General features: G+C 39.7%; 1 protein-coding gene across 1 annotated transcript; it reads right to left on the minus strand.

Moving 5' to 3' along the window:
* Positions 1-6,026: 6,026 nt before the first annotated feature.
* On the minus strand, positions 6,027-42,727 carry SYT10 (synaptotagmin 10). Its single transcript, XM_050907624.1, has 7 exons — positions 42,577-42,727; positions 28,705-29,062; positions 22,179-22,743; positions 9,323-9,443; positions 8,793-8,964; positions 7,211-7,340; positions 6,027-6,098 (listed from the first exon to the last, which is right to left on the minus strand). The coding sequence occupies exons 1-7, from the start codon at positions 42,725-42,727 to the stop codon at positions 6,027-6,029; spliced, it is 1,569 nt and encodes a 522-aa protein (XP_050763581.1).
* Positions 42,728-72,089: the final 29,362 nt, after the last annotated feature.

Here is a 72,089-nt window from a genome sequence, read left to right on the forward strand (position 1 = left end):
GCTTGGATCAGTAAGGCACCAATGCTTCTCCTTAGTATCAACAAAGTGAATAGTCCTCATGATGGTACTGTGCAAAGCTTTAATTGATTTTTCCTGTTCTGCAAATTTAACATGCTTTGTGCCCTTCCAGACGACTGAGTCCCATGTAATGTAAGAGTCACAGTCTATACCTGGGTGGAAAAATTTTACATAGCAATACCAGAGGCATTCTCCTCTCTGAGCCAGTAAAGAAGAGGTTTCCCAGCAACAGCAACATTGTAGAGGTACTATCAGATAAAACATAAAATCACAGCCCTGAGCACTTGCTATCATCAAGCATCCCCTAGCACTCAGCACAAGACTGAAGGTGTTAGTTCCATTTTCCTGGCCAGATTCCCCTGTGATATTTAAATCCCACTTGCAGCTTCACTTTCTCTTAGAGTTCCAGCTCTTGGTTTCCTGCGTGCTGTTAAAAAACCTGACAGTTTCCAGCTGGGGTTAAGGAAAAGGGGAATTGTGCAGGAGATATTTACTCATTTGGACAAGTAAACAAAAGACACTTTTTGAAGTGAAGGTATTATTTGCCTTGGAAATGGCAAAAGGCTGTGATCAGCACCTCAATTAACTCCTATGCCTAATGCTGACTCTTCTTCAGGAACGCCCCTCTTTCTTCCTGCTTTACAGTACAGAAAGAAAGGAGAAGTGATATGAATATTGTAATGATTATCAGTTTTGAAAGGAGGCTTTTCATTTCAGAGTGTTTGCAGTTGCATTGAATAGCTGTGCGTCTACTGCCACATTTTCCTTTGTCTTAGCTCTGCGGTCTGCTCTGTGCCATGATTTAGCTATTTTCTGACATCAGAGAGCTCAGTTTAGACTGGCAAGCCTCAGAAGCTAAGTGAAAGTGAATCTTGAGCAAGCCTCAGAAGCTAAGTGAAAGTGAATCTTGAGCAAAGGGTTAAACTAAGTCTCAGCTGTGGTGTGAATGAGAGAGAAAATTTCCCATCAAAACATGCAATAATATTCCTATCATATATACTATATTTTATCCGTATTTTGGATGGTCTAACAGATATTGTATGAGCTTTGTCCAAAAGTCACCTCACTGTCTAATTAACATATAAGTCATATTTTAACATCTACAGAATTTTCAAGCATATTCAGTTGTAGAAATAAAGTCATATGAACTTTGCAGGTCAAGGAACTGTCACTCAGTACAGATTTGTCCAGTATTTATCACGAACTGAAACATATTTCTGATTAGGCGTGGGTGTTCTGTTGTAATAGAAGTGCTAAATAATAATGATTATACATTTTGCAAGTGCAAATACTTGTATGTGCAAATCTAGGTTTTTGCATGCTCTAATAAGGAGGTTTTCAAATTTTGCAGGCACATTTATGGATCTCTGAAAAATTTGATATTTTCAGCAGGAGAAGAACTCTATTACTAAGTTCTAAAATAGTTACTTTTCTTTTAAATGTTTACACACTTTAAAAATATAGTCAAATGATTTTAGATGTATAAAGCTTGTTAAATTAATGGAGCGTAGTAAAAAGTTAGTACATATAAAAGTATATAAGATAGAAGGAGTTAATTGATTAAAAAGTTATAGCAAAATAATCTTGGAACTAGACTATCATGTATTTGTTGTGCATCATCATGTTAAAAACTTTCAAAAGGATTACACTGAAGCCAATTAAAAAAACCCAATGAAAACATTTCATGTTTGCTCAAAATTTTCTTCAAAAATATTGAATGTGGTTGTGATTCTTTAAGAAAAATGTATAGTTTTGTTACTTAAACGTAAGAAGTCAAAACAATTCCATATATTGAAGAAGAAATTTTGGAGGGGAACTTTTGTCCTGATATACTAAGTTTTGGTTTATCTTATTGGTTCTGGCCACTTTCTCTGTCCCTGACCAATATACATATCCCTGAGATATGTATATTGCTCTTTTAGTGCTTGCTAGAAGGAAAAAAACAGACAGGATTACTAATTTCTGAATGTCTGATGATCATAAGGGACTGCGGAGATGGGAAGTTACTTCCTTGACAGCTCTTCGTAGAATGAAAATGAGCGATGTAACTATCCTACACCTTTTGGTCAAGACCCCACAGGTTTCATATTACTACTTTTTTAAGGCCAGGAGACAGCTTTCAGCACTGCAGACAAAAGTAACGGTCAGGTCTCTACTGCTTGAACAGAAGCCCAATATAGACAAAAGATGGTGGGGAAAGAGACGGTTACTTGCTGGGAGAGTGAGGGGAAGGGCCATATCAGCAGAAGTATACAATACAGTGATCTAAAGTTGAGATCATGGAGTACAATATGTGACTGACATCTTATTGAGCATATGCTCACCTATGCTAGTCTGCAGTGCCACTAGAATCCTAAATCTACCTGTGGTTTAGGGTCCTACTTAACATTTTGCATAGACCTAATAACAATTTCATGGTTGCTTAGAGCAAATCTAATGGTCCCTGAAAACTTATTTAATGTGGGGAAGGGAAACAATTGCTTGAAAACAATATTTACCCAAAAGACTAGAATGGCTCATTAGATACATTTGTATGTGGGCTTTTTTACTTTACAGTGCATTATTGAAAATAAATACAAAAATTTAACAGCTCCCCTGGAACCACTTAATCCATCATGCGCTTTCTCTGTACAGTTCTGTGGTTTACTGTTGTGAAAGTATAAAAAAGCTCTGCAGTGCAAAATACAATTCTTATTAAGTACGGTTACTGTTTCCAGTAAATCATTTCAATAAAAATAACTCAGGCTTTTAGGAATGTGAGTTTTTCAAACTGTTGTAAAATTACTACAATATAGTTTACACCAACCATTTGCCAGATTTGATTTTGCTCAAATTAGGCTAATATTTGTGATATGGCAAAAATGTGGATAAGCAACAAAAAAACATTCAGGATGGGAGCAGGGAGTTTACAACTTCTCCAAATTAAAATATTTTAAATTTCTTAATAAAGAGATACATAAAGCAACATATTCATTGACTAAAACTGTGCTAAGCTTTTACTCGGTGCTTCCGTGAGTACGCTCAGAGAGTAACTTGTGAACCAGGCTCTAAAGCCAATGGGTTGGTTATACTAAATATATATCCTGTCTTGTGAGATAGCTAAGAAAGTGGGGGGGGGGGGGGGAATCTTTTGCATTAATTCTATTAATCACTGATAAGGGACTAAAAATAATTAATTAGGGGATCATTTTTGAAGTTAGATGTCCTGATAATTTTGCAGCCTGATTTTTTCTAGATGCAGAGCACCCATAAATCAAGTTTAGACACAGAAGTCATTCGCTATTGTTATTAACAATACTAAAAATAACACAACAAGAGGGCACAAACTGAGCTATTATTCCTTTGGTGTTTGACAACAATTTAAGTTTAAGAAAATGAATCTTGAAATACCTTACTACTTATGATGAAACATACAGGATACTCATTGAGAACAATGAAATAGTCAAAAAGATGTTGCTCATTGCTGAACACTTATGCTACATTTGATCGTGAAATTGTTAGCTTTTTGGATATTAGGTGCAAACAGTGCAAAGAATATTTAGTTAACTGTTACAGTACCACATTACAAAAAGTATTTTCTAGGCCACAAAGGCCACTGCTGATATAATTTACATAAAGATAAATGTATACACAAAATAGTTTTTCAATCTCCACATATATATATCTCTGTTTCTATATCAACCTTGCAAAATCATGATGAAAATGATCTAGGCCACAGAATCTCATGATGATAACAATGATGGGACGAAAAAAAACCCACAGAGGAGAGCTTGTTCTCCTATTTAAAAAATTACTCGCCCAGAGCAAATGGAGGAATGAAATTCTGCAAGGCTGCTCTGTATTTATGGTGATGAAAATACAGTCTTGAGCAGGGAGGATCAGTGTTCAGCATTACCAACCCTCTCTGGGAAAAACTATTTCTGTCTAGAGGCCATGAATAGCAACCTGGAACAGACATTAAAAACTTGGGTTGGAGCCTTTTTTTTTTCTTTTTTTTTTTAATTTGTACAGAATGTCTGAAAGATTTATTTATTTATTTATTTGCTTGCTTGCTGTGTTCGTAGGCACAGAAGGCAAGGTATAAAACCTGCCTCCTTTTTTGCCTTAGAAACACCTGTAATGTTAAGACCAGCCTTCCTAGCTTTCCTGGAGCAGTTAAGACACTTCAAGGCATATTTGACTGTCTTAGAGACTAATTAGCGGAATGGAGGGACTGGATCTTCATAAAAGTATTCTCTGTCAACCAGGCCAAATTAACCAAGCCAAAACAGTTCTTCAGAAGTCTGTCTAAACTGCCTTTTCCCTTCATAACTAGATTAATTCTCACAAATTCTTCCATTATCGTAAATCAATCTTCCATTGGCATTTTTCTTGTGTATGACACTTTTCTTCTTAAAAATGCTGTTTTGGAAAATACTATCTTCTCAGTTTTCTTTATACATTACAAAGATACAAGAAGAGCCACCACCTCAACTTTTTTCTAGTTGCAGTTCAGCTTTCAAAATCTCAGTCCCAATCATGCAGTCTTTGCCATGCTCTTCGCAGGAAGAAAAAAAAAAAGAAAAAAAGAAAAAAAGAAAATAACTATCTGATTGAAGTAAACTGCAGTGTTAAAAGAAGCTAAATCCACAAAATAATAAGTAGTTCTCTTCCAGTTTTTAAAGCAGCTCACTTCAGCCAATACTTTTTTGCATTTGCTGTCACTGTGTATTCTAATAAATGAGTTTACTAGTTTATAAAATTGTTACATTTCAAATTCTCTCTCAATATATTGACACAAAACACATCTCAAATTCATACGTAGCATATAATTCTAGAGGCATCCAGCCAGGGACCAGAAACTATTCCACGTGAGCTATGCACTTAGTCAAAATAACTTCAAAGAAATCTAATACTGTCACATTAAATCAAGAATCAGAAAAATGTTGTGCATAACTGCAGTTTTTGGTCAATTTTTTGAACAGCTGAAATACATTAAATCAATTCCTTTACTTCAGAGCATTCTCTCTTCTACAGTTTGACCTGTGTAAAGACCAAGTAAGGACTGCATGATGCCAGCAGCAAATGGGCTGCTTCGAACGGGCTGGATGCACCTCATCAGGAGACACCCATATCTCTGTGGAGCTGCATCAACTTCCACACAACTCATTGCAGACACATTAGGTTTCCACAACGATACCCGTACATGTGCTGTTCAGTGCCATGCAGAGACATCTGAGCTAGCTCTTCATCAGCCGGTGGGTAGCTGAAGCAAAACAGCCGCTGAGTACAGCCACCTGCCTGGGCGCACGTGCCTGGTTGTTTTGCTGGACAGGCTAATGAGTTCCTGTAGGGGCAGCCGGCATCTTGATTGCTGGAAGATTATAACTGCATAGATCCAGTTGTGAGATCTGTTCCCTAAAGGCTGAACTAAAACCCAGTGAAGCCAGTAGGTCCTTCTCATTGGCTTCAGTGGGCTTTTGATCAGCCCTTCCTCCCTGTCCAAGGAATGAATTGATTTTCCAAACACTCAAAACATGACAACAGCTGTTTTTTTCATGCAACATTCAGTTTGAAGTCTTATCTTGAGAAGTCATACAGGATTTAGTGCAATTTAGAAGAAATTTACTACATGAGCTATATATGACTATTTGCTCTCCCTCAAAAGAATTAGGCATTACCAGCTGCAGTGGTTTTGAATTGCTTAAGGGATTTTTCTTCTGATTTCTTTGTCTATGCAAAGATATAGGTCATATCAAAACACTGCTTGGATATGACACTGGATATATGCCAGCGAGAAAACAGGTGAATGAATTTGTATGAGGAAGGGTTATATTTGGCTCAAGTCAACTTCATTCATATGTTAAGAAATTATTATAAACTGTAATATAAGACTTAGAATAGGAAAAATGTATTTTAATAAAAAAATATGGATACAGTTCATCTGCGGAAGCCAAACCTTCTGTTTACGTAGATGTGAGCTACAAGGGAGCTTTGGACACCGAACACGATGAATCCACTCTTGTTCCCTAGGGCGTAAGTGGTGGTTTTGGTGATGAACAAGATCCCTGGCTATCAAAACTTGTTGCTCGGCCAGGTAACTGCAAGAAAAGCATTAGTTTTACAAATGTCATCATATCTGGCTGTGCATCACTCTCATTTCAGAGGATGAGAGACACCCTCAAAGGAGAACCCAAATCACATCTAGACCTTTTCTGGATCAAAGTCTCTGGCAGAACTAATAATGGAAAGAAAATTCCTAAAGTGACCTCCTAAAAATGCCTCTGACTCGTTTCACAGGAGTTGGCTTATTTCACCAATCAGGGATGGTATCTCCGTCTCCAAACTTACTTACATAATCCAGAGAGAGCCATGAACCTCTAAAAAGAGGCTTCTCGGCTGCATTGACTCAGTTTCCTTGCCCTCAGACTCTTCTTTAGCTGTTTTACTGAAGCCTTGCTGTTGGGCTTTTTCTACCTGTCACTGGACATGCTGTGCAGCCATGTGCTACACAGTCGGGAAACCAAATGGCCCGTGATGCCTCAGACAGCAACTCACTTTTCTACAGAGATTGCTTTTGGGATGGGCTAAACAGTGTGTCCTCTGTGTCCCAAAACAGGGCCTGCTGCTTCTTGAAGCTTCAATATGAATCTTTCCGAATCTAAAGCTGTGAGCATTTGGCATACAGAAAACCAGTAAGATATGGCCACAGCAGGTTGAAGAGGGAGTCCAAGCTGAGGGACTTGTAGGTATAATTACCCATGCCTTTGAATAAGCTTCCAATAAGTGTCTGTTTGAGTAACTCTGGAGGTAGCTGTTGGTATGTTGCCCGAATTTAGCCTAATTAGCTGGCGAGTTTCAGATTAATGTTTTAGCAACATAACTGTTCACGCTAAAGATTTTTGAATAGTAAATGATTGCTTTTGAAATACTTGCAAATGATCTCTTCTAAGTGGATGTAAGCTCCTTATCATAATCTCTGGAAATTTTAAATGTCTTAATTTAATCTTACAATGCTGTCAGTGCATCATGGAAATTTTGAAATGGCACATTTAAGTAATCAATAAACCCATGCAACTAGATTGAGGTTGTGCTAAGGATCAGCTGCTTCATAGATGCTGCACAGATTTTCATGATTCTCAGAAGCACTTAAGTGTGAGAGAGACAAAAACATTCAATATACTGAGAAGGAGAAAATTTCGCTACTTCTTACCTCTACTAGTGGATGCCAGTGAGTTATTGGTTTACGTGGGTAAGCCAACATTTCATTCCAATGATCTCTTCCAAGCCCTTCAGCATCAATTCCTGTCCGACATACCCCAATGACCTCATTGTGCCCTACTCTGAGAATTGCAGAGAGGCAGAATTTTGTTTAATAAAAATAGTTTTAATAACATCTGATGTATAATTCTGTTTACTGGTTTAGTGCAGCACAGAATACATGCCCAAAGTTTTCACACTATTTATTACAGATATTAGTTTCAGTGGTAGTATAGTAATATTAAGTTCTGTAATGGTAGCATCAAAAACCTCCAGCCACTACCAGAGTGCTTCTAGCAGCTATAAAAATAGCAATGAAGACTTAACCCTTGCCATTAAAAGGTTGCAACCCAAAAGACACAAGGACAGAAAAGGACCATAATACACCAAATGATCTAGAAGGAAAGCATGCTTAAATTTTGTGGGAGAAGAAGGTGAAGGAAAATGGCGGGGAATACATTTCCTGCTGCAAATCCTTCAGACATCATTTCACACTATATTTCCCAGCTCTAACTGTTGTGATCATTGGAACTTCAGTCAAAAATGTGAAAGGCAAGAGGCATAACTGTAATAGGCTATACCTTAATACTTCATACTCCTGGCAGTGCCATAGACTTGTTGAGGGACTCCAGAAAGTAATTTTCTGTACCTTGCCTATATATACCTTAGAATAATGTTTCTTAACTTCCTCTTAGCAAACGCTTTGAAAGGAGCAGCTGAAGAGGGCTGAAAGTGTGCAAGTTGCTGTGCTCTTCTCCCTGTAACAGCACCATAGTGCCCCTTTCACATCTGACTAAGTCTTCCTGACAGAAGTTGGAAGATGATCAGAAATCTGATGACAAGGAAAAACAATCTGAAGGTTCATGTTGATAAATTGGACTTTCACTATTTATTTGCCCTGCAATCTCAAGAGCTCATTACTAATAGCACTTGAATGAAGCAGACTTGGCTCGGGCATGATTCTGTCAGTTACTGTCTAGTTTAACCTGCAGTCCTTGAGCCACTATAAGCAGGAGTCTCTTCCTGTCAGTTCTCGGTGAGGACATAGATAATTGAGGCTCAGATGTGTTATCAGCGAGGGCTGAACCCAAAGGTTACAAAACTTCTTTACTGAGTCAACCGAAGAATTAATTATGACTTAATTCAATGAGGTAATTAGCATCTAATTCTTTTTTAGTCATCCAAATTTTCTTTGATTTCAAATACCTGCAGAGGTGTGAGGGCCTTTTTTAAACTGGGAGACATACCTGATTTATAAATCTTTTATATAGTCCAGCCACCAGATGGGGACAGAAATGTATGTCAAGGCTAGTGACCCGTAAGAAGATTGAGCCATGTTTCTTCCTCATCACAGTTATTTATGATGCAGATAAAATGGCCTGAGCTCTAAAAGGTGTGGAAGCTTTAAACCCAAAGGCTTTATCTTTTGTGACACAGAACCTACTTGAAAGTTCAAGGAGGTAGAAAGCAGTCACTTGCAATGATCAGGTAACTTCTCACTGAAGATTAATGGTCAGAAAGCGAACTGTGCTTACCGATCGTAATCCATCACTGCAATGGAGAGGCTGACCTGGTCCACATTCTCTGGAGGGATATCAAAGATGATGGCCTCGTTATAAACGGGATTGAGTGTGTTCTTCTTTGTGGTCGTTTTCCGCTTTTTCAGTCTTCGACCCTCACACATCAGTGACACTTTGACATATGGATCTAAGTAACAGATAATCAGTTGTGTGCATTTGGACTCAAAGTCATTCAAATATGTAGCATAAGAGCAATATTTTTTTGTAGGAATGTCATATTGATAAGACAAAAAATTACAGATTTTAGTGACCCTGGCAAACACTGCTTTCAATATGCTGTCAATGCAAAGGAAAGGTATAGGCATTCTGAACAGACATACTGACTGCCAGACCAAAGGTAGCCAGTAGATCTGATCAGGGCCTATACCCATTCTCCTGCTACTTCCATTTCACAACCACGTTAAACACACAAAACCCAAGGAGTTCCTATCCGTCCCCTTCCTGGATAGACTGTGCCTTGTTATTTAAAAAAGAAGTAGATTCACCTGATGCTCCAGTTATATCCATTGCTTTGAGATTCCTACATTTGATGACTGTTAATGTCATTCTCCCAGCAGTAGGCAAATAACAAAGGGAAAACATGATCTCACCCAAATCTATGCTTTCCTGAAAAAGAAAAGCAATGATTAGAAATCTGACCATACTGCCAACAATTCAGTTCAGATTATACAAAAATTCAGAATTTCTTTTTTAACATGGAGAGACTTCTTTTGCAGCCTCAGATGTTTTTGAAGAGGTCACAAACAATTTTCAGAAATTATTTCTATAAAATATGGAAAGAGTACCAACAAGGTAATATTTTAGTGACAGGATCTAGAATTACTAAACTGAGAAATTAAAACAAAAGCACAGCCAAAACTTTCTGGATTCCTGATAGGTTTGTGTTGAATTCACACAAATGAAAAAGTGCTGAATGTAGAATGTCAAGTTCTGCTCTTGAAAAGACTCGGACTCCATCATCCCCAATAGAAAGAAATCTGGTGGGATATTTAGACCACACACATTTACATGCCTTTTAGCCACTGAAATTTATGTAGAGGATTTATTTCTGCACACATGTATGCGTACGAAAAGTTTATCCTTTCTAAGTGCTTTGAAAAGATGAAGGTGCTTCCAGAAGTTGCTAGCCTTATTGCTCTTACTGTGCTTTGAGGGGTTGTTCTGTTCTAGAAGAAAAGCAAAGTAAAGGAGCAGCACCTACAACTTTCCTGGCTCAACAGCAACTTTTTGGAGGATAATATACTCGGAAAGATGGATAAGGTCCATATGGATCTTAATAGTCCTCACAAAGAGATAGTTTCTATGTTGAGACAATGTGCTGTGAATTAATGCAATATGATGTTGCTATACAGTTCAGATGCTACAAGACTTGAGAAATGTAATCTAAGGAAGAGAGGTTCCATCGGTTCTTATTTTTTCTTTTCTCACAGTTATATAATTATCTTAATACCACAAAAGTTTAGTTGTTGAGATGTTAGTTATGTTCTAAATTGTTCCTGTTCTTCTAAGATTTTAAACACAGTCCAAAAAAAAGCCCAAAGAAAATTGCATATTAAGAACAACTCAGGATTTTTAAATATGACTGTGTAAGGAGCATGTAAGGAAGTCACTTCTGTAAGGCAGCCACTCTCAAGCATGGTCATGTGATCTCAAAGGACTTTTTTTGACTACTACTAAAAAGCTTATTTTTACTATCTCAGCTTCAATGTTTTATCTGTCAAACCTATAGCTATCCTGAGAGTACAAATTTGTCTGAGAACTGCCGGATTTATGGTACAGCTTTTCTAGCATCAGAAGACAAGCACGATATATTTTTAAATGATACATACTAAAATAATGATTGCTGTGTAGATTACAAATACATTGCTTATAGTTATGAGACAGACTAGGGTTTCTTGTTCACTTTTTTCCGCTGCTTATATGAACAGTTTTATTCACTTCCTTCGAGTTAATACTCTGCCTAAATTGAAACAGGTACTTCAGATCTTTCTTGAGTAAAGATGGACTTAATCACATGCTTCAGGGTTTTTCTTTTTTTTTTCCTCCATTACAGACTTTAGATTGAAGAACGCAGTTTTAGAATAGCTTCAAATCTTCTGTTGCACTGTTAATAAAATATTGACTTTTGTGTAGGTTGGTCAATTCACATGTTCAGTCATTTTGCTGGGATTCTGTTCTGTGAATTAATAGATTGATAAGCATGTGAACATGCACTGTCGGCAAATTTCATGCTTGTCAGGATTTCAGATTTCTCAGGATTTCAAAATGATCTAGCTTATTCAGTCTACATAGGATAAATACAGCTATTTGACATCTCCTTAGCCCAACCCTTTACTTTGCCACACAGAGCACAGCATTTTGTGCCAGAGAGTACATTAACAAACTCACTTTCTATTTCAGAAAATATAAATAAAACTTGAACAAATGAAGTGTAATTCTTTTCACTCATTTGTTAAAGTGGCAAGTGCTCTCTTACATTTTACTGTTTTTGTCATAGCTGAAATCTGTTTTAAGCATAGCTTATGTTACTAGCATTACTTTCTGAATTCAGAGTCTGATTGTTGTTCCTCATATCCATATGTCAAAGAGATCTCGCTCCTTTGTTTGAAAAGGAAATATAGTTCCCCCACATCCAGTGCTTCAAAGTTTAAGGCCTATGTTGAGAGAGGTGATGAAGATGGGTTGGATCATAAAACACAGTGGGAAGCTCATAAAAAGGACTAATTCTTCCTTCTTCACAGAGATGACTTATGTAGGTGAATAGAGAAAAAATCATTTTTGCAAGATGGGAGTATGAACCTGAGTATTCTATTATTTCTTTTTGAAGAGAAATTGGATAGACACTCAAAGGTTTGGGTGAGCTCAAATGATAAACAAGAATACAGACAGGACTATTTACCATGACTTAAATACTTTAAAAGAAGCATTGCTCAAAATACTTGCAAAACTCCATATGGTGGTTACTCTACCGCACTTTTTTGAAAAGCAGAGAAAAGCATCAGTGTTTAAAAAAATGGCAACCATTTGAGGCTTATGCTCAGTCCTTTTTCTTTCCTTTCTGAACAACATGTACTGAAGTTATATTGAAAAAGAGCTTGGAAAATCCCCTGCAATCAAACTCAGTGTTTTTGACCATGCAATGAATAAGCAAGATGCCTTAATGCAAAAAGAAATGCTTGGACAACAAATGAGGGGAATCTTTTCGCTCTGCAGAGCAGACTGTCCAAAGGGCAGATGTACTGAAGTTACCAGAGTTCTGTAACCTGTGTACTGACTACTCAGTTTGAAGTGGTAAGGGATGGTTTTAGGATTGGGAAAAGGCTCTCTACCACTCCACTGTTTATGCAGGCATTTTCTGACACCTATGACCTATACCTGGAAAAAATGTGGCTTGTGCTGCCCTGAAATGTCTGATTTTCTTATTGTGGAACAACACTCATGTTGCTCTATGCACTATTTCAACAGATAAATTCTGCAGTGGACTAGAATAGAAATTATTTCAAATAAACACTCTTGTCTATATCAAAGACATTTATGAGTCACTCATTGTAAGATCAAAAGGCTAGAAATAAAATTAGTAGTTACCCTGCACTAGTCCGTAGATACCATTTAACTGTCCTCCTGGTGGAGAGAACTGGCTGTCATAGATTGCCACCACAGACTAGGAGTTCCCATGGTCCTCAGACTGAGTTAAAATACAGGTTCTTTCAGAATCCTTTAAACAACTCTGATGATTTTATCTTTTTAATTTAATTTGGTACTACTTGTGGCATCTGATGTTTGCTGGCAATTTTGTAGACAGTGTCTTTTTGGTTAGTAAGAAAGTCCTAGTACTGTTACTCAGTTTCTACTCTGAGTGCCAAGATTGGTGGTCTTTCTTCATACTTGAATGAACTGACTATATTTTGTTAGGACCTCTACAAGTCATAGGGCAACTGGGGATTAAGATATTAAAATGCATCATTAAAATAAATATTCTTTAGAAATCAGCCACACAGGGTGAAGCCCAAGACTTATGAACTTTTAAATGTTCTTTTGAAGGATTAAGATTAAAATTATGCATATCTATACGATAGCATCAGAGACTGGGTATTGGGTAACATGTCTGGGATATCACCATTTCCCCCCCCACCACCTTTTTTTGTTAACTTGAGCACTAGAGGTTCATTAATTTGGAGCTGAAAACACAGGTTCAGACCTAGATAATGAACAAAGTAAGGCTCAGCATTTAAATTTCTCATGGCAGTCTTTGTCTACCACATCATTGATTATCATGAGTAACATTTTTAAATGCCCTAGATTCTAAGTATTATTGATTTTAACTGAGAGTTAAAAATAGGATTTAAATTACTTCAGAATCCCAGTGCTCTAGAAAATTCATATTTTTCTGACTTTATAACACACTAGATAATTAAGTTCACACAATTCATCTGACAGGAACCCTTCAGTACAGGCAAATCTGAGGAAGCTAAGGCACAGACTGCCCTCAACAATCACATCTGCATTACAGTCCACCTCAAACAAAACACAACTCAGAAGACACATGCCTGGACCCAGTGGTTGCCATTCATGCAAATTTTTAACTATGCTTCAGATTGTCTTACCTGTATCATATATTCACCTAGAATTGCACATTACTTACGTAACCCCCATGAAATTTTATCTTTCCTAGGCCTATTTTGAGTTTTTCTTTTTCTTCTTAAATTAAACTTAGATTTCAATTAACAGCTAGCTTTACAGATGCTCATAATGATTGCCCCCCACCAACTTCCAATAATGGGTACAGAAAAACTAGCATCGAGCACAGCTGCACTAATGCAAAAGGAAGCATTTGTTGGTACTGCACATCTCTTCTTCATTTATTTCCCTTTTGTGTACACAAGCCATCATACAGAACTAAGGAACTGGACTGGTGGTAAGTGCTATACCAGCTTCAGCTATTTTTATGGCTGCCAGTTTACCACACTATCCAATCCATTTTCTGGTATGGCGATGCTAGAACAAAATAAAACAAAGAAAACACCGATCTCAAATGCGTATGTCAGCTATTCAGATGAACTTGGGTTTTTTTAGCTACAGAATACAGATTCTTCAAATAGCATAATTCCCTTCCCACACAAGCAACCACACCTGAATGGACATGCTAATACTTTCTTCCACTAGATTACCAAGGATCTGTCCACATTCCCTGCTTTATGGGCTCTTGGGAAATCAGTCCAGGGGTTCACAAAGTCAGACGAAAAAAGGTCCTTCTTCTATTATTTTTGTTATCAGACCCATGGACATCAGTGCTCTCATTTTCACACTTATGCCTGTAGAAGTAGCAGCATTTCTACACAGGCTGTGCTCCCTACTCACAATATGGATAAACAGGGGAAGGATGTGAGGAGAAGTTTGAAGCCCTTGTAGGGAGCATCAGTTAGCTTGATTGAGTTTGTAGAATCATTGTTGCTGAAGAAAGCTTTGTTGTCTCTTACTCCAATTAATTTTCCCCATTGTTTCCATTAAATTCAATAGAAGAGACAACTTTTAGCTAGGAACCTCCACAAATTCAGTGAGGAAGTTAGATAGAAATCCTTCCATGTTCAGGGTAGTTTCTTCTCACATATCACCACCCATAATCCTGAACCGAACAGGAAAAATTATTTACTGACTATACTGACAGTGTAAGAACTTCTGTAGTTTCCCTCCTGTACTCCAAGATCTTAACTGGTTTCCTATGCTACCAGGAGTGAAAAGCTTATAGGGAGCTGATATGCGAAATAAAGTGTCATTTTTGCATCATTTTTTGATCACAAATGAACTCTAGGCCATTTTTTTACTGATGTTTGTTTCTTCTTCTTTTCTCCTAGTTTTTGAAGTTTTGCAATTCAAAGAAAGTCTTAAAAGAGCAACCCGCTACGAATTCTTACGAGTATGTAAATGTTACTGGAACTAGAAGATTTATACACTTTTATTGTTACTAGTGTGTCATTAATTTCCATGGTTAAAATAACAAGAATTTGCGCAATTAATATTGCATTAGAAATGAAATTCCCTCAAAAACTTGTTACTTTCATTATTGTTCAGATTGTCATAATCCACAGTAAGTAATCATTTTAATTCTTAATCTCAATTTTAATATCCAGAACTACTTTCCTATTAACTGTAATTTAAATTATGTTTTAAAGAGTGCATGTGAGAGTAGCATAGCAAAAATACTAAGGGTAGCATGAATTTATTTTGTACTTGATTCCTAAACAAGGAATTTGCAAATTTTTTTCTCATTTTCCTGCTGTATTTTGAGTAAGCATCTGTATTAACTAATTGTACTGGTTTTGGCTGGGACAGAGTTAACTCTCTTCTTAGTAGCTGGTACAGTGCTGGGTTTTGGATTTAGTGTGAGAATGATGTTGATAACACGCTGATGTTTTAGTTGTTGCTAAGTAGTGCTTATCTTAAGCCAAGGACTTTTCAGTTTCCCATGCTCTGCCAGCAAGCAGGTGTGCAAGAAGCTGGGAGGGAGCATGGCCGGGGCAGCTGACCTGAACTAGCCAAAGGGGTATTCCATACCATGAAACGTCATGCCCGGTATATAAACTGGGGGGAGTTGGCCAGGAGGTGCAGATCGCAGCTCTGGCATCGGCCAGCAGGTGGTGAGCAATTGCATTGTGCATCACTGGGTTTTTTTCCTTTTTTCCCCCTCTTCTTTTTTTTGTTATATTCCTTTTCATTACTATTATTATTATTATTATTATATTTCATTATTATTATTGTTAGTATTATATTTTACTTTAGTTATTAAACCATTCTTATCTCAACCCATGAGTTTTACCCTCTTTGCCGATTCTCCTCCCCATCCCACTGGGAGCGAGGAGAGTGAAGGAGCGGCTGCATGGTGCTTGGCTGCTGGCTGGGGTTAAACCACGACACTAATAATAATTTTCTAGATATCAAAGAATTTATTCAGGCATTTACTTTCCTAGACTTTTAGCTGCTTCCTTCAGTCACACTGAAAATTGCTTTTCTGTATAGTATGCAAATTTAAAGAAAAATGCATTGGCAGAACTAGAACTTTGGATTACTTGAATACTACATGAAGATAATTCCCCCAACAGACAGATTTCTCTCTGTTTTTTTTGTTCTGTTTAGAAACATATTCTGTATATTCCTGCTTTCCAATAAAAACTACTGACCTCAAGCTTCAAGAATCAGAGATAAAATAAAACATAACGATAAATGTTGGGGGTTGGATGGAAAGAAAAAGGAAACCTGTCCCCTCAGACAGTTAACTAAGAATGTATTAAGACATTTCTGGTTTTGAGGTATAGATCAAGATTTAAAAGAATTATAGGGAAGAGCAGTACAGAAATCTACCAGTCTGTTTTCTCATCTATGCATTTGGAATTCAATAGTATTTATGCTATCACAGAAATTTTCAAAAGTTACATTAAGCTCGAACTGGAGAGCTAATTCTACCACCTCTCAAAGGGATTTTACTTTGGAAACCTTGTCCCCACAGCTAATATTTATTTTCCTCTCTTGTCATTCTTTGCATATCAAATCCAGCTCTTTTTCTTCCTCCCAGCACCACTTATCGGTTGAGCTCTTGTCCTGGGAAATGAATCAATGAGGTTTGTGTTTGTTCTGGCCTCTGTGGAAGACAGTATGGAAGCAGTGGGGCCTGTTGCTCTATAATGACTGCGTCTTCTGCTTGTGGAGGCCTAATGCTTGTTTTCGCCTGACATCCTGATTGCTCTGGGTAAGCGCAGCTGCTGATTGCAGTCCTGATTGCATAGAGAGGACTCCCTGAGATAGCACGCTGGGTCCAGCAGGCAGAATGCTCTCAATAGCACCCTGGGAAGCCTCCTAGGTGCTTCTTTTGTCACTCCCTCTGTAGATAACCATCTGTCTTGTGCACCGGGGGGGGGGGGGTAGTTTCATCTTGCCGGGCAGCAAGAAAGTCCATTTCTGCTTCAGAACAGCTGAGAACAGAGGTAATTCTGTGAACTAACCGTGGCATCTACTGGCACGTGAATGAACCAAAATGTATGTGGCTTCCCACAAAAAGATGTTTTTCCGAAGCAGCAATGCATTGACTTCAAAGAGACTATTTGCAGTGAGAAACTCAGAGAGAACTTAGGGCACAGCAGGTCAGTCAAGCCATGCGCCCTAGAATAGCTACCACAGTAATGCCTGGACGCAGAGATATTAACTTCCCTTGAGGAAACCATATTCTTCGTTCATCTAATATTTCTTACTTTTAAGGTAGACTGAAAGTAGCAGTTTGCCTCTAGCAAAGCAGAATATTCAAATAATATGTCGTTTCAAATGAAAAGAAACATTCACTAGTAACAGAAACCTTCCCTGCTTTCAGCAACTGGACAGAAACCCACCCTTTCTCCATCGTCTTTTCTAGTTATCACCCAGACCTAAAGCAGTCCCAAACCTAAATGAAAAACCTCAACATGTTTCCTGTAAACACTGACCCAGAATATTCTCTCATCTACTCAGCCACAGGTGATCACGTGAATCCTTTACATCACTGGCCCTGAGTAGAAATGACAAGTGCCAGCTATTCTTGGCTTTAGAGGGGTTGTTCCCGTTATAGAGATGATAACTGTTTCTATACAGACAAGCCTTTACTCTTTCACACCTGTTTAACATCGTGTTAAAGCTTTTATGTACATTTCCAGAAACACTAATAGTCTGAAACACCATTCTGATGAGGATGGCTAACTGTAAGGCATAGTCCACTACATTGCTGGTGATAAAACATTTACTGATAGTGCTGCGCTAAGAAATAGGACAATCTTTATAAAGTGGCCTCAAAGTCTGACTACCATAAGACATATCTTTGTCAGCTCTATACCACTATTGACTCACTCAGAGTAATGTCTAGTGTGCCATTTTTTGTCCACTTATGAAATAGTGAACTATGGAGAAAACTAAGCAAAGATAATGCCTGCAACTGCTCTGGGTGAACTGCAGAGGTGGTCTTCATTCTTCTTTGATCAGGAAGTCAGAAGAATCTCTTTCCATAACAGAGGCCAACAGCTAGCAGGATTACCTGTGTGACATCCTACTCTGGCAAGTGTTTGAGATAAATGAACTGAGACAAATGTTACTGTCCCACTTATTAAAAAAAGGTATTTAAGCACTTCTGTCTTTTCCAGCAATGCTATTCACTTATATTCCAAGTGCTTTAGAAACAGCAATCACACATCATGGGCATCCCATGAAGTCTATGTCCTTACAAAACCTTCTTTTATATCCCACTTCACAAATGAGAAAACTGCAGCACTGAAATGCCTGGTGTCGGAAAACTAAATAATAATCAAGTTCCATCTGTCTACATGAGATAATTCAAGAGGCTACAAATACATGCTCATTTGGATATACAAATACAAATACATATATAAATACAGCTCCTTGACTAACAACCCCAAGAGACTACCACTGTGCTGGAAATGGCTTTCATCTAAATTCTGAGCCCTATTTTTTTTTTTCTCCAATTGCATAGTTTCCTACAAATGGTTACACTAACAGAGTTCACAGAATACCTTTGGAAAAAAAATGTTACTGACAGCCACTTGCCAATTTTTTTAGGCAATGACGTTAAAGGCAGAGATTTCCAAAGTAATCAATCATTTAAAAAAGTATAAGAAGAAGTTTTACATCCAGAAAGTGTTAGATCACTAGAGGTGGTCTTTTTGCCTAAACAATTTTACAATGCTGAATATTTGCACTTAAGTGCTTGGTAGCAATTCCAATAAATGAGTTTTCTTTTTTTAAAGTATGCAGTATATTTTGATAGTAGCAAAACCTCAGAAATGTATGCAAAACTCAGAAGCACTTCGCAAAAACAGAAGCTAGATATGTTGACTAAACAATCTATTTGATATTATTTGTTTGCCTCTGATGCTATGAATTAATTTCCTAAAGTGTATTAAGAATTAGAGTATTCCAATATACTGAACAACCTTCACAGGTGGTCCAAAGCTGCCTCCTGAGTTTTTCTTTTTTTTAATTAATCAAACAAACAGAAGTAAATAATGGATTATTTATTGAAAATTCAATCACCCATGTATAAGCAAAATTCGAGGCTATTAATATCATCAGATATCTAAAATACTTCTTTTCCACAACTGATTTTACACCAAATTTACCTTGATAATTTAACATTAAGAAATGAAAATGCTTTAGCACTTACAACAGGTATATGCTACATACTATATAATAGCTGCAAGTTTTCAACATAACATGTAACAGAGAAACAATGATATGAATGAAAAATTAAAGGAACAAAATACAAACTAAAAAAGATGAAATCAACAGTTGAAAACCATAAAAATAAAAATGAGCATGGGGGGGGCAATCCTGCACTTCTATAAAATAGTTTCAAATTACTATTATGAGCAAAAAAAGTTTTCAAACTGTAGATTCCCACAGAGTCATTGGTTTTACGGCCAAAAGGACTCAGTGCAACCATCCAGTCTGATTTTCCCCAGACTGTGTATTTCCTGTACCAAATAAAAACTCTTTATGGATGTGCAAGCAAATCTTTTTAAAATGATGTTAACTACTGACAGAGAGCCCTTGCATAGCAGAGAATCTCCTGATCTCCTGTGGTAACTTCCTTCACTGGTAAAATGTTGCAGTCAATTTCCTTGGTAAATCTGTCTAGTAGGTGTTCAACTCCGAGACTGCAGAGCCTTCTGTCATAAAAATAGGTTCTTTTCAAGCAGGTAAAAGGAATGATTTTTACCCTCACTCTACCTTCTGAATAGAAAATTCTTGACTATGGAAGAGATGTAAAAGACTCAAAGCTGAGGAGAGGCTACTTCTGCTGTGTTTTTTAAGTTTTGGACCAATCCTTTGATCTATCACTTCTACCATTTTCTACCATTTAGCAACAGCATGAGCAAACCACCAGGTGTAGGAAGCATGTCTGAACAAAAGGCTGAAAAAATTCACAGAACATACAACAAAACAGGGGAGAGGTGAAGAAGGAAAAAGCATGAGAGAAATATATTTGCAGAATGGCATCTTGGTTCCTATGCTCTACAGTGTAAGTAAGGACCTTCCCACTGAGACAGCCAGTTTGTTTTTTAAAGATTCTTTATGAACACCAAAGCATGCTTGCCTGGAGTACAGTTATTTTTCACTAATTGTAGAACCAGCTGGATCTTTTTTTCCCAAGTCTTAATCCAAGTCAATTGACTCTGGCAAGCATTAGTTAGTTACTTAATTGCTAGTTAGTGACTTTGGTAAACTTTAGATCTGGTGCTTAAGACTATAATTCCCCATTGATTAACATCTTATGCACTGTTTATTCCTGTGCAGGATTGGCTCCCTCATCTTACAGTTTATGAAATGGCAGAGCTAGAAACTTTTATTACTAACCAATTTTAATCTACATGAAACAGCTGAAGTAAACCACAAGGCAGCACACTGCACATACAGTAACAGGACATCTTATAAGAGGGTTTCATTTTGCCAGGAAAAATCAATTCAATCAGTTTCTTACATAATTTTCTGAGAATAGTGTAAGGCTTGTGAAAGCTGATGCGGTCACCCAATACTATATTGATATCTCAATTTTATGTGTTTATTGTTAATGGTTTAAGTGGAGACAACTTATTCACACACATGGAATACTGTAAACTATACTGGCTGACAGGCTGAAATCCAAAAACTTCATGCTTTCTTTTAAACTTTATACATAGTAAAACACCAGCAGAGTGAATTAAGCACTATAACTGTATGTACTAACCCTTAGTGAGGAAGAAACTTGAATTAGAATTCAGCGCCAAGATTAGCAACCATTTTCATCCAGATGTATATTAGTATCTCCCCCAACTGCATAATTTGATGTGGCATTTCAATCTGCTCAAAACCAATGATGAACAGTCCAGGGATTCTAATTTGCTGAAACCATTCTAGTTATCAGCTAAAAATCTCATACACATGCCTGTTGCAAAGGACCAGTGAGCATTTAAATCATTACTAAAATATTAAAGATAATATCAAAGCTAGAAGAAATTAAAAAAAATTCTTGGGCTATTATTCCAAGACCTTAAACACAGATTCAATTTTAAGCTTGGGAACACAGTTTTTAAATTCACCTGAAATCTGAGCTTGATCAAACTAAGCATACACAGATGTGGTTTTCTGGAGGTGTGCCAGAGGCTGTTCAGACCAGTTTGGTAGACCCAGCAGCTAAAATAAATAGCTGGTTTTGTAAATTCACGTTCGAAAACTGTCTCCACTACGCTCCGCTCCCTAATATTTCTCCTTCCTTATGAAACACATTCAAACCGGTGAGGAAATACCAGTCCTCTTTGCCCTCCTAGTCATGCAGTCCTAGACTTCCCTGTCTAGCAGGTATGAACAGCACGAAAACATTTGGGAAAAGAGCCATGGGAAGTTTCTGGCTCTACTGAAGGGATGGTATGAAGCTTCTGTCACTGAAGCAGCGTCTAGTACTGCTCTGTCCTCTGTTCACCCCTGCTGTGGAAGTCCAGCCCATACTCAAACCCACGGATGACTCAGACTGTTTTGGATATCTCCACAGAACAAGAGATGGGAAAACTTCTATATAAATAGCATAATAGTTAAAAAAAAACAAAACCAAAAAAACCCCCACACTTCACCATTTAATTTCCCCCCCCCCTCAAATTCCAGCTGGGGAAGATGAGTTTGGATTTCAAGGTAAATAAAGACAATGTTTGGAGACTGGTGGTTTTCCCGCTGGTAGCCTGTCATCCATCCTGTCATCCATGCACGGGCCTCCTTTTCTTGCTTGCAACAATAAACAAATAATTTCTATTTCCTAACTACTTGCTTGTGCCTCTTGAGTTTTGCTAGTAACCAGCAGCAACACAGATACATCTACTGGGGACCCTAAGCACAGGGCAGCCAGCAAAGAACATTTTAGACTGCAAGCATTTTTAGCCTCTCTCTCTTCCTTCACAAGATTTCCAACCTATGAAAATCTGCTAAAAAGAGCAGGACAGGCCCTGTTCCTTAATAGATGGTCATTTTGAAGGAGTATTTTGCTAACAGTAAAATGTTAATTGTTCTTGTTAAGCAGTGACTTTTGTGATGTACTATTTAATTAATAAACCTAATTTCTATTTGCACAGTGAGTCATAAGGGTGATGGTATGTTCCCAGAAGATTTTTTTAGTAATTAAATTTTATAGCTTCCTAAGCATCTTATTCTCTATGCTCAAAGGAAAATATTGACAACTTGTTTTTTTTTTTCTTCCAGGCTCTGCTGATAAACAGGATGCTCTGCCACAAACTACAAAAGAGAAATGAAAATATCACATTAATGCTTTTGGAACACATTACTTACTGTGGTGGCACAGTGGATGTCTTTCCATACATTGGCTTCCCTGGAGAGATCTGAGACTTCAAAAAGGTTATCAAGAATAACTTCCCCAATCATGTCATGTCTAGAAAATCTGTCAAAATCATAAACACTGAAATGCAATTTCCTGTTGCTGAGTTGATCATAGGCTACAGGAAACTGAAAGGTTTCATCAAAGACAGGATTTAATGTCTTTCTGTGAACTCGTGTCTGAAACTTCTTTTTCCTATCTGGAAGCAGATAAATCTTAACGTAGGGGTCAGATGTTCCTGTGAAGTCTTTAGCAGGCAGATCTAAGGCTTTGACAATTGTAACAGCCAGAAGTTCATTCTCATAATCATACCGGAGAGTGAAGTTAAGTTTTCCACATGTTTTCACATCTTCTTGTTGCCCATCAGAATCCACAGACTTCTGTTTGTAGAGTTCCGGTTTTATTCTCCCAATGCTGGTTGTCGTCTCTCCCCTTTGCAAAATCGGATCTGTCCCCATGTTAAAATCAACACTGGACACTTGCATCTGCCTTGGCAAGTGCCTCCTGAAAGAATTGTGCCTGCACACATACACATACACACACAAAACGAGCCATGGTTATCTCTGGGAAAAGACCTGGCTATTACTAAGTAGAAAATACAAGAAGACTGAATTAGCAAGGGTTCCTCTCCTTAAAATAATTTTAAAATAATCCCCCCCAAGTGTTTTGCAAGTGTTAAAACATCCTTGAGAGGAAATGATGATTCAGAATGAACTTCTTGACCCAAGAGACACCCAGTGTCCTGGCAATACATATATTTATAACCTTGTTTTCAGGCTATGCAGCTGAAACTGAATTCAGGTTCTTTCACAGAACAAGTTGACAGTTCCAACATCGCTTGGTCCCACTCTGCTAGGGCCTGAGTAAAGTACAGTCAGGCAGACAAAAAAGTCACTTGCAGAATTGTCATCGGTACTTCCTGGTTTTTGGAGGCACTCCTTGGTGGTTTTCCAATTAAATATTTACCAAGCTTCACACTGATCACTGTGAAAGGTGCCTGAAAAGGCCATGCAGAGCTATGTCTCGAGGTTTTCAGCATAGTGCTTTGCCGTCCTACAACATTTTATATACACCTGCTTGGTATCTGCTCCACTGAGGTACAGGCTGCCTTCTCCAATCATACTGGGAACATTTTGTTCTGGCTGCAATACATTTCAAAGTTTTGGTCAACATTTTTCTGTGATAGGTTTTTTTTCCTTCTGTTCTCACACTCTGCTGTGTAGTGTATTAGAAAGCTGATTCCTGTACTCCTAGCAAGAAACAATATGTTTAAATCCTTGTAATTTTGAATACAGTGTTGCATAAGTGTATGTATTTATGGGCTTATCTTGACTCATGAACATCAATGGAAATTTGTGCCTTTCCTACTAAGAGTGAAAGCCCTGGCATGCCATACAGCCTTACAGTAGTATAAAAACACTGGTCAAAAAGCTTCATAGAATTAATCAGCAGCAGATGCCATTATGACCACACTGTCCAGTTTCATTTTTGGACATTTTCACATTTCCTTGGTACTTCACTACCCCAACAATCTGTACTGGAAAAGCTCACTACCTCCTCCTGAGAGCATACTTAGTTGCCATTAAAAAACAATTTAATTGTCAGAATTTCCTCTGCTTTTTGCAATCAATTGCTTATTAATGCCAAATGCAGCCTTGCCTTATTGCTTGGTTTCCCTGTGGTGTTGTGTTCTGAAAACAAGACGTGTCACAGCTGTGTGTTTCTTTCTTTAAATCAGAAATGCAAATTGTCCATTTGAAAGCAACCAAGACTCATTTCATAGATATTATTTGTATTTTTGCTGTAAGTGAAGTGGTTGCAGAAGGCATGAAGCACAAAACTACCGCAGTTCAGCTGAGCAGAGATACAAGAGGGTAATCTGCAGCCGTTAAATAATAGACAAGAACGTTTCCCCTTTCGGCTGTTTCAGTACTGCTAGGTGCAGGGAGCAGTCCTAGCGTAACACAAGAATAGGGGAGCGAGAAGTTCATAGTCTAGATTTGAAGTACCTCCAAAAAATCCAGGTGTTTTGATCTCAAATTTAGATGAACAATACACTCCTCTCGTAACACATTCTACCTTTATTTTTTTACAGACAGACAAGTTGAAAGATTTTCTTTTCCCTTAAATGTTAAAACTCACTGAATTCATAGTATACGATGTCCACATTGGAATGGAGTGAGGAGTGGCAAGGCCCTAACTAGTCAGAAAAGTACAATATTGTCCTCAGGGAGTTTCAGGGCTGTCCTTGTGCCTTTGTCCTCCGAGAAGTCCAGCCTCATAGGTGTGCTAAACACAGGGAAGGAACCGAACTCCACCCAAAATGTAGTGGCAATAAATGTTTGGGCATGCAGCAATTTAGGGACTAGCTCTCTAGTATTTTTGACTCATAATGAAGTCCAGGAAGACCTGTGTTACTGCTACTTCTATCTGTGCTAATGAAAGCTGTGCAGGTAGGCCTTCCTGAGTGCTCCTCACATGTGCAGCTGTAGTACTGAGATGCCTAGATAATCATGTTCAAACCCTGCCATAGACAAGCAGTGGAGAAAACTGCCTATGCAGGGGAAACAGTGAAGCTGACTTTATGGCATTTCCAGTTTGAGTGAAAATGGATACACGACAAATTCTGTTTTCCTCGACTTCTGTTGCATTTACGAAGAATACTTGCAAAAGTAACATATAAAAGCCCAAATCTATGATTTCTAAGGTACTAACCTTCTTTCAAATTTTCAAACTTTATGCACATAAGATCCTCTAGTGAATGTAGTCGTCGCTGTGAGATGTCACTAAGTAAAACAGCTGTATGGCTGTTCCCCATGGGAACCAGCAGTGCTTTTGCTCTAGTAAGCCAAAGTCCTAATTACATAGTGCCTAGTATCTGTTCTGAGTCACAGCTTTTCACCAAGATAGCTAATTGGTCTGTTAATTATTAAGATGCTTCATTGTTGTCATGGCAACATATTTATCTTCCTTTGTTCTGCAATAACAAAGGAATTAATGACCGTGATAATGAAGTACAAGGATGTCAGGCAACCAGGTTGTGAAAATGCTGCAAAGCTACTAATGTGTGCAAATCCAGGTACTTCAACCTCTACTGGCTCTTACACATAGCACTCCTATAACAGACATGCCTTCCCTAACTTAGAACAAACACATTTTGAGTGACAGTAAATCTGTATGTAAATCTCTAATATAAAATTGTGCTTGCATAGGAATAACAGTAGTATGAAGCTGATTTCTAACTCAGTAAGACCGCCATATGTACGACAAAAGAGAAGGATAGGATGCTGATTTATGGTATGACTTGAGATTTATGAGGGGTGGCTCTGGTCTAGCTTTCCTAGAAGACATCAGACCAATCTTTTGGACCAAACCCAGGAACGGACACCAACACTTGTGGTATTTAGACAGAACAGAGCCTGCTGTCTCCTCCTTGCAATCACTACAGTCAACAGACCTGCTTGTTCTTCCTTAACCTTAACATTCCCAAGCACCTCACTTTTGCCTTTGTGCCTCTTTGGAACCGACTTACTCTTTGCAGAGCTGAATGACAAGCTCCTCTCCCACCTAATGCTACAGAGCAAAAAGCATGTCCTTTGAAAACACAGGTGAACATTTGAAGAAAGGAATATCATAGAAGCAATAAACTATGTTACAGAATACTTTCACAAAGTACTGGGAAGAGTGGTTCTCAATAACACAGAGCAAAAATGTTTGTAAATGAACACCACTGATGCAGGACTACTTCTATCGTAGTTTACTGGTTAATTGGGATCAAGGACTAAAGAGCTTTTTTTTTTTTTTTAAAACAAGCAGGTCTTTTCATATTATCAGGAACTATGAAAATTATATAGTTCCAATTAAGCAGAAATGCATCATTTCCCTACACTAACATGTCTCCATGTTAAATGTACAGTCCGTAAAAAGTGATCAGGCATATTTTATTATTGCTCTGAATGGCTTCTTAAAATCCTTATGCTTCAATTACAATGACTTAATATGATTCCATTTCTTTTATTAAGAGCTGATGGCTGCATGAACCTATCACAGAACTGGTTACAACCCTTTTATTTGCCCCAGCTCAGGTGAGATCAGTGTAGAGAATACAATCCAGACAGCAAACATTTCTCTTAGATCCTTTGTCAATGGAATACATTTAGGAGATGATGCATTTGGATCACTCAGAACTCCTGAGTACAACAAAGCAGTGCTGTGTAGAAGATGGTGCAAGAGAAAGTTACGCTACCTCTGTGTCTGCTAATGCCTTCTCTTTATTTAGAGGTCCCCAATGAAGGACACCAGTCAGGTTTTAGTTGTTTTGTGATCCAACATTCTGCGACACAATGGAGGAGTAATCCAGAAAGCTGGTCTAAATGTCCAGCCTTCATCTCATACATAATATTCTTGGCAGCAATAATTAATAGGGGCTGTCAGAAGGTTAAGACTCCCTTAAGGCAGGCAGGGGTATAGAAAAAATGCATTTACAAACACAGAAAGGACCATTTCTGGGTAATTTTTAAGACATTCTAAACATGTTTTGTAGCAAGAGTGCAGAGTTTTTCAGCAAACTGTAATGGAAGGTGATGTCTCCAAACACCCTGCTATTAATCAGCTAAGGTGGGACAATCAGGGTTACTCAAAGCAAAGGAACTGTCCCTCTCAGGAGAGATTTAACCCTGATAATCTAGAGAGGATAAAAAGAAAAACCTCCCTTACAAAGTTACCAACATATGCAGAAAGAGTACGATTGATGGCAGGTTTAATTTTGTAAAACTGTCTTTGGCTTCACAGATATTTTATATGCATTTAGATCCCAGTCCAAATCACTCTAGAGGTCTGTGGGAATATTTTCACAGCCTGAAGTAGCTCTGGATCATGTCCCTGGAACTTCTTTCTTCCCCTATAGTACCACAGGGACTATTCCAGTCCATTTACCAGCCAGCTATTTCTTCTGTCTGTTCAGGAAGTCAGACAGTCTAATTACCTACAGATTTACCTGTTGGTACATGATGGATAAAACTCTTCCAATTAATATCCTATTAGGTAATAGCAAGTTGTGTAATATCCTTGTCATGCTAAGCTGTATCAATTTTGGTCCCTCTGTGTTTAGGACAATGGTTACAATTTCAAAGTTGTCATCCCAGTATTTTGGAAATATTCCTCAGAGTGGCTTGGATACTGTGCTCCCTCTGTTAGCACATGGATACAGTAGCTGGAGCCAGGCATAGCCAGGGCAATGTGGCTTAAAGCCAGCTGTACAGTCTCATAATTCAGGAGATGGTTCAGCTGCTAAAGTCAGTTAGACCTCCCCTGGCTGGAGTGCTCTCATTTTTGGGAGCCTCCTGTGGTTGCCTGCTGGCTGTTCCACACTGTTGGAATAGCTGGGAAAAAGCACTTCAGCAGTCACCACCACAATGAGCGCACTGAGCTGGCAAAACGCGGTCTTAGGGACTCACAGAAGGCCAGCAAAGTATGTGCCCACTAAACGTAAAGCACGTGTCTTCTCCAGTCTTGTGCCTCCAATGATTATTGTGAATGTGAGCCTTTTTTTTTTTTTTTGCTTTGGTAGAATGTGTTCATTTAGCAAATGGTTTAGTGAGGGAAAGCCAGTTCCTATACAGTATTTGTATTCTAACTTATAGCATTATGCAATACTTCAGGTCCCTCCTTTAGCCTTCATTTTCCCATTCTTTGTTTATGAACATTCCCTTTTTTAATGCAGAAAGTGATCTTTGCAGTTCACTGTTTGTTTTCCATGCATTAAATTTGCTGACAGTATTTGAAGAAAATCCCATTTGAAACTATAGGTCACTGCACACATCTTCACTACTTTTCAATATGAAGCAGTACCTAAGACAAAATAAAAGTTGGTGTCCTCCACTTTAATACAAAAGAAATCACTTCAGGAATACTACATGCTTGTCATTTATTTAAAGATCTATATAGAATCCGTACTGCTTTAAGATCAGTCCATAAGAATCTACACTCTTAGACTGAAATTTTAATTTCTCTGTAAGTGGCAAAACATGTCTTAAAGAAATGTGCCATCAACAACGAATCTGTCATTTATTTAGTGGAGAGGGAAACTTTCATCTGCAAAAGCAACTGCTGTATCTATAAAAATATCTCTGTGAAAAGCTAGACTTGCAGTACTTTAAAAAATAACACTGAAATAGATTTTCCTATACACAAAACCTAAAATGAAAATGCTTAAAGTAGCAACATATGTATTTACAAAGTAGTAGAAGATGTAGATTTGATCTTCATATGTTAAAATAATGATGTAACTGAAGGTACACCATATGTTTCAGAATATTCTGTTCAAAGGACACTGAGGCTTTGCCTTCACATGACTGCTGTTTCTCCCATAACTGCTAAGAAGTCAGTGAATAATCCAGGATCCTGGAAATTTTCAGGGGAGCGTTCTGGCTCTACCTGCTCCCAGGAAACATGCCGCAAACGCAAGTGCCCCTGACTTACCTTGATGACGACGTGGGCTCAGTGATCTGCCTCTGCATGCGTGCATGTCTGATCAGATGCTCTTTCAGTGCGTTCTGGACCTCTGCTGGTATATCAGGTGAAGTGTGGCTAATTTTCAATGCAGCTTCAAGTACCTTTGTTGTAGGTTTCCCATTTTCTTTAACTTCCTTTTTCTCAATGGTCTCAAAAACCTCCGTAGGAGCACTGGAGTTGCTCTGAGGGACATTACTGGCATTGGAAGTGAGAGGTTTGCTTCTCCAGCAGGGCCAACACAACTTCCAAAAGACAAAAAGCGAGACTACCAGCAAGGCGAGCCCGCAGAAGCCGACGACTACTGCTAACAGACTGACTGAGATGTCTGCAAGGAATTAGAAACAAAGATCACCATGACAGACAAACATTGAGAGAAAAAAAAAATTAAAAATGACACAGGTAAGAAGACAGAAGCATTTTGATCATTATCTTGTGTAGAGCTTTAAAGTCCTATTTAATATTTTTTTCCTTTTTGATATCTGAGCCTGTACCTTTAAAATGTTATAATTCTCTAATATCTATTTCACAAATACTCCATTAATTGTTGTTCAGGCCAGGGGCTAGTATCTGTACCACTAGCCATTGTGGTCAAAGGGTGTCTGCTCAGGAACACATCTTGCTGAAAAAGTTAAACCACAGTCAACATTTTCTATAAGTGCACATGAAAACAGACCACTTCTAAACTGCCAGGCTGACACACAAATTTCTTCAGGACTTGCCAAACTTTTGATTCTGTGTGCTAACTGATTCAGAAACATGTTAAAACCTAATGTTTAAGAGGCATAAATAGTGACAGGATATACTCCGTCATAAATAAGAAATTTCTAGAGTTAAATCTTAAGTTCTGGACCAAGACTGTGTTAGACCAAGACAGCACATATACATTGGCATCTAAAATTCTGCTCTGAAAATGCAGCTGGCTTCAGAGTACTATACAATGCCCTGAGTTGTACAGAGACCATACTGTACACTCAGCTACCCCTGCTGCCCTGTATTTGACTTTTTCTGCCACAATTAGTTAGCATATCCAATAGCACGGCCAAAGATAGGAGAACAGATTACGTACCAATGAAATTCTGTCAACAGACTTGTATTTTAGGAGATGGTAGATCACCAGAAATGCCAGATGAGCCCTTATTAGGAGTTTTATTCTATGCGACATAATTCAGTTTGATTTTTCCAGTATCATGTAATATTATAAAACATAACTAAAAAAATCCCTTTCCTTTTGAAAGGAGCCTTTTGTATGCTTTAAAAGTATTCAGTAAACCCTGCTTAAATGTCCCTCAAGTAATGGCTGCTGCTGCTTGTTACAAGTTTTGACAGTTTAACAGCTAATATTTTGTATCCATAGCTCCAGGCTACCGGCTACTAAACTGAATCAGTGGAAAAGTGCAAGGAGAGTTTGAGCACATTTTTTCTAGAGGATCACAGGAAGAAAAATAGTCCTCTAGGTATGTATTAGCTCCATGGAACAGTATGTACCTCACAGGTCCCTTTGAGAGATGAAGACTCCAGTAGAAAATGTGGGAATATTTTCTTTATTAATATATAATATCCAGATACATCTCTCAGCAACAAACACTGAACTTAAGGCGCATTCAACATGAAAATGGGTGAGAATAGCAAAAGCAAATAGAAAATGTTTACAGTCTGGAGATTTGAAAGATACGGTTCTGCTCAACCTTACTTCATATACGTCCTGGCCAGTGTCATAGGGGAACTGGCAGAGGATGTGCTTCTTGATTTAAAGAGTTTGGCACAAGCTGCTGCCCTGCCTTGAACAGAAGTATGCCTCCTTGGCCATTTCCTGCCAGTCCTGAGAAAGGTGTTCTCCTTTTCTGCATGTAGTTAAATGTCAAAATGTAGCCCTTGGAATATGCATGTCAGCTTGATGAGAAATTCATATGGCAAATTCTGATTTAAGATGCTTCCACAAAATGAACGGATGCATAATTATATCTAATAATAATATAACACAAGAAGCAAACAATACTTTTGCATATCATTTTTCTAGATAATTTATCCCCAGTAGGGATTATTAGGCTGTTTGGTTTAATCTACTGTTTACCCTCACATTCTTCCTGAGCCCACTAATTTTTACTTGGCTTGTGTATGTTCTGCAGCAGACTGTCCTATCTTGACAACAAGAGAAGACATTAAGAGATGCTGAGTTTACAGCTTGTTTCAACGGTTAATCACTTTGTTGTAAATTTGTATTTCTGATTTGTATTTTTGTCGTTCTAATTTACAGTCATTGTTTCTTTCATGTCTTTGTATGAGAGATTAAAAGATATGATATGCTTCATAAGACACGCCTATACAAAATACAAATAAAATAAACTGTGCCAGGAAACAAACCCAGAACTTGAAACTCAATTGCCTACACTAGTCCCTGGAACAGTTTTAAACTGGGCCAGGTCATACCCGCCCAGCCAATTCCTGGGCATGAATAAGGAATTAGAGTAGGCCAATGATCATTCTTAATAGGTGGTTTGGATGTGGCCCTTCTGTTTCAGCAGATGACAGACTTTAATAGCACAGAGAGAGGCTCTTACATGCAAGTTGGCCTCAGGGCCAGAGAACGGTCTGTGGTGGGCTGACCCTGGCTGGATGCCAGGTGCCCACCAAAGCTGCTCTATCACTCTCCCTCCTCAGCTGGACAGGGGAGAGAAAATATAACAAAAGACTTGTGGATCAAGATAAGGACAGGGAGATAACTGAGCAATTACTGTCACGGGCAAAACAGACTCAACTTGAGGAAATTAATTTATTGCCAATCAAATCAGAGTAGGATAATAAGAAATAAAACCAAATCTTAAAAACACCTTCCCCTGACTCCTCCCTTCTTCCCAGACTTAACTTCACTCCCAAATGCTCTACTGCCTCCTCCCCAGTGCCACAGAGGGATAGGGAACAGTCCATCACACGTTGTCTCTGCCGCTCCTTCCTCCTCACACTCTTCCCCTGCTCCAGCATGGGGTCCCACCCACAGGAGACAGTTCTCCATGAACTTCTCCAATGTGAGTCCTCCCCATGGGCTGCAGTTCTTCACAAACTGCTCCAGTGTGGGTCCCTTCCACAGGGTGCAATCCTTCAGGAACAGACTGCTCCAGCGTGGGTCCCCCGCGGGGTCACAAGTCCTGCCAGCAAACCTGCTCCAGCGTGGGCTCCTCTCTCCACAGGTCCACAGGTCCTGCCAGGAGCCTGCTCCAGCGCAGGCTTCCCACGGGGTCACAGCCTCCTTCAGGTGCATCCACCTGCTCCGGCGTGGGGCCTCCATGGGCTGCAGGTGGGTATCTGCTCCACCGTGGACCTCCATGGGCTGCAGGGGGACAGGCTGCCTCACCATGGCCTTCACCACGGGCTGCAGGGGAATCTCTGCTCTGGCACCTGGGAGCACCTCCTCCCCTTCCTTCTTCACTGCCCCAGGTGTTGTTTCTCTCACATCTTCTCACTCCTCTCTTCAGCTGCAATTGCTGTCATGCAGCAACTTTTTCCCCTTCTTAAATCTGTTATCCCAGAGGCGCTACCACCATTGCTGATGAGTGGTCTTGGAGCCAGCTGGCATTGGCTCTGTTGGACACAGGGGAAGCTTCTAGCAGCTTCTTACAGAAGCCACCCCTGTAGCCCCCCCGCTACCAAAACCTTGCCACACAAACCCAATACATGGTCATAAGTAAATTTAATATATTAATATAGAGGTATGCCCCACTGAAGGAACTTTTTTGATAAATTGAACCAGCTGAACTTTCAGTCAAGCTGGACAAAATATTTTTCCATTCTTAAAGCCTGACAAAAAGTAGAACTCTTGAAATTATTGATGATCTATTGGAAATAAAAAAAAAGAAAACAAAAAGCAATTCAATTTTGGGTCATTTGCAATATTTCCAGCTCAGTTTAGAGATGAGTGGCATAATTAGTTTACATTTTGAGAGGAAGGCTTCTAGAACTGAAAATGTTTTTTTTTTTTTCATTTAGAAAATGTTGAAACAGGATGTTTTAACAACTTGGAAACTGCTGGAAACATTTCAAAACCAGAAATATGAAAATTGATCCCTTCCAGCAGAGTTTCAATTTGATGAATAGATACTATCAGCTGAAAAACATTCCATCAAAGCATTTCTAGCCAATTCTATTTTAAGTTTTTCACTGCAAGACATTTTTCAAGCCTTCAAATAACTTGGTGTCTCCTTTCAACACCTACTCCCGTACTTCAACTTTCTCTAAGCTTTTATTCTGTATTTCCATTAAACTATTTCAAATTCTAAGTCACTCCCAAAATCTTTACACAAAATGTATGTTTTATAGCCCTAAGATAATCAGATGAAACATCTGAAGTCTCAAAGGCAGAGAAAAGGAGCTAATTCTACAAACAGTTGTACAAATTACAGTCTCCATTTTTGCTATTTTACTAATAAACAATCTCACATATTGTCCTTCATAATACAACAAATACTTAAACAGAAACATGAAATAGTTTAATTGCCAGGAATTTGACCAAAAAATATTTCATTACAAAAAAAAGTATTTAATTACATTTACTGCCATAATTGCTAAAAAGCAATCAGTATGCCATATAAATTGACATAAAAAGCATATTGCTTCATTTCCTCACTTCTGACAGTCACTCAGTTGAGCAATTATGAGAGATTTGCTGTTATGTGAAGACTGAAATAATCTGTAGAAGAGCAGTCAAACGGAGCTTCCCAGACCCTTTGCGTGTTAGACTGGATGTGCCTCTTATATTACCTTTTTGTAGGAAGTTTGGTTTAAGAACACAAAACATTAAGAGACAGTTCTGCAGGCTAGGAGTTTCTTCACATCCCTGCCAAGGAAACCTGGTTGGGAAGGAAAAAAGGGTACTGAAGGATGGATGTGTCATGAGACTAGGGTTGCACTTCACATATGTAAATATTATTTAAAGACATAGAACTGGTGACAAATTCAAAGACTGCCTAAGTTTTAGAGGCAGGAGGAGATACACTCACTCTGCTGGGACAATGTTAATTGCCAACACTGTAAACAATGTTCTCACTGGTCTCTGGTACAAAGGAAGAGAAAAATCATCTCGAACTACAAGCAGTTGTTTGACAACTTTTTCTGAACTGGTAATTGCAGCTTGTCTTCAATGCTACACATTTGCACAGAACAGGACATCCTTCTGCATATTCATCTGGACATGCAGCATTATGCTTTTGCCATTCCTATTCTCATGCTGGATAAACTCAGGAATGTGAAGAAAATCCTCTTTCTCACCCCCCCCCTTCTGATCAGTGGGAAATCTTCCAGCTACTTCAATGGAGTTACCATTTCACTCCTGGTGATCTTCCTTTTCTGACCTCTGTCCTTAATGTCACCTTCAAAGAATTTTGGACAATTTTATAATTCTCATTTGAGAAAGGCATGTCTATCTGGGAAGTGCGTGAATTCTATTTACCTCAAAATCTCTCTGCATTTTTTATAAATACCCTCAGAAACATTTCCACCATAAAAGGCTCCTTGATAGCCAGTCTTTCCTATTAGGCAAGTACTTCATAAACATCTCCATCTTTTTTCTGGATGGTAGGGAATGTTTTGAGCAATCGTTTCTGTACTACGGCTTCCAACAATTTGTTGTTTGAAACTTGCCTCAGAAAAGTTCTGCCCATGAATCCATTCTCAAACATGCACATTGGCAGACTTCCATTTCCAAACCAAATTAAGTTCATTTACATTTTAGTCAGTGCCCTGACAGCATATGCCCCTTGATGCTTAACTCTGGAAAAACATACTCCACAAACCCATGATCTCGCATGGAGAAAGAGACCACATAGTGCTGTGACGTAGCTGCCCATGTGTATAAGGGGCAGGCACATGTCTGATGTGGACCGTACTAAAGAGAACGTACTCTAGCCAGCAAAGGAACAGGGAGAACAGAACACCTGGGAAAAAAGGGGGTTATATTCTCTTTTGACCCACCTCTTGGTCTATATCTGATCTTGGTTCTCTTAAATATTTAAAGTACAATGTCTCTGTAACTTTTTTCAAACATATTTTTCTTTAACTTTTAATTTGTTCTCTTGTTCATCAGCCATAAGGAACTTCACCCTTTCCATAGTGACCACTCTAAAGGGAACTCTTGTGTCTGGAATATCAGGAGTCAGCTCAATCAGATAAATTAATATGTCTCTGATTTTCTAGGATTTGGAGGGAAGCAGGAGCTTTATCAATTATAAAGGGTCTGGGTCCAATAAATCTCCCTGATCCCCATGTATATGAACCAGTTGGTCCAACCCATCATTTCTGCTGTTCAGTTTTCCTTGGGGACATTTGAAGAACATAAAAAGTTGCTGGTGTTCATTTTTACTTGGCATTAGGAGATATTCCACAATTACCTCTGTCTCATCCAAATCCCTGCAGATGGGGATATAATGCTTTAGCATGCCTCAGAAAATGGCAGGTGCACAGTCTTGTATTTTCTCTCATAACCTGAACCTGTCAAAACACCTGACTTAAATTTCAAACGGCAACAATAGCCTTTCACTTAAAAGTCTACGTGTGATCTCCTCTCCTGTTCTCATGGAGAAACATACTTTGAAGATCTTCCTCAAATCTTTTGACTCTAGCCCTACTGTGAATGTGTTCCCTCCTACACTGTTAATTCAGTCTGATGTCTGAATTTGTTCAAAACAGCCATCACCATCTACTGGCTGGTATATCACTTCTTAATGCTAACAGAGCTCTATGGTAGCATGTTTGTTGACAGTAAGGGAATCAAATGAAGTCAGGTATCACTGTGATTTACTACATAATTACAGGGCATAAAATTATTAATCTCATCAAAATCATTTTATCTAAGTTATATTATTTATTAATGCATCTGATAATCTGTATCTGTCCAACCACAAATGGAACACCCTCTTTTGCCACTTCAAACTCCATGTACGGGACTTTAGATGACGTAATGTACAGCAGGTATAGAGTATTTCCCAAAAGCTTATTAGCCTTCTTCTAGCCCACATTACCTTCTGTTTTCCGGAAGTCAGAAGGAATTTGCCACAACAGCTGTATATTCATGAGCCTCAGTACATGATTTGTGTGCTGTATGTAACTAGAGAAGATGGCTCTCACTTTTGCCTGACTGGGTCATCGTGTTTTGCCTGCAGTGTAGGAAGCAAAAGATGTTGCACTGAACATTGCCCTCTCCTCTCTAACACACCAAATATAAATTATTTGTCTCCACTTCCAGAGCTTTTTCTGGCCTACCTACTTTTCTACTTGTTAACTCTCACTGAATCTCAATAGGAGGTAACTCCCATCTCTGCTCAACACACGTCTGCCCACCTTGCCTTCCATTAAACAAAAAACCAGCTTTGGGCTTCGTCCCATGCTGCTCTCACACTTGTGAGGTTGTCTCTGTGAGTATCTGCAAGAAACCCTCATTATCTTCTTTCAGACAAGAAAATTAAGTGAAAACACATCATAAATCCACTGGACTGCCATTAATCATAAGCATACCATAGCTGTAACAAGGTTCACACAGCTCAAGTGTAGTTTTTGAATTGTCATGGTTATGTTTATTCTTACCCAGCATTACATAATGAACATCTCACACATATGACGAGATCCAGCAAGACACTGTGTCTCTTTATCTTCATCATTACAGATTTGTCCTCAGCTGTTATAAACGTCCCTGTATTTTTCATCTGTATTTCTTTGCAAAACATGTATTGAGGAAGATTCTTTTGTAAAACTCTTTTTACTTTGGATCGCTGCTGTCTGCATGTTGAGCACTTCTGCATTGTTGTGACTGCCTTCATGTTTACTGTAAATAAATCTGGTCTCCGTGGTATGTTTACCCCTCTGTTCTGCCTTTACGCTGCTGAATTAGATGCATTTCTGGTTTTCACAGCTTGTTAACACTGATTTTGTAAAGCATATTTTTCAGTAACCCTGCACTTTTTTCCCCCCAAACCATGTTTCTCTCTGGTAATAACTTTGTTCTGACCAGGTGATGAGCTGTATCATAAATAACTCCATCGGTCTGTTAACTGTTCAAATGTTTATTATTTAATTTTATCACATTTCTCTGTAACAGAATGCTCAATTGTTTCACACAACAGTTACTTTCTCATGGAGAAAAATGTTCCTTTCTTGTATGACAGTCCTACACTGATCACAGTAGTCTTCACATTCGTTCAAGTAGTCTTCACATTCGTTCAAGCCATTTCTGGTCCCCTTCATGCTTGCTTTGGCACAGTTAAGAAGAACTTGCAAGCAAACTACTGGGTAAATCTGTTTTTTCTCCCCCCTAAGTGTAACCAGGCAGTGAAAGTATACCTACAGCTTATACTCTGTGGGTGTGGGTGTGGGCGTAAGGCACCAGGACTAAATGTAAACCATCAGCTGCCCTCAGCAAAGCAGCTGACAGCCAACGGGAGACTCATGCCACCTACAGCAGGAGGACCCATGACATTGCTCTTCAGGGAAGAGCGAGACTGTATTACAGCATAGCCATGCGCAGGATGCTCCACTGTTTTCTTACTCCCTCTATACTTCTATAGTAAACTGTCAATCAGGGGTAGGGTTAGAAACTTGGTAGGTTAAACTTTTATGTTAATAAAATAATTGTGAGTAGAATATTTAGATGAATAACAAATGATCCTGTAGAAGCTGATGCTTTTTCCATGGTCAGCTTGAAAAATTCATTGTCTGACAAGCAAAAGAGCAAGGGCAAACATCAATCTCTAGAACTCTCTGCCCACTCTAGATGGCTAAAATACGCCCTCCTGGCAGGGAAGCAACTGGGTTCCCAGCTCTGTTATAAACATCGGTTCCCCATGAGAACTGATAATGAGATAGTGAAGTTCTGCAGGACCAGCAGGCCTAAAAAAAATGCAAAGACAGCAGAAAGTACCCACCATTTGCAGAGGACATGCAATGGATTTTAAACATGTGTCCCTAGAGCAGGATGCCAAAGCTCCTCTCATGACACTCGATGCAATTGGCTTAACCTTCAGAAATGCTCCCAACTGGGACTTTGATGTGCTTGGTTCCTTTGAAAATGAGGAGGGATGTTTAACTGGCAAAAATGAATTAGAGTCCTTTATTAATCAGATAACCTGAGTCAAAATACAGGTATAACCAAGCTGCATATATGAATTTGGGACACTTCTAGAAAATAATTTACTTGGATTAGAGATAAATTTTGTTAGGTGCAATCCCGCACATCCAGCTCCCATTTATTTTCCAACTGAACTCTTCCTATTAGATGACAAATATCTTAATCATTTTTCCCAAATCTACTGGAAATAAAGGAGGTGTAAAATAAAAACAAAACAGTTGCACATCTAATTCAGCATTTTGCCCGAAACGTTACACCCTTCAGAAGAAAGCTCACATAGTCATCTAACTATATAAAGGTACTATAAATGTAAACAGCTTCCTAATCTTTTCACTTGAGCATTCCCCTGAGATGAGAGAATTAATAGTCCTTGTAATTACCAGGGCAGGAAATATAACAGCAGATGTCTATCTTCACTAATTGTCTAAAGCTCTTAGAAATTTACAAAATGATTTATCTCGCTAAGATTCTTTGCTATGAGTTCCATAGATTAATTATCCATTACACTAACTATGATTACCCCTTCTTGACCCAAGCAGTGAGGAGTAATTGAGGGTCCTAAGGTGGTGGTGGTGTCACTGAGAGGAAAAAACTATTGAATAATCAGCCATTTCTTTGCTGTAATCCTGTTTGTCCACAAAGAATGTCCAAACTCTTACTTCTCTGAGAGTAAGAGGAATCAAACATATGGAGGTTATTTTTTTGGTTAGCAGCAAACCTGAATAGCTCTCCTTTCTGCTTTGTTGTTTCATTTTGTTGTAGTCTGCCTTGCCAAAGCCATAGTCTCCATTTTTTGTTCTGACTGTGTCTCTGTCTCCCTCTTCTTTGTGGTTGATTCTGTTATCCTTGTTATGCTTCTTTCTCATTCCTAGATGCTACACTATCAAAAAAATCAGTACCCAGTCTCTCTGCTTGCCAGTGAAACTTCTTGGGTCACGAGGTCAATATAGTCCCATATTTTGCTTTGAGCCTGTGATTGGGTGGTGCATCTTTTGTCTCAAGCAGCCGATTCCTCTGAAAAGCTTGGCTGCTTTTCATGGTCTAGCTGAACAGAAAGCAATCATCACACCCATCAATATAACCATATCACAGCAATTCTAGTTGCCTTTTTTAATGTTTTCAACTTCCAGATCATGATGTTATTCTTGTATTAAACAGAAATGGTCTGCTTTCCTTTTTACCATCTACTCTCTTACTTTCTGAAATGTTTCCTGCACTATTCTTTCCTTTCCAAATATGGGTCTCTTCACCTTTTAGACTTCTTTCCTCCAGTGCAATCTCATTAGTGATTTTCACCTTTGTGACACTTTTAGGTATCTTCTTTTTGAGATGAGGAAAACTGAATAAACCCACCATTTAAAGAGAGAATATGCTATCCCTATATAGCCAACTATTATTTTTTCTTTTCTCTCCTCTTCATACTGTCTCCTGGACTATTTTTTTGGATTTTCATTGAAAGTTTAGCTGCGATTCTATAACATAACAACATACATACAATAATAAACCATTATTCTGTAATAACCCTCTCACAGTCTTTTATCTTCTCCACATCTTCCAGAAGTTCTCCTCACAACTCAAGCATCTTCTAACTCTTACTACAGCAGTTTCTTCTTCACACACTTCAGTGCTTGTTGCAGGAGCTAATTCCCAACACACTGCTACAGCTGGAGCCCCAGGGAGCAAATAACTGAACTGGTTCCATGGTGCGTATCACCCAGCACGGGCACGCGCTGGGAAAGTGCTTCCCGCATCATCGTTTGGGACATACAGCAAAACTAATAAGGCCAAATTAGCTATTCCTCCTCTCTACCATAGAGCTACAGCTGCATGGCACCAGAACTGTGCAGAATTCACTCAGCCACAGAAGGATATGGCTACATGATATGGACTCACACCAAATGCTACCACCCTATGTATGAGACACAGATATTTCAGGAAAACACAAACATTTATGGCTTCATTCTCAGAATGATGATGGAGAACACTTAATGTTTCTACCTTTAATGAACAGGAACTATGGATGTTCAACACTGTGGACAACATTAACTTTATCCATAGAGATAAGGAACTCTGTGCATTTGAAGAGCAGAAGAGATATGGCATGGTTCACCTTTCAATGACCACATTTCTCTCAGCCTAAACTGTATTTACAATCTTTCAGTTCCTAAAATTAATGTGAGTGATATTTATACCTTGTCTATCCAAGTGTTTACATATTAAAATATTGTCAATCATCAACAATGACCCTGTGTCTGTTCCTCCTCTGGAGACAGAAAGTATTAATATATGTTCTTTAGCAGTGTTATTAATGAGACAATGTTTAATATAATGTGCGTGCCAACAAAGTTGGCACCCATCGTCTAATAATGGTTTCCCTTTAAGGAGGAAAAAGTGAGATTTAGGAACTCAGCTAAGATGTGGGACCCAGTGGTTCAAGCCCCTGGTCTGTTAATTATCAGTTTTTTTCTAATCCAACAATTTCAAGTTAGTTAGGGTTTACAAATGAAAAACCAAGAAGATCGTTGATCTTGAAGAAATGCCTATAAAGAAGCTCCTGTTACTGTACACAACGCAATATCAAGGCAAGTGTTGAAGATTCACATTTTCTAAGCAGCATACCTTAGTTTACCTCGTGGGACATTTTTGTATCCTTCACATCCCACCTGTTTACACATCGACTTTGTTTTTATATGACACCTCATGCTGACTCCCTCTGCATTATTCTCTGAAAATCATATAGAGAAACTAATCTTTTCAGACCCCAGTTTTCCAAGCTCCGTAATTTTATTTTCATGCAACCTTCTACGATTCGGACCAAGACAACTAACGCAGTGCGTGATCGGAATATACTGGGTAGTCGGCATTAACAAAGCACAACAAATCCACGATCCGTGCTGGTGGAAGTACGCTACAACCCCCCCGCGCCGCCCCCCCCCCCCCCCGCGCCCTGCTGCCCCGGCGGCGGGGCCGGCGGGGGAAGGGGCGCCCGCGGCGGACCGAGACCCGCCGGTCCGGGCCGCCCCCCACCCGCGCCCGCCCTGCCGCCCCGGGACGCGCCCGCCTTCACCGGCTGGAAACTCAGCGCTCGCCTCAAGCGCAAAGCCCTGGGAGAACCGTGCAGGTACCGGGCTCTGAAAGAAGAATCGCTCCTCTTTCAGACAACAGTTTTTTGTTCTGAGATACTACAAATAACCTGGAATTTGCAGTGAAATCTGTGGGCATTAGAAGAAAAGAAAAAAAAAAAGTAACAGCTGCGGCGGTAGCTACAGCGCAGCTGGGGCCCATGCTGAGGACCTGCTGCTTTCCATGACTTGGTGTTAATTTATTTAATTTGCACTGTACGCTTGGTATTTGTTGGCCATCATGCAAGCTGTCCGTTTGCATTTATGGACAGACAAAATAGGTTACCAATCCCTTCTGGCAGAAATTAAGCACGGAACTTGGACTAATTTTCAAGCCCCGTCCTAAAAACAAGTACCATGGAAAGCAAGAGGTCCAGGGAGTACCGTACAGAATAACGCAAAAGCGCAGGAGCCGGTTCCAAAAGATCCTGACAATCCAGAAATCAGTGACCAAAGATACCACCGTCAGGAGTCAAAATCTTGGTTTCGACCCCGACAATTTTTCTGGCTTCGGAATACTTAAATTAACCCGAATTCCTCCCCTCACCCCATCCCCAATTTCTCCTGGACGAGTCCTGGACCGGACCCCACCGGAGCGGAGCGGAGGGCTGCCCTGACTCTACAGGTTCCCACTGGCTGTCGGAAAGCTCTCCTGCCGTCCTCAGCGATTAACGGAGGGGACGTAAAATACCTCAAACCCCGCTCAGAGAGCGCCGGGGGCTCTGTCAAGTTTCATCGCAGGGCTACTCTGAGCCGCGGCTTGGCGAGTTGTGCCCCGAGCCCGGGCTGCGCCCCGACCTGTGGCGGCTGCCCGTCCTCCCCTCCGCCGCCCGGCCGCCTTGGCCCCCCCCCCCCCCCCGCACCTCCGGGCAACCTGTTGCCGCGGCGCCGGCAGCCGTGTGCTCGGGGCCGCCAGCGCGACACGCCAAACGCAGAAGGACGGCTGGGGAGAAAAGAGAGGGCGACCGGGCGCAAACCACGCGCGGCGCGCCCGTCGCACGGAAATGCTGCCCACCCGTGACAAGAACATCAAACACAGCCCTCTCCCCCGCTCCCCGCACGCACGGCCCCACAAACGCATGCAACAGCCCGGGTCCGAGCTTTGCATAAAGAGAAGCTCCCACCGCGGGGAAAACCTTGCTGAAGCGGAGCTGCGGGGGGCAAACGAGCGAGCTGCGGGGGAAAGGGGCCGTCTCCGGCGGCGCGGCTCCAGCCGACGGCGCGGCTCGCACGTCGGCGACGATTTCTCTCCCCTCGGCGCCTCCCAGTGCTCCCCCGTCCCCACGCCGGCACCCCCGCCCGCTGCCCCACGTTTCCCCCGTCGCCCCCGGGGCGCTAGCCCCCACCCCCGGCGGCGGCTCGGCGGTCCCGGTGCTTCCCTCGCTGCTTCCCGGGAGCCTCCGCGGGCTGCGAGAGGGAGACGATTTTAAAGCGGGCTTTGTGACTGCCCCCCCGTCCGCCCCCTCCGCACGCAGGGAAGGCAAAGGAAAAAGTTGCGCTCTCCGGCCGCCCACGCCGGCGCTGCCCGCCCCGCGGCGGCGGCAGGACGGGCCCGGCGGCGGGCGGCGAGGCGGCGGCCGGGGCCGGGGGCGGCGGGGCCGGTGTCGGTACCTGTGCCGCCGATGCCCTGGCGGGCGGTCTCCAGGGGGAAGATGCCGGCGCACTTCTCCCGCTCCACCTGCCCGCCCAGGCACAGCTCCGAGATGATCTGCAGCGCCTTGTGGCAGAGGCTGCCCACGCCGTCCTCCGCGGGGAAACTCATCTTCTGCCCCGGCCGCCCGCTAGGCCATGGCCGGCGCGGGACGGCTCCGCGCCCGACCCGCGCAGCCTCCCGCGGGGAGCGGAGCGGGGCGGAGCGGCGGCGGCGGCGGCGGGAGCGGAGCGGCGGGCGCGGCGCGAGTGAACCGAAGAAGTAGTGAAGGGGGGGGGGGGGGGGGGGGGAAGAGGGAGAGACAAAAAAAAAAGAGGGGGGGGAGGGAAAAAATAAAAAGAGTGGGGGAAAAAATAAGCATCCACTTAGCGACGCCTTTTGTGCCTAGCGGGCTTCGGTAGGCGGCTCGGCCAATGGCAGCCCAGCGCGGGGGGGCGCAGGTGGCGGGGGGGTGGGGGGGAGCTCCTCGCGTCCCCCGGGGAAACTTTTCCTCCCCCCGCCCCACGGCCGGGCGAGGGGCGGCGGCGCCCGGGACGACTCCCGGGGTGCCGGCCCCGGTCGGAGGGCGGTGGGGCGGGCGGTGGCCGCGGTCAGGGGCTGCGCGGGGACGAGCGGAGCGGTGCGGGGGTTGCGCTGGTGCCGGCGGGCGGAATGTGTGTGTCGTCGTCCCCGTCCCCCCCCGCCCCCCCCGGCAGGACCCCCGAGCCCCGCGGAGCAGCGATGGCAGCGGTGCGCTTCGTGCGGAGCTGCTCGGTCGGAAGGGCGAAGCAGAGTCTGTTCCCCACTGCTCCGGTCGTTTTTACCGGAACGTTCTTTCTTAGGGTGACCTGGGCAGTGTAATCTTCAGTACGGTCTACCGAGCAACGCCAGATAACTTCATTAACCAAATCACCATCTCCACTACACTTTTAAGCAGCAGAGTTACGGAATAGTTGACTTCGGCTATTTCTTTAACTTGTAAAGGAGTTAGAGTAACCTTACGATTGTCCGGTCTGTTTCCTCAAGTTCTGTAAAGTTGGGGGTTTTTTATAGATAAAAAAGTTCCAGGTACTGCGTGTGCTTGAACATACTTCGAAAAATCAGTACAGCATATACTGCTAGTGGTTGTTTCAGTTATTGGCTGCATAGCCGAACAAGACTTAAGCTGTTGATTTGTTCATATACTTACTGAAATTCTGATAGATTTTTATATTTGTGAAGAAAAATGCTTCTACTTCGATGGCATATGTATGTCTTTCAATACTTAATTCTAATTAGGCACAGTTGAAGGAAAGTCTGCTAGCAGTTTGCTTAACAGCACTGCCTGCAGTCTGCTGCTAGGGTGTCTTGGTTTCATAAGCATGAGAAGTTAACTTGTGTACTGCTGTGCTTTTTTTCCTCCAGATTTCAAATTTTTTATCTGTTACGGGAAAATTAATAACTCTCTCTAACAAACTGCGAAGTTTAACATTTGAAAACTTTATAACCATCAATCAATAGCTGTAAATTATGAAATATTACAGAAATGTGTATTCCAGTTTTAATTCTGAAATTCTGTACTTTACATAGTATAGATACTTGTAAAAACACAAGATGATACTTCTAAAAATCAGCCACTTGGCATTTTGAAGGCTCATGCATTTATGCATATGAATTCATACACATGTATTTTTCAAAATCTTAGGAAAGTAATAGACTTTGTTGTATACAAACTGTAACATCAACAGAAATTCTGATCCATAAAGCTTTTTCACAGATATAGCAAGTATTTCAGAAATATCAGATGCTACTAAAGAAATAAGTCCCCATTCAATGCATTTCCTGAGATTAGCATTGTCAAAACTCTGTGTTATTTCTGCAAAATGTTCTGACAAATCCTAAAATGTTTGCACTATAACTAGTCAGGGCACAGAACTGTGTAGTACTATTTGAAGACTCATTTAACCCTCATAGGGACCTAAATCTGTATAATTATCTCATGGAAATAGGCTTGCTAGCAATAAAAAGGTATGTACATATTTTCATTACAGTGAAGGCAACTGATGCCTACTTCCAGACTTCAAAATATGAACATATTTACTGTTTGTGTGACATTTACAGTCCTGTTCCCAAAATTCTGTCATGCACCACCAACTAATAATTAAGCAGTCTGTTTATCTTTGAGACACATTCAGAATTCTAGCAGAAGCTCACAGGAGATATATATACAGACTGATGAAGGAAGGGTCTTAAACAGAAGTTGGTTTTAACGAGAGTAGGGACTGCATTTAAAGGCTGAGACCTAAGCTCTTCTATTTCTGAACCTTTCTACAGACTGTCTTTGTGCCCATGGATGTATCGCGCAGTCCATGAGTGAAATTTTTTGTCTCTGAAGTTACTGGCAGTTTTGCCATTGATTATAATAGAGTCAAAGTTTCACACATAGATCAGTTTGCCACCCTGCTTGTTTACTTACGGAGTGAGACTTTGGTACATTCTTACATTGTTTGCCTTTGCACACAAGAACTTCATTTCAGTGAAGATTGTACCACCTTATTACTATTACTGTTGATAGTATTGATAAGTACATAGATACAGAAAAGCACAAACAGGTATATTTTACATTAGTAATTTAAGAAAAAAAAATTGAAGACTGAGATTTTCAGGTAGATGTCTGGAGATAGGTACCCAACTGGTATCTCTCTTAGCTGTCCTAAGTACTTTAAAAAATGCTTTTAGGTATACAGAAAATACCAGCCACAGTAAGTAGTATCACTGTATCTTTATCAAATGTATCACCATCTAAATCCTGTTCTTCAGTAAGTAGCATGGATATAAACTTTAATTCATCAACAGAATAGTTTTTCTCAGCCTAAGTACTATGAGATGAGTTTCACTGGGAGATGAATGATTCTGCTGGTGAGATGTGCTGACAATCTTGCCCTAAACCAGATCCAGACATATCTTTTGTTGTTGGGGTCAAGTTATTGATGAAGGAAATTCTTCACTTTTGTATTGAGGGGTTTAGTCCGAAATGTGAATTCAGATTAGGAATCATGGCATTTTTCTCCAGTGTGTTCTTTCAGTGGAAAACTACTTTTTCTGCATATGAAAGGATATAAAAGCTTGTTTTCTAGCTTCAGTTCCCACTGCTTGGATTTTCAATAGCCTGGCAGTTTTTAAATGAATATGCAGTTGCATCATGTGCCCTTGTATCCACAAAGACCATTTCCCCTTTGGAAGTGCTCTCAGGCTGTCTCACCACATGTGATTTGTTAGGACACAGTGGACTCATGCCTCATGGGTTCCATCTGCTGGGATCACATCAGACCTTATTCACTCTTGCTATGCTGACTGCTGGTCATTACCAAGTTCATACTGGCTTGACTGCTTTCTGTTGACTGATGTTGACTAAGGGAGAAAATTTCCTTTTTTCACATTAATTGCATGTGTTCACATCCTCGTATCGTCTATGCAATATCCAACCAGTGGTTTGGGTACTACACTTTGGACTGGAAAAACATGGGATAAATACCCAGTTTTGTAAGATGTATCCTTTAACAAACACTGTGTTAGGATTTTTGAAGTTTAGTCAATATGGGTAGCCTAAAGGCAGATAAGGTTCAGATGTCTTTCAGAGTTAAGCTGCACTACTAAGCGTAAGGCCACAAATTATCTGGTGTAAATGAGTGAAAGGCCTAGTAATTTGCAGAGGAAGAATGGGCTGGTCTAGTGAGTGTCGAGTCAAAAGTACTCTCTCTGCTGCACGTGATGATAAGCAGGTGTAAGAATAGCCATAGTAATGGTACACTCCACAGTTCATAGCTTTTGACCACTTTCTGAAGTGAATTTCTGTCTGACATTCAGCTAGTGTGGCAGTGTACAATGCCAAAGACATCTGCAACAGAAAGTAATCTCCAACTGCATTTGTAGTCATGCTTGCAAGCAGAGGCTGGCTCTGAGGGTACTGCTGGGCACGGCCAAATGGAGGCTTTGTAGATATATCCAGGGAGAACCGTGATTTGCTCTTGACTTGTGCAGTCTTCAACAGCTCCCCCCTGTGCTTCTTGTACATCATTCCTGTTCACTTTTTTGCATAAGAACTCACTCTGTATTTTTAATAAAATGTCACCCCGGTCTTAGCTGGAACCTTCAAGTATTTCTTTTTACCTCAGCTGAGAGTTTGGCCTTGGTTTCTTGATTTAGAATTAAAAAAAATACCAAAAAGGCAACAGAGCTGGAGGAAAACAAACATTTCAGCATTCAGCTTTTAAGAAGCTATGGGTAGAAGAAGAAAGTGAAAACACAGGTTACAAATACAGTTTTTGTTCCTAACAGTTACAAATGCAATTTTTTCCTGATAGCATCTCCTTAACTTTTAAATCCCTTTTAAACAGCAAAATAAACCCTGAATCATTAAACATTGCTTTACCCTAGCTGCATATTTTTAACCCTCTAATTTTGAGTAAGAAGTGCCTTTCACTCCTGATGTTAAAAAAAAAAAAAAAAAAAGAGAGCTGTCTGACAGGCATTATTACAGTTATACAGCAATCCAGGAGACAGTCAAAGCAGAACATTCCTAACCTGCAAATTAGAGAGGAAGGGTGCCATGAGCTATGTAAAGGTGCCCATAATAACAGACTGAAACATTATGTCAGCTGGATATGGGAATGCTGCTGTTCTCTGCATTCTAATTGAATGAAGATGAGATAATTTTGGTCAGAATTGGGCCTCTGCTCATGAGGTGAAAGGCTAGCACAGGAATCCAACGCATGAAATGATGTCCTTCCTTCTTGTGACATGAAAAGCTAACTGCTTGGCATCATTTTGTCATCAGAGCAAATATTGAATAGATTGAGAGAGAGCTTCCAGGTTTTTGGATATTCAGAACTGCCTCCTTGGAAGAGGACTGAGGCCTCATGGCTACAGCAGTGAAGGGCCACAGTGTGAGTTCTCATTTTCCAACAGTCTTCAGGCTGTCCCTGTGACTTTGAGGAGACCCTTAATTTCTCTGAACTACAAACTATAACATGAGGACAGTAACTCTTTTTGGTATCCTTTATTTGTCTTGCCTACATAAGGTTTGAACACTTATGAACAGGAACCCTATCTTAGTTTTAGAAGTAATACAAAAAAGTTTAAATTTCCTTTTTTCTACCTTTCTTCTCAGTTTCCTCTTCTCACTTCCATACTTTCATAGTACCTGGTACAATGGAGCCCTCATCTGGGTTGCTTTTTCCAACTTCTAATTCACTATGAATAAAAAACATAATCATAAAGACAGCTCCCCACATTTGGTCCAAACAGATGCTTCCTCGATTTTCAGAAATGCTGAGCAATGATTACTGTATTTTTTCCGCTTAATTTGGTGTCGTTGATACTTAAGACTACAAGTCTGAGCAAAAAGAGTCCTACAGGACCTGCACAGAGAGCTGAAGCAACTTCTGAGAGTCAGCAGCAAATAACATTTGCAGTTTTGTGGAAGTGTTTTTTAAAAGATGTATGACATGGAGTAATTTATGGAGTTTTAATATTTTATAATTCTTTGAGAATAATTGGTTAGGGACAGAGGGCAAAGTGATTACTATTCCATTTTATTTCAAATCGTGCTTTGTAAGTGATACATGGGATGGGGAAGTTTTTGGTGTCTGAGAGTCCTCAATCCACTGTGAATTGTTGTTTGCTTTTCACCTACTAGCTGGTAATTAAATAAAATGCTTTTCTTTTTTTTTTTTTCCTCTGCAAAGTCTTAAGCATGTGGTATAGTCTTTTCTGTGGCTATTTGAGCAGAACGAATAGCGAAGCAATCGGGAAGCCAGCAGATCCCGAGAGCTCATCCCGGCCGTCTGGGGGAATGGCTGTGTGGTCTGGCACGCCATTTGCTCCTTATGAAGATTTTAAGGCCTGCCTAACCAGTTATGTGCAAAGGAGCTGTGAATGTTCATTAATTAATGACCACAAAATGAACAAGTATGTTGCTACCAGGGTGCAGCTGTGAAGGGCTGGCAGCTCACTGAGGGCCACGGGGCCAGGAGCAATGGTGGCTCCCCGTGTGGGGGGCAGCAGGGCAGGGCCTGGCAGCCAGGGCCTGTCTCACCCCCCAGCCAGGAGCAGGGCAGCTGGGGTGCACTGGGGGCAGCCCCAGCCGCAGGCATATGGCACCTCCCTGGGAAGAGGGATGGGCTGAGGCTGGGCCAGGATGTGGGCCCAGCTTGGTGGGGCCCATGGCCGGGCAGGGCAGGGCTGTGGGAAGCTGGATATTGGCTCTGCTGCAGTGTCCCTGGGGCAGGGGCTGACGGCCGCGGGGGCTGAAATGGAGTCCTGGGCTGTGGGCAGGGTGAGGGGAGCTTCAGAGCATGGGCAGGGATGGTCTGGCCTGGCAGTGCCCTCAGGGCCCTGACAGTTGATACATAAAAGGTCATTATTATTATTAGATGGAAGTAAAGGGTGCTTAGAAAATCTCATCTGGCTAATCTTCAGTCCTAAATGGGGTGAGACAGTGGTTGAAGACATGGTGCTCTGTGAGGAGGTGGCTCCAGGCTGGTGACAGACAGTAGAGCAAGGTAGCAGTGATAACTGTTGTGTGATGGCTAATTACATGTTGGAAGAGGTGAGAAGGGGAGTCTGGAGACAGTTTCCTTCTCTGATAGTTTTTTTTTTTTTTTACCAGATAAAGTATTTTTGAGGCTAATAAGCCTTTTATATCTGCCATTTCTCAGTTGAAGGGCTTCCTTGTCTCTGCTCTGTGACAGCTGGTTGTATCACCTGCATCACCCAGCCTCTCATTTTTATGAATTTTCACCTACTTTTTGAAGCAGAAGAAAGAGAAGGTCGCAGACAGGCAACGTGTTCGAGCATGTGTGTGTGATGTGGTGCCTTGAAAGGACATATTCTATTGAATGGTAGCATGTTAACAATTTCTGTTGCCTTTTTTCTTCCTATTACCTTCCCTTCTTTCTCTCAGTTTCACTTATTGAGGAATGAGGTTGTGACTGGCACTAGAGAGGTTTCTTCAGCTGTGGATAAGAAGTCATGCTGAAATAATCTTGTGATTTGAGAAGTAGGTGGGTTTGAAGAACTCAGAATAATAGTTCAGCAGACTTTTCAAAATTTTTCCTCAAAGCCAGCTTCCTCAAAATACCCTGTTTCTGGTAATACAAGCCAGCCATAAGCCTTGGTGAAATAAGATATGTTTTGCTACTAGAATAGTTCAACGCAGCCAGATTTTACTGATGAATTTGGGCTATTCATCTGCATCTAATGAATTTATGTCTCTGTGTGCCTTCTAGTGAGATGGCTATGAGCATGCTCCTTATTGATTTCCAAAAGCTATTATCAACCTGAACCCAGCCACAAGTAGTTTGTTTGGTGATTATAATTTTTGTTCTGGTTTTGTTCCTCTGTACTTGATCATTTCATGGTAGAGTGCCTCCTATAACAGCTCCAAATTTTGCTTCCAAAATATTTCATTAAAAAGCCTAATAAATTAAGGATTTTGTAGCCCATTTTGTTGTATCCCCCTCTCACAGCAACACTATATGGTGAGTGTATGATTAGGTCCTAATGGAGCAGTACAAAACTCACTGAGATAATTTGTGGTAGTGCAAATACAGCAAAAACATTTGTTTTGAAGGACTACACTCTTTTGCTACAATACATTAAGATATCTCCTGTCTAAGCTAATTAGAATAAAATAGGTAGACTATTTATGAAATGAACACCTGTTCATCTACGCTATCAATAGCCACCAAACAAAATTATTACATCTATATCAATCATTTAGTTCCACATAATAGAAACAAATAATTACTACTCAGCATTGTCAAAAGAGTAAAGCTTCATGCTTTTCAAAGACACCAGCTCTGCCTCGACATTCATTCATGATAAATGAGCCTCATTTCAGCATTTGTTGAGTGGCAGGAGACCTTTATCCTGTGACATTGTTCTATTCCACTGTCATTATTTCTTAATTATCTCTGTCGTCCCTAGTTTGCAGCTTGGTATATGTTACTGGCCAAATTCAGCTTTGACTTAAGTGGGTACAATGCCATTTACTCACAACAGAAATTATGTCCATTTGTGTCAGGACTGAGCTTAATTCTCAGCTCTTAACCAGTGGCTCCTGATTCACTTTTCTTATTCACAGCAGATGCTGGAAAATGAACTCAGAAAACTAATTTTTACAATGAGAAGATGCCATTCAATACACTGCTGTGGATCAGTCTCACCCTGCTATCTTCCTCCTCTCCTTGCCACCTGGCCTTATTCTGCTGGGGAAAAAGGAGAGCTGCCCTAACAGGGTGTCTGACATGTCCTACAAGCCAGGTTTGCTATTTGCACAGTGAGATGTGTTCTTTGAAGGTCTGATGGTGGCAGCAGGAGTGCAGTACTCCTTGGCTGTCCTCAACCAAAGTGGTCCCCTTAGGTAATTGAAAATTAATCAGATTCTCCCTGCTGTGCTCAAGTCTTTTGTACTTTAACAACTGCTGCGTAATACTTTGGCTAGACCATAGTAATGTGCCCAATCATAAAGTGATGTATCATGTGCTGATTCTGAGAGAGCCTGTTTCCCACCTAGGTCATGGTAAATAAATTCTGTTAGGCTTAGAAGGATGTTTTCTATTCTATAATAATTTGTAATATAATTTTTTTCAGTGAGACAAAGGAACTAATCTCTGGTAATCCTAATTGACACAACTTCAATTTTGCATAATCAGTCCTTTCAGGGATTTCTTCCTAGCCCTTAATCACTGCTCTCCCTTTAGTTTACAGTCAGGGGAATAAGCCAGAAACGATGCTCAAAGACAATGTGTTAGCACCATGCAGAGACCTGTTTATGGGGTCTTTCATTAGCAAGCAGAGTGCAGTTGCTACTGACTGAAGAATTTGGTAGGGATGGGGGCTGGCAGTGTGCATGGCTTCCCAGAAGGGAGGAAGGGAGCACATAGGGCCATGGCATCAGTTTTTCCTCCAGCACTGACTGACAAAAAGGGGAAGTCTGGTGCACTGGAAAGAAGCATGCTGCACCTCTTTGAAGGGTTGTCTTTTTCCCTTTCACTTGGCCTGAGGGAAGTCAGATTTCCTGGTGGACTCCTCCTTATACAATAGTTGTGCTTTTGCAGATGGCATAAATAAATGCCAGGAATGCTGATTCCTTCCACCCCACCCCAAACTCTTGGTTACCCATCTTGAATTAATTATCATACCACAAAATACAATATTTACAAATTTCTTGATCTAGTGTGTGAGCATTGAGGAAACTGACAGCACCAGAACCTGCCTAGAGGTCACAGCTATTAATAATTGTGAAGGCCATATCAGGGCTATTTTATTTTAAGTGCACTATAAATTTTTTTTTTCATGTTTATGGAAAAAATAGATTTTTTCAGCTTGTGTGAATATGCTGTCGCATTGGCCCACCACACCGATAGGAGTCCTGTGATGTATACACAGATGTCGGAATGGATCAGGATATAGGACAGTATACCCATAGTAGTAACTCAAGCATGTAAACCAACATGTTTCAAATGTGGCTGAATTATCAAGATTTCATAGCAGGATTTCTAACTTGTCATTCAGTTATTGTGTATATATACGAACAGTATTTAAATAAATAAATTCTGGTGAGGCACAAAATTAAAGGGGTGGGAGCAGAGCCAAACGTTCTTGCTAGTACATCTCAGTGTCTAAAACATGTGGTTCACTAACTTTCACAGGCAGCTTCTCTTGATATCTGGTCTCTGTGTCCTCACAGGAAGATGTCATAGTATGTATTTCATTCACAAAATACCTATCTGAGAAGGAACAGGACAGAGTTGTAGAGGATGCTTTACCATTTCAAAGTCCCTTAAGAAAATCTGTACCTGCAAAATGGCACTCCTATATTTTTTCAGAATTAGTTGTCACAAGTACTTTTTCTCTTAAAAACGTGAGCTTTTCCCAAATGGTTTAGAATGTACAGACTCAAAAGCAGTAAATATCATGATAAAATAATATAATGATGATTTGAATCAGTCATATATTAACTGACTGAGAACAAACCTCTGGAGTATTCTAATTACAGCATCCTCCTATTCACTGTAAAATTCAGAAATCAAGCCACAGTTTTAGGGTAGAATCACTGCCAAATAACTGTGAACATTGATTTTTTAGTGTTCCTTTCTTAACAGTGAATGGTGCCCTTAGAGAGAAAACTCTGAGAAGATGAACTTTAAAAATGCAGGTTTTACAGCAAAAGGAGAAAAAAATAAAAGCAAGCTTTTTCATAAACTTAAAAGCTTTTACACGAATTCTGAGTCTGGCACTGAGACATCAATTTCTTCTCCCAGTAAAGATAAAAATATGGCCAAACTCTTCTCCATATCCAGTCATCATTTGATTTAATAGAAAGAAGCCTGCAAAGAATCCACTTGCAGGTCTGGTTGTGAGACTGGTCCTATACTCAGGTTTCGATGAGGTTTTGCTCTATTTCAGAGCAGCCTAAAAGCTTTTTTAAAATACATTAACAGATTGTGACTCCATTGTGCCAGTCCATCAGCTAAAGATCAGCTAAGAAATCACAGCTCATGAGTGCTTAAGACCTACGTCTATAGAAGAAGACTGTAGAGGAATTTATGGGCAGGACTCATCTTACCTACATTTAGATATCTACAGTGTAGATGCATGTATCTCAGCTGTCATCTGTTTATAGCTTATGGACAGACGTGGGTACTGTACTGTGATTTATCTGAGCCCTCTTACTTGTTTACCTTAAGATGAAATAAATTTATCCCTTAGCATACCTATTCATCTCCATTGATTGTGAAGGGATGATCAGCTCAGGCACATGAATACCAGTACAGGAGAGAAGTCCAATACTGTGATTTAGAATTTCAGTCTTCTAAGATAATGGCACCCGTAGAAAGCATCAAGATGTTGCAGTATACCATGAAACTATAGAACCAAGAGGTTCTGGGGAAAGCAATTCCCCTTTCACTAGCCTCCCAGTTCCTTACACAGTCTGGTCTCATGGAAGTGCTTGGATTTGTTCCCTGATGAACGTCATACGTGATGGAAGCCACAGGCCAAGATAGTCCTGAAGTCCCCTTGCACAACCTCCTTCTTCAGCTACTCATCTTCTGGGAAGCCAGAACCCTTACACTGACCTCCTGCACACAGTGTCTGCTTTGGCAGACTGCCATAGAAAGGCAGAAGAATAGCTGCTTGGTGGTAGGGCTGGAAATGGGGTGGGAATGGGACTGATTTGGGAGGGAGGACTAAAACAATTTATGTTTTCCCTGCCTAACTTCCTTCCTTTCCTCTGGAGCAACCATGCCTCAGTTCTGGAGGGTGTGACTGGGACTCAAAAGAATATGCAGAGGCTCCATTGTGGGTCATAAGATTGTTATAGCAACTAGATTATTAAGTACTGATATGGTATTTGCATACTGCCCATCCTCACCAGGAAACAGACACTCTCCTTTCTAAGTTGCTTGAGTGATCTAATGTAAGAGAAAGCATGCTCTGATAGAGCTATCATACAGGAGCAGGGTTTTGTCTCTTACAAAACATGACTGAGACCACATACTTTCTAAAGCTCCCTGGCAATGACTAGCTGTCCGTGCGATGAACAGTTGATTTATGCAGGTCTCATGAGCCTAACAGTCAAAAAGTAATAGATTTCCTGCATGTGCATAGGCCCGTGTGGGCAGCACATGTTAAAATTGGCAGCTCTGAGGCGTGTAGAGCACCCACTGTTTATATAACGGCTTTGCAATTATAGCCCTTGCTCACTAAGGGGAACTACCTTCTTTGAGAGTCTGTTCTTTTCCCTGAACTCGCATATTCTAGGTGTTGCATGGCAGTGTGTTAGAGCAGTTAGGAAGAACCAGAAATTCCTTAGTCTGCTAAGCTGCCTGAGTGACAGCAGAGTTTGGACTGAAGATGAGAATCTGACCCACAAAGCATATCCATGGATCCAGCTGGTATTTCTGTGCAATTATGTGGAATTACTTGTAATGAGTATAGATGTGCCCTCTAAGAAGTGGTAAATCTGTTCAAAGAACGAACTGGAATAGGCTGGACTGGAACAGCCTTAACAAAATGGTAAAATAAATGTGTGTGTCTGCACACTTGCAAATGTGTTTGTATATATGTTATACACGTTGCGTATGAGGAACAAACCTAAATAGTAATTATCTTTGTAGCAATTTTTCCACATCATAAATAGGATAACATTATATAATTTTTAAATAGTAAGGTAATGTGAGTTCATTGGAGAGGACAGTAAGACTGGGAGCTAGTGAACTAACCATTTTATATTGGTATTTTTTGTGGAAGTGATAGTGAAACTCATGAACTGAAAGTGGTTTTCATGGAAAAATCAGTGTGCAGATGTAACGGAGACTGACATCTAAGGAATCTGCTATAAAACATTTAGAAAAACTTGCAGTACACAATATTTATGTGATATTTGGTGAACAAATCTAATGAAAATAAAGTGTAAAATAGAAGAAAGACTGGCATGAATATGAGTTGTAATCAGTCAGCTGCTTAAGTGGTGAGAATTACCAACCAGAAGAGATTCTTCAGGGGAACTAAGGAAAAACATTTGAAAAGATAGAATCAAAGAAAAGGTAGGTAAACTGGGGAAATAAAAGATAAAGAATGCATAAAGTTATGCCTGCTCTGACTAATAAAAAAACCCAAACCATCAAAATAAGCAGCAAACTTTGCTTAAAAGGCAATTATAAGACAGGAACTAAAGTAGAAAAGCAGGCTAGAACAGAAGGCTGAGATTGACACTAATATATTAGTAAACAGTGTATTGAGTAGAGAGAGAATTAGTGAAATCGGCTGGTAAAGTTCAGAGGCACTTAGTTTTGATTCAAGAGCTGGTGACACATAATATTACAGTATGATGGAAGAATTTGGTGTTACATTCTATTGGCAAGGGATCTCTAGCTCATTCATTTTGGTTAGCAGTACCAGATAGCTTTCACTCTTACCCACACTTAGTAAACAGTATGCTGAGGAAGCAGCATAATTTGCTGGTTTTATCAATCATCTCAACGAAAAATCTGTATGTCCTTTGGCTAGGAGCAATGTTAGACCATATCAGAGATGACTTGGTTCCTTTGAAACACAGACTGGGAATGCACGTCTATACTATCCCAGTAAAACAGTGTGTATGCCTACAGTGTTTGAGCAATTCTTTAAAAATACCGATTAAAATACTATACACAATGATGCATTCAACACTTTAAAAAATACAATAATACAGTGCTTTAAAGTATGAATTTTGTTTAATCTCAATTAAGTAGAACCGTGATGGTTCATAGTTGATGGGAAGCTTGTTGAACAGTAAGAATTCAATTAGCATTCAAGATGAACATCTCATTTTAACTGTTGTTGGGAGAGATATATGCATATTTTTATATATATACATATAACATACATATAGGCATCTATAATTGGTTTCTCAGTGTCCAAATTTCAACCACCTGCTGCTTTTGCTTTCTCTAATTTATTATTGTCCTATAGTAGCAGAACAATGTCTGTGTAACTGATTAATATTATACAATACCTACTTAGGACCAATCCAAAGCCACTTGAACTAATGAGAACATTCTTATTGACTTCCAGGAGTTTTGGAGCAAGCTCTCAAGAGATGTCTGTTACTCCACAAATGCACTGGATTTCTGCTGTTATATAATCCTAGATCATTAAAAAAAAATAATTTCAGAAAATCGGAAGCAGAAGGAACAAACACACCATTTTTTAATATATATATGTACACATAGGCATAATGCACTTATCTTTGAAACAGTAAATTTGCTCTAAAGCCTTTCATATATCAATATATATCTCTTTTAATAATGTACAACTGTCTAATGTGTTTTGTAGGCATTATGTCTTTGGGTGCTAAATAATTAATCACTTCATCTTACTTTTCAGTAGAGGGCACTCAGAACAAATCATAGATCAAAATAATGTATAAAAGACACTAAACATAATGCAAGATATTCATTGAAAACACTCCCGTGTCTTAAACAAGACTACTATATATTTACATGTTTCATATGACAAGCAACTGTACGAAAAGATAAAACTTTTCAAATCTGGAGCTGTCTCTTGTGCACATTCTTACCTGTTTCACAGTGTGATGTAAGCAAGCTATTAAACTTTAAGAAAAAGTGGTTTGTTCATTTTTATGGATTAACTAGCCAGGGTCTAATAAAAAATTTAACAACTTTTTAATGAACTAAGCCTGTCCTCTCTTCCAGACATAATGAATAGTGTGTATAGGTCTTAGCAATAGACAGTATTCCCTTTTTTACTACAGATAATTTAAAATGCAAAGTAGAAAACATTCAGGCTTTGTTTCTAGCAAAAACTGATCTGTTAATAAAGAGAATAGGGTCCTGGTTCCTCACTGTTTTCATCTAGCTTTTATACCAGTATAACTCTAATGAATGCAGCTATTGCACCATTATAAAAAGAGTAATGCAGTGTGGATCTGGATAAGCAATTTGATTATATTACATTTCATAAAGAAATACTGCAGATTCAAATGAGCTTTTATAAAAATGCTAATATTTTAAATAACATTCAAGAAAAGAATCAACCTTTGTCACTTAGAAGACATTGCCAAGGGGATGTGAAACGTCACAAATTTAAGGAATGAAAACTTCTGATGCCTTTCATACAGTTGTTATGTAAGAGCTCCATTTTGTTCTATAAATAGAAAAGAGAAGCTGTGTTTCTTTGCGTTTTTTTATTTTATCATACAAATATCTGAACTTAGAATATGTATCTGTAGTTGATAAAATGAATGCTTTGTGAATTAATATTTGCTAACCTGAGCCCACAACCTTCGTACACACAAAAGTGTTCCATGAACATACGGTTTAGTTAGTTTTTGTTTGGGAAGGGCTTCCATACTTACATGGAGATTAATGTCTATCATCTATTATGTCTGGATTAAATCTAGAAAATAGGGTGTGTTTGTCTGTCTGTATCTACATAGAAAGAAACATGGCTCACAGACTTTTAATTATTTCTTCAAATGATAATATTATACCTTTTTATACATTTTCTACCCTTGTGGAATGATAAAACTGCTACTGTTTATCTACAGAAGAGGTACATCAAGACAGTAGATTTTCTTATACTTTTCCCAAAGTGTGATTCAAATTTGATCTGCTGGAGGAGACAGAAATTACATCTGCATGCTAATTCTTTACTGGGCATGACTTCTTGAAAAATGGCCATGCTAAGGTGAGTTGTTAGCACACTATTTTCGAGGCTCAGTGACTAGAAGTACTGACTTTAGGTAGCGATGCTATGAATTTATTTTGCCATGTAATACACCTCACTAATACTGCACTACCCCTGCTATGCTAGTGATAAGTTTCTATTAAACTAGCGCTGGTAATCATCTGGAACCAGGCACCAGTTCTTTGAGACTAACCACTAGGTATTAGCAGGAAAATTGCAAACTCATTTTATTTCTGAGCTAAACTGGCATCAGAATCTGAAGCTACTTCTGTAGAGGTGAAAAGCTAGAAAGCTAATCTACCATACTGCTAACTCTAAGGGTTTAGCCAGTCCTGTATTGCTGTGTGACATAATTCAAGGCTTTTATTTTCTGAAATGTATAACCCTGGTGATTTAGATATTGACTTTAAAGATCTTCCTAGAAGAAAGTTTATTATATTATCTCTCCCGCATGTCAGAAAAGTACATACTGTGAAATTAAAGTAACACACCATTTCTCAGAAAAGGAAGCTAGTCTGTGCTCTAGCTTTATTGGGGGGAAAAAATCTTTATCACAAAGAAGTCATTTAAATGTGTTTTATAAATGTACGTGTTATGTTTGAAGAAGACTGTGACCTGAAAAGAAATACACATACATGGTTATGCTCTTTGAAATATGTATATGTGTATAGTATTTTTGTATATGTGCTAGTATTTTAGACTCCCACAATGATACTTAGGACCACTTCAGAAATTTAAATACTAAATAGAAACATTGAGTATTTGTGGTTCTATTTTGCATAAAAGTATCTTACATTATAAATTCTGACAACAAGCAATGCCTACATAAGATGCACCTACAGCCCTGTTTTTGTTTCAGATCAGGAGTGCAACTCCAGTTGTCACCTTTCTCTGTGCTTTGGTTTGCACCTTGGAGTGGTCTCAGAGCTATGCATTGGATTCCTTTCCAAAGAAACGAACCTGGAAGAAGAGATCCAGGAGTGTGTTTAACGTGCTCCAGCCACTAATGAGTACTCATTAGTCATTCATTCATCAGGGGGCCAGCTTAAACCTCCTGGAAAATGTGATGTGGGTATCGGGTTCTCAGCACCAATGGTTTCACGCTGTGGGGCTCTCCTGTTGTGCTGTACTATTTGTAATATAGGCAGTGCTGAAACAACCCAAAATCTGTATACTTTAGATGTCTTAAAAATTCTCATTAGTATTTCGTGGTCCATAAACTATGCAGAGGCAGTTTATCACAAGCATTTGAAAGCTGAAATTTGTGCTGTGTTGGTTGATTTAAAATGTGTATTCAGATCAGATGGTAAGCTTCATATCCTGATTAACTGAGGATGGGAATGGAATATTTATGTTTATAAATTCACAGTTTGTTTTCCACAAATATTCTCCAGAGGTCACTTAAAGTTCAATGTTTTATATATTTCTGCCAAAAAGCAAGTTTGCTGAAAAGTCAAACACAAAAAGGTTCATGATTATAAGCACTGTGAGAGTAAATTAATCTTCTTAGAAATGGTTTTACACTCTTTGCCCAGGACTAATTTGGTCTGCGTGCTTTTTCAGCAACAGAAAACATAGTTTTTGACTGTTTTAATAAACATTTATAATATTAAAATATTAATAACCACAGGAAAAGTGATAATTTTTACTTGAAAAATAAAATGTTAATGATGGCTGGAGGAATCATTGTTCTTTTGCGTAATGGCATGCACTGTAGCCACACAATAAAATACGAAAAGAGAAGGCTTTTTATCTATTTTTTTCTAACAGAATACATTTTACATTGTTGAAAATATTATTTTTCAAAATGTCTGTTCCTATTTAACTTTATATATCATTGGCCTCATCCAGCCACAGCTGTAAACTGTCTTATGTGGATTTTTCTATTAAGATGCCATACCTGCTTAGATAAATGAATAAAAGTGGGAATGCAGAAGAAACTGTAACTGCCTGCTCCCATAAAAAAGTTTGTAAATGTGCACAAGCTTTGATGGATGCCACAACAGCATAGGTTTTTTAGGCCTCACAAGGAATTATAGAAGTTGCAAACAACATTCATTATATGGATAACTTTTAATTTAATCTTAATTCCTAAACAAAATGTATTGGCAAAAGAGCAAAGACTTTATCCTGCAAATTTTTCTACAGGATGCTTTGTGTCCGGGTCTCTGCATAGGTACAGTAGCTCACCAGCACAAAGCCATTTGCAGAACTGTGGTATTTGCACTGCTTTAAAAAAAAGTGATCTTTTTACCCAATACCTATTCAAGAGATTTAGAGATTGAATGGCTCGGTTTATCTATGGTGAGCATAAAGCAGAATAATTACCAAGCTATATCAAATCAGTCATGTGTTAAGTTTGGCACCTTTTATTTTCCAGTGTTCAGATAGAATTTTTGTAACACCAACTTTTTGCTGACGTGTACCTCAAGAAAATACACGCCTTAAGTTCTTGTGTAATGAATGAATATGTCTGTTACTCATACACATATTTTTTTAATCTTGGCTTTTATAATTCTATTTAGAGCTTGCCTTGAAATAATACTTTCTGGAAGAAAGCTTTTTAGGATATTTCCACAGGTCATAAACATTAGATTTCAAATCAGATATATCTCAATAAATACTTTTAGTTTCAATTCTATCTGACAGTTACATGGGAAACTAGTCGTCCTGTTTCCTAATTTCTAGAACAGAATTAAAATAATGTTGGTCATAGAATGGGTTATGCTTTTTCCAGGCTCTTGAGAAGAGAGAATGGACTTGACCTAATTTTTACACCTCCAGAATAGATATTAGGCATTTGTAATCTTTCCTATGTTTGAATTATATTTGACTACGCTGTAACATTGTACATGCTGTTATTGCCACAAACCACTGCAAATATTTCAGCAGGAAAAAAAAAAAAGCGCATTCTTTTGTGCATATTCATGTTAGCCTAATGATGCCAGTACAGGCATGATAAGGATAACAAAAGAATGCAGTCACAGTGCTGTCAAACTGCTTAATACCAGTGTCCATCTAGCTCCATATCTACTTTCTGACAGTAGCCAGTATTGGATGCTTTGGGAAAGAGTGCAAGAAACATGGCAAGAGCAGAATAATCATTCTCCATCTACCAGCTCCTGACCACCTTCCTCATTTAAAGTTTGCATCCAGCTAACTCTGTTAATAGCCAACAAAGGACCTTTCCCTCCTGAATTTTTCTAATCCAGATCTAGTGTCAGGACTTTTCAGGCCAGTAGCTCCATGCCTTTGATTTGAAAAAAAAACCAGAAATGAAGATCTTTTTCTCCAGAAGATCATATTTTAGGCTCATAATCAGAATCTATAGTATATATATGTTTTTATAGATTTCCTAAATAAAACTAAATCACAGCACCAAAGCAATCTGATACAGCCTTTTACTGGTGCAGATTACTATGCAGAGCAAGGTCACACCAGTCTTGTGTGCTCCTAGTCCAGCTGCTTTGAATTGCAGTCTGGTGGCACAGTGCAAACTCACCTTCAGTGCTGATCCTGAACAATGACTGGAAGAATATGAATCATGACCACTCCCGTGCCATCTTTGCTGGAGGGAAGAAAGCGATAACTTTAAGAGAAGAGACTGGATTAAATAGCTAGGTAGTGTCATGCCTTAAACTACTGCAGCAAGATCTGCCAAAGCTTACGTATCCTTTCTACTGCTGAGAAATGTAGTCAAAACGGCTGCTATCAGCTCTGGTTTGATGAGGTAACAAGATTATTATGCACACAGATGAGATAGCATGAGATTTTTCTTTTACAGAAAATAGCAGGATTTTCTACATGAGTTCCAGAATTCATTATTCTTTTTGATACAGGAACAAAGTACTATGCTTAAATAAATGAAAAATGGAGTATGTGTTTCCACATGAAGTACTTGTTATTCATAATGTCAGGTGGATGCCATCCTGATCAGGCTGCAGAAAAGAAGAGGGGAGAATGGTGTGCAGCTGCATGGTTAAAACCATGTTATAGAGGCGAGAGTACATTCTGAACTAGGCAGTGCTAGTAAGGAGGTTAAATTTTCCCGAAGTCAGGACAAGAAAATTTGCAGAGCTTCTGCTTTTGAAACTTGCTTCTTACTTTATATGGAGACTTCCAGCTGTATTAATAGTGCCTTCCTCCAATACTTTCTGAAGTGTGGCTGTGTACAGGACTCTAGTGCATTTCTTCAGAAATGTAAAGAAAGTGAAGCTGTCCTAGAAATGTAGCACTTTAAGTTTAAAATTTCTTTTAGCTCCTGCTCTTTCACAGAATATATTGTTCCTATGAAACTGGTCCATAATATAAATGCATCACAAAAAGAGAAAATGAAGATTTTCCTTATAATCATTGTACATGTATGGCATCATTTAAATCAGAGAAGTTGCAGTTGATCCCCTTTTTCTGTTAAAAATGGAACTCAGGGGCCTAAGTCAGGACTGTTGATCCTTCACTGTAGGCCAAGTCCCAAAATGATAACAGTATTGACATACTCAGCCTTGCAATGATCAGGACTCTTTGTAGATCTGGCTCCGTATGCAAAGTGTTATTAACAAGGAGAGGACAATGAGTGCAGGCAAATGGGTGGCTTTCAAGGGCTTCTTACCCTCCAATTATTATTAAACCGATTTCTTCATTTTGGTGATGTAGCAGATTATTTCCTTGACCATTTTTTGGAACAAAGAACAAATCACGTAAGGGACTTCACAGCTGAAATAAATGCTGAAGGGGACTGGCAACACAGTCATTACATGAGCTGTCTGGCTATCTAGCTTAATACTAGTTCAGCAAAACAATGAAACTGCTAATTGTCAGTGGCTAGAAAATAGAACATTTTTATAATACTCCAGCTACAGAACAGAGAGTATACTTCAGTGAATAATACAGTTATATAATACCAATCAAGTAAGGGAGTAAAAATCTAAGCCTGGCTTCTTATTTTTGAAAGGCAGTACGGTGCTCTAATGCCAGGAACAGTGACTGCAGTGAGCTCTGAGACCAGCTCCAGGGAGCCCAGCAGAGACTTTGATGCCCTGTTACTTACACCTCTGATTTGGGACGAGGACTGCCTATCCCAGGGCAGTGATTTTAATCCTAGAGCTGTACAATTTTTTCCCCAAAGTTAGGTACATCCAGATGCAATGTCTGCTACATAACACTATGAAATCAATCTATCGCTAATCTATTAATTAGCAACAGCTTTCCACTACTGATCTTTAGCGCCAATGTTTTGCCCCAGACTGGAGGAATAAGATTGCTCCATTCTGCAGGATTTCTGCAAAAGGTATTTCTTGTTACACATATGAAGCACCAGATTCTATCGCTCCTTAAGTATGTACAGATTTGGCAAATGAGGAGATCAATGTGGCCATTTTCAGAGCAATGTCCTGTTTTAGTGAGAATGAGATTGCCAGAATCTGGCCAACGCTTACAGCATTTGGCAGTAAATGACAAGACAACATATACTGAACAAATGGGAGAAAATGCAGGGTAAACTTGGATATTAAATGCTTAACAGAGCCACATATTCCCATGAGTATTGGGTTTGCATGGCAAGGTTTTGGTAGAGGGAGGGGCTACAGGGGTGGCTTCTGTGAGAAGCTGCTGGAAGCTTCCCCTGTGTCCAACAGAGTCAATGCCAGCCGGCTCCAAGACCACCCATCAGCGACGGTGGTAGTGCCTCTGGGATAACATATTTAAGAAGGGGAAAAAGTTGCTGCATGACAGCAATTGCAGCTGAAGAGAGGAGTGAGAATATGTGAGAGAAACAACTCTGTAGACACCAAGGTCAGTGAAGAAGGAAGGGGAGGAGGTGCTCCAGGCACTGGAGCAGAGATTTCCTTGTAGCCCGTGGTGAAGACCATGGCGAGGCAGCCTGTCCCCCTGCAGCCCATGGAGGTCCACGGTGGAGCAGATATCCACCTGCAGCCCATGGAGGACCCCACACCAGAGCAGGTGGATGCCTGAAGGAGGCTGTGACGCCATGGGAAGCCCGCGCTGGAGCAGGCTCCTGGCAGGACCTGTGGACCCGTGGGGAGCGGAGCCCATGCTGGAGCAGGTTTGCTGGCAGGACTTGTGACCCCGTGGGGGACCCACGCTGGAGCAGCGTGTTCCTGAAGGACTGCACCCTGTGGAAAGGACACGTGGAAAAGACCCACACTGGAGCAGTTCGTGAAGAACTGCAGCCCATGGGAAGGACTCATGTTGGAGAAGTTAGTGGAGAACTGTCTTCTGTGGGAGGGACCCCACGCTGGAGCAGGGGAGGAGTGTGAGGAGGAAGGAGCGGCAGAGACAATGTGTGATAAACTGACTGCAACCCCTATACCCCATCCCCCTGCAATGCTCGGAGGGAGGAGGTAGAGAAATCAGGAGTGAAGTTGAGCCCAGGAAGAAGGGAGGAATGGAGGGAAGGTGTTGTAAGATGTGGTTATTTCTCATTATCCTACTCTGATTTTGATTGGCAGTAAATTAAATTAATTTCCTCAAGTCGAGTCTGTTTTACCCGTGACGGTAATTGGTGAATGATCTCTTCCTGTCCTTATCTTGACCCACACGGCTTTCGTTATGTTTTCTCTCACCTGTCCAGCTGAGGAAGGGGAGTGATAGAGCAGCTTGGTGGGCATCTGGCATCAAGCCAGGGTCAACCCATCACACCATGTTATGTGTTACTTTCCTTGTAACCAGCTCTTCTGGGTCCAGCAGTGGGAAAAGGAATTAAAACAGATAGGACGTGGTGGCAGAATGAGATCTTCAGTAGAAAGTATTTGGAAACAGAAGTAGAATAGGCAAAGATGGGTTTTATATAATTTCTGTATGAAGACCCAGTGAGGATGCATTCTTCTTTAGACATTTTAGCAACTGCAGGATCCAGTTGGGTATCTAGGCTAAATCCTTTTAACTGCAAATAACAAATAATTTTGTTCAGTCTATGCACCATGACAGTAAAAAGATGAGTTGGGGAACTTTTCTCCCTCAGTTTTGCTCTCAGCACCAGTCTAGAGCTTTTGGGGAGGACCATTCCCAAGGGAAAAGATAAGAAGCAGTAGTCAGCCTGTGCTCTGCCTGCTACCTATCTTGCACACGTAACACAAGCCATGCAAGGCCATAAGGCTGATAACCTGTCCATAAATTCTCCATTTATATAACATCACAGAGAAATCACACCATGCTCAGCTAGAGTGCATAAGGGGTCTCCAGGATGCTTTTGTCTAGGTCTGACTTTCACCTCCACTACAACTGGATGATGGTGTGAAAGCACAACCACTGCCTTTGGGGCTTTCTACAAGTGAAGAACAGTTAGGACAGCTTTGCCTGAAAACCCAGGTGCAGCATTAGATAATATGTTATATGTTATCGCTTGATTTTAAGTTGCTGTAATATTGCTGATGAAAAGGTTGTGCATCAATGGTAATTCATAATGTCTGTCACAATCAACTGAAACAAAAAAAATATTCTCTCTGTTGCTATAGCTTCTACAAAATGATTAACAAAGTGACAGCTTTAAAAAATGTTCCTGTTAGATTTGGAATGAAAGAACTGGAGTATAACCTGCATTTTGCTGTATAGGAAAGAATAGAATATATTGTAATATCAGAGTTAGGAAAAGCCAGACCTAAAAGCTTATGTAGGGCATTAAACAGAAGAATTGAATGAATTTTGGATAGCATTATGCATTCTTAACAGTCCAAAATATGCATAACGTGTCAGACCGACTTTTAATAAAGAAGTGATATTTCTATTATACTATTTCATTTCTTCAAAGCTGGAAAATATTAAATATTAAAATATAAATAGATTTGAGAAAGAAGCAAATAATTTTCATTGAATTAAAGAAAGTACTTAAAAACACTTTAGGGAAAAAAGGAAAGAAGCAATGTTCGAATGCAAAAACCACCGTGAGCAATATTAAGTGGTCAGGGACCTGATCTTTGGCTTGTCTTTGAATGATTGTGGTGAAATAAAGAACCTGGAAAGTTAAGATAACTAACCATCTGAAGATTTCCCAGAAGATGTCTAAGTGTTTGAGATTTAAATATTCATCACAGCAAGGTGATCTTGGTGGCAGAAAAATTGCTCACACTGAGACAACCTGCAGTATCCAAAGGAGAGTCCTTACCTTCTGCACTGTCTGCAAGCAAGAGCAGTCAACTATTTCTAGACAATTAGGAAGACACGTTAACCATATTAGCCTCTAAAGTGTAGCCCACTAGCAAGCAAGGGCACTACTTCAGAGTCTTGATTGGCTTTGAGAGCCTCCATCTGCACATCTCCAGCTACAGGAATCCAAAGAAATTCACTGGTAGGTCTGTGACTTTGTTGCTGTCTTTTTAGTGTATGCTAAGTGACACAGAAGGTCAGGAACATCATCTTGGAAAGCTGGTTACCAATCTAACCAGTACAGGAAGAGCAGCATTTTGTAGAGTTTGTTTCATATGTCTATACATAAAACTCCTCACCTGACAGTTCCAAGCTGAAGAAAGGAAGGCGTCTTTAGAGTGCCATTTGCACTGAGAACCACAGGCAGCTGAGTAATAATTTATCTGCTAAGTGGCATAGTTATCAGAAGAGTTCACATCAGTCTGCTACTGCTTTTTACGTACAGTGGTATATAGATGATGTCCCAAAGTTCAGATAATCCACAGTAGGTTAAAATTTGGGTGGAAGTATAGGCTACAAAAGATTACAAAAACAACCATTATCTGAATAATTTCAAACAAAATGAAATGGCTGCATTTAGTGTATTTTGAGGGTGAAAGAAATGGGGAGAGGGGAGGAGCAGCCACTCTTTTCAGAAGGGGAACCTTTTTTTTTTACTGTTTTTGCATTGGGAAAAAACCCCAATTAACTGCTTGCAGTTGTTCTGAAGCAACAGTCTCTTTATACTTCAAGAAGTATGCACTAAAATAGAGTTAAATTTTCAAGTTTACAAATTAATCTTTTCAAAATTATGTTTAATTTTACTAATGTTTTGCCTGACCTCCAGAGTCTACCTGCTTCCCTAGGTCTGTTCAATATCTTGCCCTGTTTTGGCAGGACGGGGGTTTGTTTACTTTTTAGCTCCTTTTGTTCACATGGGGCTTTGATTTCATACGTTTTTCATTTGAAGTGAAGATGTTGTCTGTGTGTAATGTTTTTTTATGTTCTGGGTAGTTCAGCACTTTTTTAATGTTTGTTGGTAAAGGTTGGTTTCATTTTGTTTTGTTTCTGGATCAGTTACCCACTCATCTTTTCTTCAACAAGGTCCACTGATCTTTGTGGTTTGCTGTGTTTTCATGAGGATGTAGCAATGAATTTTATGTTTGGTTACCTTTGATATACTTGGCCAGATTTTTATTTTGTGCCTTTATAAATTTGGAATGATTCCTTTGACTCAATGTAGTTAAATATTTCAGCTTATGACAGTCTTACTGAGATCAGAATTTGACCAACTATGTCTTCCATGATCAGGATTTAGAGCAATTTGAACAAAGGAGAGGACAAAAGAAACAATCACATCATTAATAATAAATAGGCTTAATCACAGTAAAGACTATTCCATTAAGTAACTCCATAGAAATGAGAACCATATAGTAGCCAAATAAATTATAAAAACTTAAAGCAGGTCCTGATTAGGTATGAATGTCAGTCCCAATGTCTCTTTCCACTACGACTGGTTATTAGTAAGAAAGTAGATTTTTTTTTCCTGTGTAGATTCCCCGTTCAATATTTAAGGCCATGAATGAGCTAAGGCTCAGTTGATTTGATTCAATGCACACTGTTGTATTAAGATCATGTAAGTCTAAAAGGTTTAACTCCTGTCTCAGGAGATCACTAGTTTCTCCCCTTCTGTTATCAGTATGGAAGAGTGCATACACACCTGCACTAACGTGCTGAATAGCATGACTTCACAGACAGCACAGCAGTTATAAGTGGAGTCAGAGCTGTCAGCATTTTCCTTTTCACTCCTGATTTCTCCATGACAAACACAGAAACATCAGATTGAATTTCTAAACAAAAGGATCAAAGCACAACATTCAGGAATTTGGTGGTAGATTTGCTTGGCATAAGCAAAGAGTGATACCATTCTGGAGGGGGAGTGCTCTGAAAACTGTTGAGTTGGACCTTTGATTTGTGGTCTGTGTTCAGTCCTGACACATTATTTGGGGATTTGCTTGTGTGCAGTTTTGCTGGGACCAGTGGAGGAAAGTTTTAAATCAAATCAATGGTAGAATCTAAATTAAGTCTGGGTTTTGGCTAGATTCCTTTATGTAGTCTGTTAGAAAGCAAGTCTTTGCAACCATGTGGTGAGCATTTGGGTATTCAAGGTTATGACTCACCAGGCTCAGCAAATAATGTGCAATCTGAGCAATAATTGGCATTTTAGAGGGAAAGAAAGGAAAACCTCATTCCTCCAATCTTCTCCCCTTTTATCCACTGAATGCCTTTTATAGATGTAAGTGCTTTTCAGAATTTAGGCAGATTGAAGTTGAAATAAGGTCAGCTTGTTCAGCTTTCCTCCTTACACTCCTGGCAACACTTTATACTGCCAAAGGCACGATGAAGGGCCTTATTATTCCCTTGACAGGTAATTTTCATGCAGAGGAATGGAAATTATGAGTTTGAACTAATGATGTTTTGTCTCATTTCTCCATTGGAGAATTTTCCTGCCATAAAATAGGCTAAGACTTCAGCATTTTATATACACAAATTGTCATGATCTGGAGAGGTTACGGTCATAAGCATAGAATAAGGTCCCTTATAGTACAACTGCTACCCGCCTCCACTTCTTCACTTATTTGATATCTTTTGTAGTGGCTGCCCTAATGCTATTCCTGAAAGCCACTACAAAGATGGAGAGGGAAAAATGGGAGTGATAGTCCGTTCTACTACAGAGAAAAGATGAGGGAATCTCTAGAGCACTTAACTCCCTAACACGCTTTGAAAATACTGTCTGTTTGCTGAGGCAAGTCCCTTTCATGCTTACTAGCTGCAGCTCCTTCCTGAGGATGTGGGTGCCTCAGGGGTTTATACCAGGCTAAGCTGCCTGTTCTTTCCATAGCTTCATCAGTGGGCTGGGACATTGCATCAGCCTACATATTCTCACAGTGACCCTGTGTGTGTTTATTGCCTTCCCTTAAATGAAACAAAATATTCAGCTACCATTTGTTTTACGGATGGTATGCACAGACAGTTCTTTGAGAAAAGGAGAAAGAACACTTGTGATCAGTATGTGGGTTGCAGATACCTCTCAATTATCATCTGTGTTTTCAAATTTACACTCATTTTTCACTAGCTTATTCTTTAGTTGTGAACATGTCAAAACTCATGAATGATACTATAGATATGTATGTTAGGATTTTATCAAATATGAAGATCATATGAATTCTGTAATACTGCTGGTTAGACTGTGCTTTGTGTTTGCAATAGAAATGTGTTACTTTCAGCTTCTATATAAAATTAGCCAATATTTAAATTCCTTAAAACATGTACTTTTATAGAAATATTCAGAGTGAATATGTAATTTCACAATGGGCACGTTAAATAAATTAAGCGATCACTTAAGGAGTATGCTAAAACTCTTCTTAAGACCTTTCCTACAAATGCTGTTGAGGAGGACACGTTTTGCAAAAAGCATGAATGATCTCAGCTTATAGTTACACTTCAGACATCCTGGGAAAGGAAAATTCCAGCTACATAATTGTGGGAAGCCAAGGTTTAAGAAGATTTTAGAGACAGATCTATCAGAAATTGAGGCAAAGGAACATCCCTTTAGAGCTGTTGAAGATCTGGCCTTGGGCATTGAGTACATTCACTGGAAATGCTGACTTAGCCTCTCTGGCTAACTGAATCTGAGAGAGAGCAGAATATAAACTACTGCTTCTAGTCTCACATGTTATCTAAAGACATATATTACCTTCCCTAACATCTATGGGCAACTGGAATGTTCTCTTATTAAGTGCACACTGTATATGGGTAGGGAAAACAGCCACCCTTAATTTCTAAACTTGTTTAAATACCACTGTGCTTTTAAAAAACGTAAAAATTGAATTAAATTGAAAAAAAAATGTACCTAAATTTGCCATAATTTCATGCTCAGATGTTCTACTCCTTCCGTGAGTGTGCATACGCACAGGTTCCAGAGCATTACAGGCAGGCAGGGCTACAAAATACCAGAAGCTGTGTCCCTCAAAGCAGACATTTTTCCTACTGTCCTGTCATCAGTTTTCTGGAGGCGATGCAGGATCATTAAGCCACTGACATTGAAACAAGTAAAAAAATAAGTAAACGTGTAATCCAGCAACACTCCTTTGACAGCAAACCTACAGCTACGGTGCCAGAAAACAAATGGAATCAATCATTAATTACAAATTTTGCCGGACTTAATGGAATCTGGAAACAATGCTAAGGTGGACAGGGCATAGTAAGTGGTGATGAATGTCAGGATAATGGGACAAATTTAGCTTTCAGACATATCTACTGCGCATTAACTCTGATTTGTCTTTAGATCATACAAAGAGGACAATTTCAGGGACTACAGGAGGTGCCCAACTCTCATAAATCAATATGCTGCCTACTGAGTTATTGGAGCTTTGCTGATTTAGATAAAGAACAGATCTACACCTATATTAGCTGTGCATCCTTAAGAGCAAAGTTTTGCCAAGAAAGAGCTGAAGCTAGAACTTTCTAAAAACCCGCAAAGTGCATATGAATCAATTGAGAAGTACATGAGGCTAGAATCATTCAAAGTGTTCACAGACCAGAAAGCTGTACTGAAGGAAAATTTTACAGGCTGTGTTGAGGTACATTTCATTTCTGGGTATAATTAATATCACTGTATTTATCTCATAAAGCCGTAAAGGATTTTGAGTCCTGGCTGTGTTAAAAAAAATTCAACTGTCCCTTTCCTTGTACAAAACCATTTGAATGGTAATGGAAAGAATTGCTCTAATTAATGGTCTCTTGGATCAAAAGGTGAGATGAGCTAAAGATAGATACAAATTACTAATTGCTGGTATGCAGAATAGTGTTGTAAATGGCATTTTTAAAGATAAATCTGGAGCATCATAGATCCATTTTTATGACTGACAGATGTTCATCATGATTTCTAATAACTTCAAATACACTTCCTTTTAACCCATAATTGAATTATATTTTATTTTAGAAATTGCTATGACACTCCTACCTAAAGTAACTAGAAAACGGAATTAGTATTAAGGATTCTTTTATTCAGATCCTCATCCTTTTACATATTTTGATGGAGGTATGTCCACCCATTTGTGGAATCTTACATTTCTAGGGGGAATGATGCCATTTCAGCATTATATGTTCTCAAGAGAGATAAATGAGAATGGGAAAGAAAGAGTAGTAATTTATTCCTTTGCAATGAAGTCCTTGGTATAATCACTTGGGAAAATGCTAGTTTAAGCCAAGTGTGATAAGGGTGTGTGTTATGCGAGAATCCTCATGTGTTATTCTCCCATTACTTAAATGCTTGACAAAAGCTTTGTTACCTCAGCCCTTGTAAATGACACACAGATGCTATCAGGCATACCCTCTATGCTCATGCAGGTGGAGGGATTAGAGATAATCCCTGATGTGATTTACCATTAATTCATTCAAGATTTTGGAAATGAGGTTAAATTCATTGAATTTCCACCTGAGCTGGGTTACAGGCAAAGAAGGAATGTGGTGGCCTATGGAATGGTAAACTTAAGTGTCTGGAGTACACACGTATGTATTAAGGAAGCAGTTACATACCGGAGCTGTTATAATGTGCTATTTATGCTAACAGAAGGGTGTACATTTTATTTAATTCACGTACATATAAAATCATAGAATCATAGAATAGTTTGGGTTGGAAGGGACCTTTAAAGGTCATGTAGTCCAACACCCCTGCACTGAGCAGGGACATCTTCAACTAGATCAAGTTGCTCAGAGTCCTGTCCAGCCTGACCTTGAATGTTTCCGGGGATGGGGCATCTACCACCTCTCTGGGCAACCTGTTCCAGTGTTTCACCACCCTCATAAAAAATTTCTTCCTTGTATCTAGTCTACATCTACCCTCTTTTTGTTTAAAACCATTACCCCTGGTCCTATCGCAACAGGCCTTGCTAAAAAGTTTGTCCCCATCTTTCTTATAGTATGTACTTTAAGTACTGGAAGGCTGCAATAAGGTCTCCCCAGAGCCTTCTCTTCTCCAGGCTGAGTAACCCCAACTCTCTCAGCCTTTCCTCATAGGAGAGGTGTTCCATCCCTCTGATCATTTTTGTGGCCC

Source organism: Gymnogyps californianus, chromosome 1, assembly GCF_018139145.2.
Source record: "Gymnogyps californianus isolate 813 chromosome 1, ASM1813914v2, whole genome shotgun sequence".
Taxonomy (NCBI): Eukaryota; Metazoa; Chordata; class Aves; order Accipitriformes; family Cathartidae; genus Gymnogyps; species Gymnogyps californianus.

Excerpts from the sequence above, each read along its gene's own strand:
- SYT10 (XM_050907624.1), bottom strand. The coding sequence starts at position 42,727 with ATGAGTTTCCCCGCGGAGGACGGCGTGGGCAGCCTCTGCCACAAGGCG. Across the intron at positions 29,063-42,576 it reads CCAGGGCATCGGCGGCACAG|ACATCTCAGTCAGTCTGTTA; the intron begins GTACCGACACCG and ends AATTCCTTGCAG. Across the intron at positions 6,099-7,210 it reads ACTGGCATCCACTAGTAGAG|TTACCTGGCCGAGCAACAAG; the intron begins GTAAGAAGTAGC and ends CTTTTCTTGCAG.